General features: G+C 37.4%; 3 protein-coding genes and 2 pseudogenes across 3 annotated transcripts; 1 reads left to right on the top strand and 4 right to left on the bottom strand.

Annotated features, from left to right (window-relative positions):
- Window positions 1-14,682: 14,682 nt before the first annotated feature.
- Window positions 14,683-15,621, bottom strand: LOC112663712 (olfactory receptor 5B3-like). The gene has a single exon (XM_025452782.1). The coding sequence runs from the start codon at window positions 15,619-15,621 to the stop codon at window positions 14,683-14,685; it is 939 nt and encodes a 312-aa protein (XP_025308567.1).
- A 13,305-nt stretch (window positions 15,622-28,926) lies between these two features.
- LOC112663713 (olfactory receptor 5B2-like) lies at window positions 28,927-29,838 on the bottom strand (annotated as a pseudogene).
- A 14,066-nt stretch (window positions 29,839-43,904) lies between these two features.
- Window positions 43,905-44,852, bottom strand: LOC112663714 (olfactory receptor 5B2-like). The gene has a single exon (XM_025452783.3). It carries the CDS (start codon window positions 44,847-44,849, stop codon window positions 43,905-43,907), a length of 945 nt encoding a protein of 314 aa, XP_025308568.1. The 5' UTR covers window positions 44,850-44,852.
- A 4,725-nt stretch (window positions 44,853-49,577) lies between these two features.
- Window positions 49,578-50,521, bottom strand: LOC112663715 (olfactory receptor 5B2-like). The gene is given in 2 exon segments (XM_025452785.1): window positions 49,578-50,407; window positions 50,410-50,521. Coding segments are annotated over 2 exon segments (942 nt in total).
- Window positions 50,522-70,022: 19,501 nt separating this feature from the next.
- On the top strand, window positions 70,023-70,966 carry LOC112663716 (olfactory receptor 5B3-like; annotated as a pseudogene).
- The last annotated feature ends 1,123 nt before the right edge of the window (window positions 70,967-72,089 follow it).

Raw genomic sequence — 72,089 nt, 5'->3', positions numbered from 1 at the left:
CTACTCAGTCTACTCTCTGAGTAGACTGGTGGAGTCAGGGTATGATTTCAGATCCTAATGAATGAGAACCAGGAGAAAATTTGTTGGCTTGAAATTCCTAGGGGATAGGTGCCTGTGAGGGCAATCACTTCTATCTAGGGAAGAAGCAATTAAACAGAATACAGGGATATATAGTTTCTTCCTTTGACTAGCACACAGATGCATTTGTGATAATTTTTTTCCTTTCCTCAATTTTATTGCCATTCAATACAATAAAGAGTGGGTTTGACACATTTACCTTTTTAATATTATTGATATTAATAACATAGTCTAAAAACTTGTTTTTTCTGTCTGCCATCTATTTTATTTCACTTTATTCTCCTTTCCGTTCTTTTACTTGTTGTAATTAAATTGTAGGCTACTGGATTTTTAGAGACTGATATGTGAAATCCCTATTTTTTTCTTGTGTTTACAACAAACCAACAATATGACACATTGGCCAAAAATATGAAGAGCAAATTCAGCCTTAATACTATAAGTCCATTCAAAAATTTGATTATGGTCTGTAGACAGACGGGCTTCTTTTCTACCCTGAATTGCCTGTCATGGCAGATGCAGCTAATGCTCTATCCACATACCCCAGGCAGGCACTCATGTGGCTCCAGAAGTGGGAGTTGGGGAGTCAAGAAAACAGAGAAAGGTGGTCAAAGGTACAAATTATAAGATAAATAAGTTCTGGGGATGTGATGTACATCATGATAACTATAATTAACAATACTGATACATATATAAAGGTTCCTAAGACATTAGATCTCAGAAGTTCTTATCAAAAGATAAGAAATTTGTAACTTTGGGGTAAATCCCCAGCAGTGCAATTGCTGGGTCGTAGGGCAGATCTATTTTTAACTCTCATTCATTTGGGGAATATAAATAATAGTGAAAGGGAATAAAGGGGAAAGGAGAAAAATAAGTGGGAAATATCAGAAAGGGAGACAGAACATGGAAGACTCCTAACTCTGGGAAATGAACTAGGGGTGGTGGAAGGGGAAGAGGGCAGGGGTTGGGGGTGACTGGGTGGTGGGCACCTGACAGGATGAGCACTGGGTGTTATTCTGTATGTTGGCAAATTGAACACCAATAAAAAATAAATTTATTATTAAAAAAAAGAAATTTGTAACTATGTGTGGTCATAGATGTTAGCCAAATATTGTTGCAATCATTTCTTTTTTTCCCCAGTGATATTTTATTTTGTTTTTGGTTTTACTTAAATTCAAGTTAGCTAACATTTAGTATATTATTAATTTTGGGGTAGAATTCAGTGATTCATCAGTTACATAAAACACCCAGTGCTTATTATATCAAGTGCTGTCTTTAATGTCCATAACTCAATCAGCCCAACCCCCTCTACTCCATCAACCCTCAGTATTTTCTCTATAGTTAAGAGTCCCTTATGGTTAGTCTCCTTCTCTGTTTTTATCCTATTTTATTTTTCCTTCCCTTTCCCTATGTTCATCAGTTTTGTTTCTTAAATTCCACAGAAGAGTGAAATCATATGGTATTTATCTTTCTCTGACTGACTTATTTCACTTAGCATAATACACTCTGGTTCCATCCATGTTACAAATTGCAAAAATTCATTCTTTTCGATGGCTGAATAATATTACACACACACACGCGCGTGCGAGCGCACACACACACACACACACACACACACACTTAGATATACCACATCGTCTTTACCCATTCATCATCAATGAACATCTGGAGTCTTTCCATAGTTTGTCTATTGTGGACATTGCTGCTATAAACATTGGGGGTTGCAATCATTTCAAATAATTACGTCGTACATCTTAAACTTATATAATATGATATATCATACCTTTTAAAAAAGTAGAAAAAACAAAATTTGAAATTGGCCAATATAATTAACCAGATTGAGGAGAAAAAACATATAATTATCTAATTTATTAATTCAGAAAAAATATCTGACAAAATATCCAATGCCGTCATGATAAAAGCAACAAGAAATCTAAGAATAGAAGTGAACTTCCACAAAATTATAAAAAGCATTGATAAAAAGCCCACAGCTAACATCATACTTGAATGTGAAAGAGTGAAATCCTTTCCTGTAAGATCACATACCAGAGAAGTGTGCCTGCTTTCACCACTTTTATTCAAAGTTGTACTGAAAGTTCTATCTAGAGCAGTTACCCAAGAAAATGAGAATTACAAGCATGAGAGACTCCTAACTCTGGGAAACGAACAAGGGGTAGTGGAAGGGGAGGTGGGTGGGGGATGGGGTGACTAGGTGATGGGCACTGAGGGGGGGCTGTTGACGGGATGAGCACTGGGTGTTATACTATATGTTGGCAAATCGAACCCCAGTAAGAATATATAAAAATGAGAATTACAAGGCATATAAATTTGAAAGAAAGAAGAAAAATCATATGATTTTCAGATGACATGATCTTATATAGAGAAAATCCTAAAGAATGTACAAGAAACTATTAGCTAATAAACTTAATCACCAAACAAAAATAAGCTGTGCTTGAATACGCAAGCAATAAAAAATCTTAGAGAAAATTTACGAAAATATTCCACTTATCACATCATACTTATGTTAAAATATAGAAGTATTTTATAATAATTTTAACCAAGGAATACATTTAACCAAGGGGTGAAAGATTGTACACTAAAACTACGAAATGTGTGGGAAATATCAGAAAGGGAGACAGAACGTAAAGACTGCTAACTCTGGGAAACGAACTAGGGGTGGTGGAAGGGGAGGAGGGCGGGGGGTGGGAGTGAATGGGTGACGGGCACTGGGGGTTATTCTGTATATTAGTAAATTGAACACCAATAAAAAATAAATTAAAAAAAATAAATTGTTGAAATTCAAGGAAGTCTAAATAAATGAAAAGACATTCTATGTTCATGGATTGGAAGTTATGCTATTGTTTAATGGCAATATTTTCCAAAGTGATCTACAAGATTAATGCAATCCCTATCATATTCCCAATGACCAGAAATAGAAGGGTTATTCTAAAATTCCAGGGACCATCAATAGCCGAACAATATTGAGAAGGAAAAACAAAGTAGGAGGACTCATACTTCTTGATTTCAAAATTAATACAAACTTGAAATAATCAAAGTAATTTGATATTGCCTTAAGGTTAGAGACATAGATCAATTGAATAGAATGACACACAAGAAATAAACTGATATATCCATTACCAATTGATTTTTTACAAAGGTGCCAAGTCTAATTAACTAGTAAAGAAGTCATCAACAAATGGTACTGGGACTACTAGATACTCAAATGCACAAGAATGAAGTTAGACCCCTTCCTCATACTGTATATAAAAACCAATTCAAAATGGTTGATTACTAAAATACAAGAGCTAAAAACATAAAATTATCATAAAATGTGGGGAAAGTCCAGGTTTTGGATCTGGCAATGGTGTTTCATGGATTACACCAAACATAAACAACAAAAGAAAAAAAGAGATAAATTGGACTTCAAACCTTTGTATGACAAAGTACATCTTTAAGAAAGTGAAAAGGAAAAAAAAAGAAAGTGAAAAGGAAATATACAGAATGGGAAAAAATTTGCCCATCACATTTCTGAAAAGGACATAATATACAGGATATATAAAGAACTCAAACAACTCAACAACAGAAAAATCAATAGCTCAGTTGAAAAATGGGCAAGATATTTGAACAGATATTTCTCAAGAGAAGACTTATTAAAAGCCAATAAGCACATGGAATTATGCTCAAAATCATTAGGCATTTGGGGAAAATGAACCAAAACTACAAGATACCATTTTATGCCCTTTAGGATAGCTATTATTTAAAAAAATGGTGCTAACAGGTTGTGGCAAGAATGTGGATAAATTGGAATCATTGTGCATTGCTGGTGGGAATGTAAAATTGGAAAGTTGCTATTAAAAACAGATTGGTGGTCTTCAAAAGTTAAACATACAATTACCATATGAACCAGCCATTCTGCTCCTAGTGATATCACCAAAAATGAGAACAAGTCCTCAAACAATATTTGTGCATAAATACCAATAGTTATGCTGCATTATTAACAATTGCCAATAGGTGACAACCATTCAAACGTACATCAGTTGAGAATGGGTGAAAAATGTGGCATATACATACAATGGAATATTAGTCAGCCACAAAAAGGAAGTATTGATACATACTGTGACACAGATGAGCCACTTCAAAACATTAAACTGAATAAAAGAAGTCAGACATAAAAGATCGCGTGTTATATGATTCTGTTTACACCTATCCATAATAGGTGAATCCATAGAGGTTGAAAACACATTTTTGGTTCCCAGGGGCTGGGGCCTTCAGAGGTACAGGATCTTCTTGGTGAGTGAAAAAATCTTTTGGAATTAAATAGATGTGATGGCTGCAGAACACTGTGAATATGCCAAATACTACTGAGTCGCACACTTTATTTTTTAAATTGTTATTGAATTAAATTGAGTTGAATGTGAATTGATTTTATTATGCTAATCTCACATAAATTAAAAAAGGAGAGGCAGCGGGAAGTTAGACAAATAGGAGGAGAAAGTAATGGGACCACAAAGGCAGATATTGACTGATGGGAATAAAGCCAGGAATGCAGGCAGCCACCTGAGATGAGATCTACAAGGGACAGAGTCTCCCCTGGACACTCTGAAGACTGATACTTTTGTTCCTTCCCAGTGAAACTGACTTCCAACAACTGGCCTTCAGAACTGTGAGAAAATCAACGTGTGTTGTTTGAAGGCCCTGGAGTGTGCTCATTTGTTACAGCAGCCATAGGAAACTGATATAAAATTTTTATGATCTTGTGTTCAACTGTGAGTTCTCAATTTAATGTGTTACTGCAGCATAACCTAGCGTGTTCTGTTGTTTCTGTTCTGTTTTTACAAACAGACGATGCATTTCTTTGTTCAATTCCTATCAAGCAGCTGTTTATCTCTTAAAATATTTTACTGAGCTTCAGCTCTGCTCTAGGACTGAGTCTTTGTTAGTGACCAGACCAGAAATTGTGCCAGGATGTATAGCACTTTAATTTCATGGGGAAAACAAACAAAAAGAGTAAACACACAAAAATGAATATATGATATTTTGATCATTATGAAGGGAAAGATGTTAGAGATAAATATTTGTGGGTTTTTTTCCATGTAAGTTTGTTCCTACATGGGATCATATTTCATTAGATACTCTTGAGTTCTGTGGAATAGACATTAGTCTAGATTCTAAGAATACATACCTAAATGAGATAACATTTTTTTATCACAACAGCTTGTAATTCAGTATTACAGTTAAACCTATAAAAACAAGCCAATATAATTCATAGCTGCTTTAATAGTTCCCTGGAGAAGTTTGGCAAATTAGATGAATGAAGAAGGATAAGAAAGGGAACAGAAGGGAAAGGATACTAATATATTTTGACAGCTACTCTGTTTCAGGCACTGAGCTGTGCTCATTCAGTACCCATTTAATATAAGTCTATGAGAGAGGCATTAGGTTCCCCTTTAGAAACCCAGAACACTTAAATAAATTTCCCTATATCACAAAGTTTGTCTTGGAATTGAATTCACATTGAACCTATTCTCTCTCCAAACTCTGTGCTAATTTAATTGGTGATAGCCACTTTGGTTATGATATGGAGGCTGAATGAGGATTCACAAAGAAAGCAGTGTAGAATCAAATTGTGTTAGAGAAATTTGATAGTTTTTCCAGTATATATCCTCCGCAGCCCCACAAAAGCATCCACATGGTCTTATGAGAAAGCTCCTTCTATCTGTTAGGCTAAATAATACTAGCTGCCATACAAGCAAACTCCCAAATGGCAGAGGTACAGCCATAAAGATTTTTCTTGCTTGCATATTGTTCCATTAGCTGTTCTGTGGGAGCTTCTTCGGAGATTCAGCTGACCCAGGTTCTTTCCATTTAGTGGTTTTGTCATCTCCTATTTGCCCTCTCTCCTCAGCTGGTGACAAAGAAAAAGAAGGAATGGCACATCACGGGGAATTTCATGGTGCAGACGTGGAAGTGGCCTATATGACCTGTACTCACAACTATGGATAAGAACACAAGCATATGGTCACAGCTAACTACATGAAAGGCAGAGAAATAGAGTCTGTGGGTTTTTCCAGGAGTAAACATAGTCTGGAAAATAACTATTCAGTCTTTTCCATTGTAACACTCATGATCATCAAATATCCATCTTAACCTTCCTCCCATACAGGAAATTTATTTTAAAAAAATTTTAAAAGATTTTATTTATTTATTCACGAGACACACACACAGAGGCAGAGACATAGGCAGAGAGAGAAGCAGACTCCATGCAGGGACCCTGATGTGGGCCTTGATCCCAGGACCCCAGGATCACACCCTGAGCGGAAGGCAGATGCGTAACTACTGAGCCACCCAGGCGTCTCCAGAAAATTTATTATCCATCTCCACCAAAGAGACAATCCAAATCCGAAGTAATGAATTTGGAAGTACAATGTCCAGGCTACTGTAGAAGTTAAATGGTCTTCTTCACTTAGTCCATGCATGGCTCCTTATCCTAGCAACTTATGCACTGAAAGAAAGAAGAAAGAAAGAAAAAAAGAAAAGAAAAGAAAGAAAGAAAGAAAGAAAGAAAGAAAGAAAGAAAGAAAGAAAGAAAGAAAGAAAAATAAAACTTTGCTCATTCCACATATTCTCAATAAATAATGTTGGACTAGAGCAGAGATAATTGGGGGAAAAAGAGCTCTAATACAGAACAGACAGTAATGGAAGAGGCACAGATTTCAATTTAGAAACTTATAGACTTGACATTACCAAAGCCCCTCAACCTTACTGATGGGATATGGTTCTTTATGAAGCCCTGATTTTTCTTTTTTGGAAAAACTCCATTTTCCACTAGTTTCCTTAGTACCAGGTCTTATTTATTTATTTATTTATTTATTTATTTATTTATTTATTATTGGTGTTCAATTTGTCAACATATAGAATAACACCCAGTGCTCATCCCGTCAAGTGCCCACCTCAGTGCCCATCACCCAGTCACCCCCCCCCCCCCCCGCCGACCTCCCCTTCCACCACCCCTAGTTCGTTTCCCAGACTTAGGAGTCTTTCATGTTCTGTCTCCCTTTCTGATATTTCCACTCATTTTTTCTCCTTTCCCCTTTATTCCCTTTCACTATTTTTTATATTCCCCAAATGAATGAGACCATATAATGTTTGTCCTTCTCCGATTGACTTATTTCACTCAGCATACTACTCTCCAGTTCCATCCACGTTGAAGCAAATGGTGGGTATTTGTCATTTCTAATGGCCGAGGAATATTCCATTGTATACATAGGCCACTTCTTCTTTATCCATTCATCTTTCAATGGACATGGAGGCTCCTTCCACAGTTTGGCTATTGTGGACATTGCTGCGATAAACATCGGGGTGCAGGTGTCCTGGCGTTTCAATACCCTGTCTTTTAAATGTTTCTTTAATCCATTATTTTTTAAACCTCTTTTGAAATATATAAAAGAAATAAGTATGTCTAATGCCATATTAACAGAGAGGATTTACTTATAAAGTTGCCACAAGAAAAAAATGTTTTTCATCACTTTCATTCTAGCAGGTGTTCAAGAACATTAGAAAAAAGAGTGAGTTTCTTGAATAAAACAACAACAAAAAAATAGAGGTGCCTGGGTGGCTCAGTGGGTTAAACATCTGCCTTGTGCTCAGGTCATGATCCCAGGATCTTGGGATCCAGCCCTGAGTTTGGCTTCCCCTGCTCAGTGGGAAGTCTGCTTCTCCCTCTGCTCCTCCCAGCCCTGCTCATGCTCTCTCTTACCCTCTTGTTTGCTCATTCTCAAATTAATAAATAAAATCTTTAAAAAAATACTGAGTTATTGGATGGTTGGCAAATGTTTTAAGATGTATTTAGGTTAAGTGGGAAAGATGTTCTAATTAGTCTTTAGATATGTTTATCAGTCTTTGTTAGGCTTTCACAGGGAAGGCAAACAGTTTGGAGAATTTCAAACACAGCATTTTTCAATGCTAGGGCAGGAGAATTTTTCAAGATTGCCAATTTACTGCATAAGTTGAGGTCATTATTAAGCGGATGTTAGGGAGAATTCTTCCCTTGACATTTATTGCATTGTCAATAATGCGTTGGGATTTTTTGGATTTTTTTAATGTTCAATAAAGTAATTTTTATATCAAGACTCAAAGCTTTATTTCCAGTAAAATAGCCAGATTAAGCAACTGATCATGAGGAGCTTCCATTTAAGTTGTGGGATGTAGATACAATTCTGGAAAGTCTGTGGGGCAGAAAATTTTATTATCTCTTTATCATACTAACCCATACCTAACTGATCTTAATGTCTGTAGTTTTAATCACTGCATTGGCAGATTTTCTAGATGAACAAGTGATGAAAGGGTAAGCTATAGAGAAATAACTGTAATGATCTTGGTGGTTTCCTGTTGCTCTTTCTGGAATCCACGAAGTGTCATTTCACCCTATTTGGTTAGCTATTCCTCAGTGACAAGTCAACACTCAGTAAACAGTAGGAATTCACCACCTACTCAGTCAGAATACCATCTATCACAGGTTTTTCCTATCCTCTTAAGAAAAGCAGCATGGAATTTCAAAAATATTCCTCTGCACTTTGCTGATTACCAATGTTTTGCCCTGACTCCTGTACTTATGCCAATGTGCAGAAATAGTATTCGAACAACCAGATACCAGCCCCCAAACTCACAGAAGATGGAGCCACCCCACTGCTTCTTCATCAATTACATTTTTCACTGCAAGGGAAGATTGAATCTAGAAGCTTACCCTGCTCTTGAAAAGAAGGCAAAGAGTGCTGAATTGTGAGCCTGCAATCAGAAATTCAGCCCTAAAAGAATGTTATAAATAATGTAGGAGAAATTCTGTCTCATGTCCTGGTCAAGATGTTCCGAGTTCCCTGAAGCATGAAGACACGGAGAAAGGATCATTAACATGGGGCTTCCTAGGAAGCCTGCATCTAAGTAGTGCATCTACCATGGATTTTTTGATTTCTGCTGATCTCAGTTTCCTTGTTTATGATAAAGAGATAATAAAATGGTCTGTCACACAGACATTCCAGAATTGTATCTGCAACTAGCAAATGAGGGTGGATGCACAAACGACCTTAGTGAGGGCTTAACTTTTCAATGTGAGTCAATTTAATTTTTTGTTTCAGGTTGTCTTCCCTGCTTGTCATTGCAGACTCACTGAAAAGATTTAGTTTGGGCAAAAGCTGGTGTCTCCAACAAGATTAGCTTTCAGTTCAATACATGATGACCAGATGGGCTCTGTTCAGCGTCTGGTCCTTTTAAATAATATAATGCAGAATCATGCTGGGATTTCAGGGCCTAATGAATAAGAACATGGAGAAAATTGTACAGGCATGGAACTCTTGGAAAAGATCCCTGTGAGGGCAAACCCATCTCCTCACCCCACTTATATAAGGAAGAAACAAACTGTATGCAGGGTCATAATTTGGTATGTTGTGTAGCACATACCTATATTTGCAGTCTTGCTCTCTTTTCTTTCCTCTCCTCTATTTAAAAAATTAAGATGATTTTTGGGACACCTGGAAGGCTTAGTCGGTTAAACATCTGACTGCAGCTGAGGTCATGATATCTGGGTCCTGGGATAGAGACAGCCTTACGCTCCCTGCTCAGTGGGGAGACTGCTTCACCTCTCTCTGCCCCTATACCCACTCATGCTCTCTCTCTCTCTCTCTCTCTCAAATAAATAAATAAATAATCTTTTAAAAAATTGGGGTGACTTTTACATACATCAAGGGTGGTTTTGTTTAATTAATTTACATTCATTGTGATTATTGATATTTAAAATATATCTTTTTTAGTGAAGTATAGTTGACACAGAATGTTAATTAGTTTTAGGTGTATAACAGTGAGTCAACAACTTTATATGTTATGCTATGCTCACCACAAGTGTAGCTATCATCTGTCACCACACAACACTATACAATACCACTATGTTCCCTATATTGTATATTTTAGTTCTATTTCTGAGAATTTATTTTGTTTTCTATGTAACATATATTTTATACCCTCTAGATCCAAACATGTTGTTGCAAATGGCAAGATTTTATCTTTTTTATGGCTGAGTAATATTATATATGTATACAACCTCTTCTTTATCCATTCATCTATCAATGGACCCTTGGGCTGCTTCCATAATTTGGCTTTTGTAAACAATGCTGCAATAAACATAGGAGTCCATATATATTTTTGAATTACTGTTTTCATATTCTTTCAGTGAATACCCAGTAGTGGAATTATTGGATCATGCTGTAATTTTATTTTTAATTTTTGAGGAGTCCTCTATGGGAGATAGCTTTGGGAAGGTCATGCGATTGCACAAATGGGTTAGACGAGCATAAGGCAGAAAGCTGCCTCTAAAGTGGAAAGACACCTCCCTGGGCAAAAGCACCCAAGATTAGCCAGGAACAAAGCAGAAACACTTAAAACCTAACTTCAGTCTAGAATGCATGTCTCACTAGCTTTGTTGTCACAGATTGTAATCACTATGACATGAATGCCTGCCACCTATTGTTACCTAAATTTAGTATATTTTAATGATTGCCTTGTAATCTTTGCCTCAAACACATACTTCTGATTTTCTCATGAAACCTGAGTGAATAAACCTAATGGAAAAGCACTGCTTGGGGCTCTTGTCCATTCCTGATATTAGCCTCTCTTGTTATCATTTCTGCATTTGCTCCCTTGCTGGCCAAGAAAGAACTTTTCAAGCCAGAATAGCCTGCAACAAACCTCCATACTGTTTTCCACAGTTATTGCACCAGTTTAGATTTCCATCAACAGTGCATAAAGGTTCCTTTTTCTCCACATCCTCACTAATACTTGTGGTTTCTTGTCTTTTTTATTTTAGCCATTCTGACAGATGTGGGGCACTGTCTCATTGTGGTTTTGATTTGCATTTCCCTGATGATGAGTGATGTTGAGCATCTTTTCATGTATCTGTTGGCCATCTGCATGTCCTCTTTGGAGAATTAAGTTTTGAAGTTGAGTGGTGTTAGTCTTCCAACTGTGTTCTTCTCTTTAAATATTGTTAGCTATTCTGGATCTTTTACCTCTCCACATAAACCTTAGAATCAGCTTGTCAATATCCATAAATAACTTGCTGAGACTTTAAGACATCAATGAATCTGTAGATAAAGTTGGAAAGGACTGACATCTTGACAATATTGAGTCTACCAATCCATGAGAATGGAATGTCTCTCCATTTATTCAATTCTTGTTTGGTTTCATTCATCAGCATCTGAGTTTGGTATTTTTTATTTCATTTTTAATGTTGTTATCTTGTTAAATTTATAACTATTTGATTTTGGAGTGCTAATATGAAAGGGTTTGTGTTTTTAATTTCAACTTCCACTTGTTCATTGCACATATATAGGAAATTTTTTAAAATTTATTTATGATAGTCACAGAGAGAGAGAGAGAGAGAGAGAGAGGCAGAGACACAGGCAGAGGGAGAAGCAGGCTCCATGCGCCGGGAGCCCGACATGGGATTCGATCCTGGGTCTCCAGGATCACGCCCTGGGCCAAAGGCAGGTGCTAAACCGCTGCGCCACCCAGAGATCCCTATATAGGAAATTGATAAAATTAGTATATTAGCTTTGCATTTTACAACCATGCTATAATCACTTATTAGTCCCAGGAGTTTTTTTTTCTATTCTTCTATATATCTACATAGATAATCATGTCATCTGTGAACAGAAACAGTTTTTATTTACTCCTTTTCAAGGCTCCACATCCTGAGATTCCATTCGTATAACACAGGGATGGAGGAAGGCTCAGTGATTTCCAAGAGATGAGGGAGTAAGGACTAGCTGTCTATAACAGAAATGGAAAGGGAAATTTTAGGATGATAAAATATCTCCATGGTACAGTGCTGGTAAACACATGACTTTGCATTTGTTGCAAACACTTAAAAACTACACATCACAAAGAGTAAAATTAATATATACCAATCTTGGTTTCTTAGTTTTACAAATATCCCATGGTAATATAAAATTACTCTTTAGAGGACTCTAGGTGAGAGTTGTAATCATTTTCTATGATTGTTGTAGCAAAAAACACATAACCATAAACTTGGAAGCTTAAACAACATATATTCATTCTCTCAGTCTAGAATCCATAATTCCAAAAATGGTTTCCCTGGACAAAAGTCAGTGTGTTGGAAGAGCCATCCTCCCTCCATAGGTGCTAAGGCAAAATCCGTTTTTTGCCTTTTTCATCTTCTGATGGCACTGTCATCCATGGTGTGTGGTCATATCACTTAATCTACTTCCAAGGTCACATTATCTACTCTTATGTTATCTGTGATCAAACCATAAGTATACATGGGATTTCATTTATGGTACACAAAGAAAATCTGGGATAAAATTCTTAAGTTAATAACATCTGCATAGTCCTTTTAAACTACATAAGTTGACCTTGGAAGGTTCCAGGAATTAAGATATGGATTTCTTTGCAGGCCATTTTCCAGACAGCCACAGGGTTACATTGACTATTCTGCAACATTTGGAAATTTTCTGTAACTTTCAAAGAGTTCTAAAATTAAATGATTATTTAATATAATAATTATAAATATTTGCAATAGGAGAAACATCACCATAAAAGCAGAAGTGAATACTTGTGTTATTCTACAGTGCCCTCAAGTAGTAGCATGAGAATATTAGCATATTAAAGCACAATCTTACAAGTACTGAAATAGTAAAACCTCCTATTATCTAGAGATAACAAATTAGATGAGGGTACTCATTCGTGTAGATAGGTTTTGTATAGTATAGAGCTCTCTGAGGATCAAAATTAAAAGCACAAAAGTTGCACATTATACTAGCATATAGTATATATATAGTATATATATATATAGTATATAGCATTATACTAACAACTAGCATATTGAATGGGCATTATCTTTATTATTGACAGATATTGCCATGTTTATATTCTACATAGATACTCAGAATTATTTCAGTTAATTATATTTCATATGTATGAAGTTATTTCCAAATACAATTAGATAATAGTCCTTAAATAATCTCATATTTAACATCTTTTTATGATTTACCAACTAGTACTTACTTGATATGCTACTTGCCATTTAATGAGACATCAGTGCTAAGTGAAAACTATGAGATTATTTCAGATGATTCACTTGATTAGGAGATCCAAGAAATCCCTGTATCCAAACATTGGAGTGCATGCACTCAGTGAAAAATGTAGATAAAAATATTTCAGTAAAGCAGAAAATCAGCTTTGCTTCTTGAAATGCAGTATACATCTATCTAAAAGGTTTATGTTGTGGATGACATATTATAGCCATCAATGGTTTAATGATCCATCATATTACTACAGTGTGACTCAAAGCTTAATTATTTTATTCATTCATATATTAAGAATCTACCATGAAACAAACACTCAGTTAGGTACTGAAGATAGTGTTGTAAAAAAAAATAAATAAAGCCAAGGCTTTCAGAGAATTTAAATTCTAGTTGGGAGACATGAATCATAAACAAGAAGACAAAAAATATACAAAAGATGAGGGTTTATAAAGATATGAAGAATGTTACAGAGTGAAAGAACAGTGTACATAGTGAGTAAAAGGGGACTAGTTTATGAAGGTGGTCTGGAAAATGTTGTGTAATAGAGTAACATTTAAGCAATGACCTTAATGGTATAAGGGAACATTCTACACAGGGAAAAGCAAGTACAAATGCCCTGCAGGAACATCTTTAAAGTTGTCAGATTGTGAAGAAATAGGAAGAAGATCACATGAATGAAGTATGGCAAAAGAATGGGGAGATTCCAGAAAATAATTTAAATCAACAAAGGAAACGTGAAATACCAGCATTAATCATTCCAGTGCATTTCTAGAAGGAAAATGTACATTACATGACTGAAAAGTGAAGTTTTTAGTAGTGTGAGAATTGGAGAAATAGCTAAAGAAATTGAAAAATGCTTTTAATCTTCTTCCATCTTTCTCATGCTCTGGCTGTGTTTTACCTTTTGAAAATTGTAAAATGGGCATGATAGTTATATGTAATGGCTCAATTAAGACAGAAATATTAATTCACTTAAGATACTATATGTATGTATCTCCCAATAAAATGAGCCCCCCAAATTAGATCCTTTTATTTGATAGTATATTACTTTCACTCTGAAGTCAGGACTCTTAGAGTAGATCAACTAAAGAGGTGAAAATATGGGACATAAATTTCTATTCTAATACATAAATTAAATATTTAAATTATGATTATTAAAAACTGGCAACATTCCATTTAATTTTGGGAATTTGCCTACTCCAGTGTGTATGTATCCTCATGGGCACATGCATACACTCTGTTCACGGTCTCATTTGTGCCCCTATTTTAAGTGTTTCTGCATTGATGTGGTAGAAAAAAAATGCACACAAAATAAGTGAATAAATGCATATACTGAGTAAAATTGTTGACAATTAAGCCCAAGACTTCTTAGCCATTCTTTTTCAGGTTTATATTTCTGCACATAATCTTTGCTTTTTTTTCAGTATGAGAGATATTTGAATAAGTTAGAATATCACTTCAGGAACTTAATTTCACTCTGGCTTTCATGTAAGTAGATTAGTGGATATTGCTAAAATCACAATCCTAAAGACAATTTTGACTCTAAAACAATCTTCTTGAAAGCATTCTTGACCTCCTTGTTCCTCATGCTGTAGACCATAGGGTTCAGCATGGGGATAACCATAGTGTAGAACACGGATGCCATTTTGTCTGTGTCCATGGAATGGCTGGAGCTGGGCTGTGTATACATGAAGATGACTGTCCCATAGAAGATGGACACTGCAGTGAGGTGGGAAGCACAGGTGGCAATAGCCTTCTGATATCCACCAGATGAGTGCATATTCAGGATGGTGATAAATATGAATATGTAGGAAATTAAGATAACCAGGAGAGCAAAAAAGATGTTGAAGCTCACTACATAAATAAGAATCAGCTCATTGACATATCTATCAGAGCAAGAAAGAACCATGACTGCTGGGATATCACAGAAAAAGTGATGGACTTCATTGTTCATACAGAAAGAGAGACTAAATGTGTCTCCAATGTAAATAGAAGCATTCAGGAAACCAAAGATATAGCAGCCTATGGCCAGACGAGCACACACACCTGTCGTCATAGTGGTGGTGTAATGGAGGGGTTTGCACACTGCTGCGTAGCGGTCATAGGCCATTGAGGCCAAGAGATAATTTTCCACAGTGGCAAAGACAGCAAAAACGAACATCTGAGCAGCACATGCACTGTAGGAGATGACCTGGTCTCCTAGAAGTAACCCAGCCATGACTGTGGGTGTGACAGCTGTAGAGTAACCAAAGTCTGCCAGAGACAGGTTACTGAGGAAAAAGTACATGGGAGTGTGGAGACGGGAGTCCAAGAGAATCAGCACGGTAATCCCCAAATTCCCAACCAGAGTGATGAGGTAGATGAAGGTGAACATTATGAAGAGAGGAACCTGCAGTTCTGGGTCATTGGTTAGTCCCAGCAGGATGAACTGTGTCACTTCTGTCCTGTTACCCATCAATGTTGAGGACCACAGATGCTCTGTGGCTAATGAGAAGAAAGAAATGAGTGATAAAGAAACTTACATTGAAAAGTGTATATACAGTATGTGTTATTTATCAGAGCAATAGCTTGTATTTCAAGATTCTCCAGATAAAATGTTAGCTTGACCACAAAAGTTAGTGCAAAAATTACATATAGGTTTATAAACTGTGGACTCTGAAGTATGGAGCATCTTCTCATTTCTAAAATGTTATAAATTTGTAAAATGAGATAGAAAAAATTAAATAAGTTGATTAAGATAGCTTGTCCAGAATGAATACAGCTGATGATTCAGTTTTCCCAGTCCTAGTAAAAGCAGATACTTGCATGTTGCTCACTTGCCAGGAAATACTGTAAACACTGTAGATGTACAGACAGTCCCCAACTTAATGATGATTTGACTTAATGATTTTTCAACTCTATCATAGTGCAAAAGTGATACACATGCAGTAGAACTCATGCTTCAAATTTTGATGTGGATCTTTTTCTGGGCTAGTGATAGCTGGTTCAGTCGTCTCTCCTGATGCTGGGCAGGGGCAGTGAGCCTCAGCGCCAGGTCAGCCAGGCGATCATGAGGGTCAACAGCTGATACATTTACAACCATCCTGTACCAGCACAGTCATTCTGTGTTTCACTTGCAGTACTGTATTCAACAAATTCATGAGGTATTCAACCCTTTATTATAAAGTAGGCTTTGTGTGAGATGATTTTTGCCCAACTGTTCACTAATGCTAAGTGCTGGAAAGTTGCTAATTAGGAGAGGCTAAGGTATGATGTTCAGCAGGTCTGATGTAGTAAGTGAAATTTCATCTTATATTTTCAATGTACAATGGGTTTCTTGGGACCAAATCCTATTGTAAGTACAAGTAGATCTGTATATTCATTACATCATTTCAAGAACATTATGAGTTTGGTTTATTACATTCATGTAAATTATGATGCACAGCGAGGAGTGCCTGACTGGCTCAATCAGTAGAACCTCCTCTTGGGGTTGTGAGTTTTAGCCCCATGTTGGGTGTACAGATGACTTAAAATCCTCAAAAAAAAGCTAGAGGGAAAATAAACTATGATGCACAGAGGTTGAATAATTTTTTATATTTCAAATGACTATTAATTGAGAAGCCATGCTTGGGATCCAAACCAATATCTGAATCCATGCTGAGTGGTTCCTAAAGTGATCTTCTAAACTATATTTAAATCAAATTTAAGTTAATTCAATACAATTGCTTATTGTTGCCATTGGTCCAAATTCATTTTTTGGGGTTTCCCAGTGAAGTATCCAAGAGATACACACAGAGTGGATGTGAAGGGATACTGGAGCAATAAGAGCCAGGACAGCCACCAGAGATAATCTGAGGGGAAGGCACAGTATTGGGTGTAGAGCTTGGGATCCAAGATGAAGTACATATAGGCTCTACTACCATTTAATAATGAGGAATCATTAGTCCTAAGCTAACTTATCTGAACCTCCTATTTCCATGTCTAGAAAAATAAAACAGTAATGAGATCTACATTATAGTATTGTTATGAGAATTAAATAAGATACTGCTTAAAAAACAATAAAATTGGGCAGCCCAGGTGGCTCAGTGGTTTAGCACCGCCTTCCGCCCAGGGCGTGATCCTTGAGACCGGGAATCAAGTTCTGCATGGGGCTCCCTGCATGATGTCTGCTTCTCCCTCTGCCTGTGCCTCTGCCAATCTCTCTCTGTGTGTGTCTCTCATGATTAAATAAATAAAATCTTGCATGTTGCTCACTTGCCAGGAAATACTGTAGACACTGTAGATGTACAGACAATCTTCAACTTAACAATGATTTGACTTAATGATTTTTCAACTCTATCATAGTGCAAAAGTGATACACATACAATAGAAACCATACTTTAAATTTTGATGTGGATCTTTTTCTGGGCTAGTGATAGCTGGTACAGTCATCTCTCCTGGTGCTGGGTCAGGGCAGTGAGCCTCAGCTCCAGGTCAGCCAGGCGATCGTGAGGGTCAACAGCTGATACATTTACAACCATCCTGTACCAGCACAGTCATTCTGTGTTTCACTTGCAGTACTGTATTCAACAAATTCATGAGGTATTCAACCCTTTATTATAAAGTAGGCTTTGTGTGAGATGATTTTTGCCCAACTGTTCACTAATGTTAAATACTAGAAGCATGCTTAAGGCAGGAGAGGCTAAACTTAATGTTCAGTAGGTAATGTATTAAATGAATTTTCATCTTATGATATTTACAATGTACGATGAGTTTTTTGGGACATAACCTTATTGTAAGTACAAAAAGATCTGTATTTTCATTACATCGTTCAAGAACATTTTGAGTTTTATTTGTTATAACATTCATTTAAGCTATGATTAACAGAGGGATACCTGGCTGGCTCAGTTGCTACAGCCTGTGGCTCTTGTTCTCAGAGTTGTGAGTTCAAGTCCCATGATGTATATAGAGATTACTTTAAATCTTAGAAAAAAAGTTGGGAGTAAAGTAAATTATGATGCACAGAGGTTGAATAATTTTTTATATTTCAAATGAGTATTAATTGAGAAGCCATGCTTGGGATTCAATTCAATATCTGAATCCATGCTGAGTGGTTCCTAAAGTGATCTTCTAAACTATATTTAAATCAATTTAAGTTAATTCAATACAATTGCTTATTGTTGCCATTGGTCCAAATTCATTGCTTGAGGTTTCCCAGTGAAGTATCCAAGAGATACACACAGAGTGGATGTGAAGGAATACTGGAGCAATAAGAGCCAGGACAGCCACCAGAGATAATCTGAGGGGAAGGCACAGTATTGGGTGTAGAGCTTGGGATCCAGGATGAAGTACATATCAGCCCTACTACCATTTAATAATGAGGAATCATTAGTCCTAAGCTAACTTATCTGAACCTCCTATTTCCATGTCCAGAAAAATAAGACAGTAATGAGATCTACATTATAGTATTGTTATGAGAATTAAATAAAATAATTCTTAAAAAACAAAATCTGGTTGATTAGCACAGTCTGATGGCTACAATATTATTGTTAGGATGGAATGATTGTCTTTACATTGCCCTGGGAAAATGGGTGGTGTCTTGCAGGGCTTCGGATGTGTGTGATGTACGAAGTCTTGAAGAGTCTCTTCAATGTGCCTTTTCTCACACGTGAGGGCCTTGGCGGTTGTCTGTGATCTCTGGGATTTCTTAGTCTGTTTTCACTTCACCCAAGCAATCAGCTGTCCCCAAAGATCCATGCAAGCCTTCTTTTGCTTAATTTCTTCCTTGAACTCTACACATTAGCTGGTTGGGAGTTCCCCCTGGAGAACTTACTCCTTCTCTCATGACTGCCATCTCACAGCAGAATCAGAGATCAAGGGTTGACAGTTCCATGTCTGTCTTCCCTTCAGCCTGCAGATCTATATTGGTGGCAAGCCCATGTTATAAAATATTTCATTTGAATCTGTTCTTCCATAGGAACAGTGCTACAAATCTCTTTACTTGCATTTGAAGCTTTGGAAGGGTATCCCTTTTCTGCTAACTACTAACATCTTTCTCCGAAAGTTTCGCAACTTCCCTGTACAAGCCTGTCCCATGATGACATCATTTGTCAACCTTAACACACACGTCCACTTGGAGCCTGTTCTATGCTCCATAAGTGATAAGTAAGGCTTTATATGTTAGTGTGTGTGTGTATACAGTAGGTAGTATTGCTATACCCTCTTCACCATTGTGGAGCATGAGGATTTGAGAAGCAATGTGATGCTCTAAAATTATGCAGCTAGCCTGGGAAGGAGTCAAGATTCAAGAGTTAAGGGATCCCTGGGTGGTGCAGCGGTTTGGCGCCTGCCTTTGGCCCAGGGCGCGATCCTGGAGACCCGGGATCGAGTCCCATGTCAGGCTCCCGGTGCATGGAGCCTGCTTCTCTCTCTGCCTCTCTCTCTTTCTCTCTCTGTGACTATCATAAAAAAAAAAAAGTTAAATTCACTGTCTGTGTGATCAACAGACTCTGCCTTTAGCCATTTGCTGTTACCATGTGTGGTTGTCTCGTGACAATAACCTTGAGATTATAGGTGAGAGTTTAAAATGCCTTTTGGATCCTGTTAATCCATACTAGAAATTTTGTAGTTAAAGATTATTTCATTCTGCAGTTTTTTGTTTGTTTTGCTTGTTTACGTCCAATGAGAGGTCAGTATTTTGTTAACAGGATTAATTCTCTTCTTGATCAATTAGAGAATCATCTGTGGCTTTTTTGTTCATACCTTTAGGAAAGTAGGATGAGGTTCCATAAGAACAGCATACTCCCTTCTGATGGAAATTTTGACATTTATTCCCTGGTTTCACCTCAGTACTTTGGAAAAACTTTGAAATGCCTATCTCTAGTCTTCACTACCTCAAAGTAGGTATCTCAAAGTAGGTACCTCAAAGTAGGCAATATCTAAAATTGCCACTTTTGCAGGGATTACATTTCTCATTAAAAATGTGTAGGGAATATGGATGCTTACCTGTTTGCTGGGAGAGCAGGAAGAGCCAATTCTGAGTTCGGATCTGAATCAGAGTCGAAGCTGTAGAATACTGCATAAATACTACTCTCAGGACATGGTCATAATAAGGCTCCAAGGTCTCTAAGGCAGGGGAAAATGGAGGAAAGAACATTAGCATATTCAATTTCTTTACCTAACATGCTTTCTTTCTGTGATTCTAGAGGGATCACTTTTTCTCTCCTTATTTGTAAAATAAAGATGATAAGTTTACCCTTTACATGATTCACAGTCTTGTGTCTGTAAATAAGAAGCAAGGGAGGGTCTGTAAAATATCTCCATAAGGAGTCATCATTTTTTGTCAATCAATATAATTTCTATGTTGGGGCATTTCTTCTGAAATGTTGGAGGCTCATAGTAAATCCTGGGATAAAATCTTTGTGCAGTAGCAAATATTAACATTCAAATGAGTAAATGATCACCAAAGGGGTTCAGCGTGTAGACTGGTCTCTCTACAATGGCGGCATGTGGAGTCATACTGGGATTTCAATGGCTAATGCATGGGGATATGGAGAGAATTATAGAGACACAGAGCTCTCTGGGAATTTCCCCTGAGATAACATTTCTAGCACCTCATCCCACTTTCCCAGGTCGGAGGCAATTAAACTGCCTGTGGGAGCCATGCTGGATATTTCACTCAGTGCTTATGTTTTTGTATTATACTTGTTATTTCTTCTGATTTTTGTCAGTTTATAATTATAATTTCCATATGATAGTATCCACAGTCCCAGTGAATAGTTGATAGCTTGTAAGATTTTGTCAAATTTATGTCCAGTAAACACTGTCACCTACAAAAATTGGAACAAATCTCTTCTGACAAACTCATTCTCCCAACCTGCCCCTGGCAACCAATAAATTGTTTTGTCCCACTAAAATTGCCTCTCCACGAGTGTCCTTGACTATAATTCTAGAATATGTACTCTTTGAGTGTATAATCTTTCACTTAGCATGTGAGGCCTGTCTGTATTGCTTCCTGTGTCAGAGTGGGATATTTTTGCTGTAGAATAGTACTTCACTATACAGTCATTACCAATTATTTATTCTATTCTCAGTTCAAGAAAATTTGTGGTGGTTCTAGTGTTTGGTGATTATAAATAAAGCTGATGTAAACATTTGCTTAACAACTGTTTCCTGGTAGCTGTCGTGGCTATGATTAGCATGTAGTGATATATAAGCCCTTACATTACATCACCACTGTGACCACCAGCATGTGTGTGCAGAAATGTCAGGAGGCTGCTATGTCTGGGCTTTGTTGAACCTGTCATCCACAATGGGTTCACCTTCTGCCTCTCCTTCTGCCATTGCAATGTGGTCCAACCTTTTTTTTTTTGTGATATACCCCCAAATCTTGGCTTTTTCCTGATCTGATATATACATTTATGAAACTGTGCTCAGTTTCAATAGTATATTTAGTATATTTCAATATCTATTTTGCCCTTATAATTAGCTTGACTTCCTATCTGTTCATCTTCATTACATCCAAACATGTGCTCATTATAGGGACAGTTACTTGGCTTTCACATGGCTCATTGTGAGGTTTCATATCTTATGCATGGTCAGTGGGCTAAAAGGTTCAAGAAGGCCTTATGTTTCTAACTTTTGATTTCTGGTTATTCTGTACCTCTTCACATGATCTTTGATCCTCCAGAGGATGGACCAGCTATCTTACATATTTTCAGTGTGAAAGTACAACGGAATGGTTTCTTAAAGTATAGACTCTTAACTCTCGCATTTTTCTATTATGTTATACTAATCAATGATATCAAAGGGCTGGCCCAGATTCAAGCATGAATCAAGCATGAAGAAAGACTCCTCCTCTTGAGGAAAACAGCTGCAAAGATTTTGTGCCCAAAGTTAATCTACCACAATTTAGAAATCAAGTTAAGCTACTGTAACAAAAGCCAAAATACAGTGGTTTCAATAAGGCAGCAATTTATTCTCAAATTGTGGAGGTTAATGTAGCAGGGTAAATATGAACTATCTGTACAGCTGCTGTGCCTTGGTCATTCTGGGGCTAGGTTCAGTACACATAGCCTCTCTCTATCACCTCTTTGAGTGCTGGAAGTTTGTCCTCATCATAACTCTTCTATCTGGAGAAGAAGAGAAAGAGATGAGTGAAGGAAAAGAATTTCTTTTCAATAAAGCAATATAGTAGCTGTGTGCATTACTTCTGAGTACATTCCATTGGCAAGAATTCAGTCATAAGACCACAAAAAGCAATTTGGTAAACCAACATCAAAATTTTATCTTTAGCTGAAAGGCAATGTGCTTAGCTGAAATCTCAATACTTTTTGTTTTCTAAGGAAAGCCAGGATACTGCCACACAGTACTGAATCTTAATTTCCAAGACTTGGAATGTTCTCAATAAAAGGTCAGAGAGATGAGTAGCCAACGAAGGTGAGTGCTATCCTAAACCAAGTGATAAGAAATGCATCAAGAGGGAATGGATATGGGACCATGAGTGGCTCAGTCAGTTAAGCATCTGCCTCTGGCTCAAGTTGTGATCCCAGAGTCCCAGGATTGAGTCTCACATCAGGCGCCCAGTGTAGCAGGGGAGTCTGCTTCTCACTTTCCCTTGGCTATTCCCTCCATTCATGTTCTCTCTCTCTTGCTCACTCTCTCAAATAAAATTTTAAAAACCTGTTTTTTTTTTTTAAAAAAAGGGGGAATAGATGTATCAGAACTGCTGGTAAGCTAAGCAATATCATAAAAACTGACAATAGGCCATAGCGATAGGGAATTGGTGAATGACTTTGAGTGGTTTTGGTTCGATGGTGGGGATACAAATCTCATTAAATGTCTATTAACTATATGTAATGAAATATTACTCAGCATCAAAAATGAAATATTACCATTTGCAACAAATTTGATGGAATAGAATGTATTATGCTAAGAGAAATGTCAGTCAGAGAAACACAATTACATGATTTCACTCATATGTGGGATTTATTTATTTATTTATTTATTTATTATTTTTTTTAATTTATTTTTTATTGGTGTTCAATTTACTAACATACAGAATAACCCCAGTGCCCGTCACCCATTCACTCCCACCCCCCGCCCTCCTCCCCTTCTACCACCCCTAGTTCGTTTCCCAGAGTTAGCAGTCTTTACGTTCTGTCTCCCTTTCTGATATTTCCCACACATTTCTTCCCCCTTCCCTTATATTCCCTTTCACTATTATTTATATTCCCCAAATGAATGAGAACATATAATGTTTGTCCTTCTCCGACTGGCTTACTTCACTCAGCATAATACCCTCCAGTTCCATCCACGTTGAAGCAAATGGTGGGTATTTGTCATTTCAAATAGCTGAGTAATATTCCATTGTATACATAAACCACATCTTCTTTATCCATTCATCTTTCGTTGGACACCGAGGCTCCTTCCACAGTTTGGCTATCGTGGCCATTGCTGCTATAAACATCGGGGTGCAGGTGTCCCGGCGTTTCATTGCATTTGTATCTTTGGGGTAAATCCCCAACAGTGCAATTGCTGGGTCGTAGGGCAGGTATATTTTTAACTGTTTGAGGAACCTCCACACAGTTTTCCAGAGTGGCTGCACCAGTTCACATTCTCACCAACAGTGTATGAGGGTTCCCTTTTCTCCGCATCCTCTCCAACATTTGTTGTTTCCTGCCTTGTTAATTTTCGGTAGCGTGGCAGGATACAAAATCAATGCCCAGAAGTCAGTGGCATTTCTATACACTAACAATGAGACTGAAGAAAGAGAAATTAAAGAGTCAATCCCATTTACAATTGCACCCAAAAGCATAAGATACCTAGGAATAAACCTAACCAAAGATGATAAAGGATCTATACCCTCAAAACTATAGAACACTTCTGAAAGAAATTGAGGAAGACACAAAGAGATGGAAAAATATTCCATGCTCATGGATTGGCAGAATTAATATTGTGAAAATGTCAATGTTACCCAGGGCAATATACATGTTTAATGCAATCCCTATCAAAATACTATGGACTTTCTTCAGAGAGTTAGAACAAATAATTTTAAGATTTGTGTGTAATCAGAAAAGACCCCGAATAGCCAGGGGAATTTTAAAAAAGAAAACCATATCTGGGGGCATCACAATGCCAGATTTCAGGTTGTACTACAAAGCTGTGGTCATCAAGACAGTGTGGTACTGGCACAAAAACAGACACATAGATCAGTGGAACAGAATAGAGAATCCAGAAGTGGACCCTGAACTTTATGGTCAACTAATATTCGATAAAGGAGGAAAGACTATCCATTGGAAGAAAGACAGTCTCTTCAATAAATGGTGCTGGGAAAATTGGACATCCACATGCAGAAGAATGAAACTAGACCACTCTCTTTCACCATACACAAAGATAAACTCAAAATGGATGAAAGATCTAAATGTGAGACAAGATTCCATCAAAATCCTAGAGAAGAACACAGGCAACACCCTTTTTGAACTCGGCCATAGTAACTTCTTGCAAGATACATCCACGAAGGCAAAAGAAACAAAAGCAAAAATGAACTATTGGGACTTCATCAAGATAAGAAGCTTTTGCACAGCAAAGGATACAGTCAACAAAACTCAAAGACAACCTACAGAATGGGAGAAGATATTTGCAAATGACGTATCAGATAAAGGGCTAGTTTCCAAGATCCATATGTGGGATTTAAGAAACAAAATAGGGGATTATAGGGGAAGGGAGGGAAAAATAAAATAAGATGAAATCAGAGAGGGAGACAAACCATAAGAGATTCTTAACTATAGGAAACAAACTGAGCACTGCTGGAGAGGAGGTGGGTGGGAGAATGGGATAACTGAATGATGGGCATTAAGGAGGGCATGTGTGCAATGAGTACTCAATGTTATATGCAACAGATGAGTAACTGAACTCTACCTCTGAAATTAATAATACGCTATATGTTAATAAATTGAATTTAAATAAAATTAAAACAAACAAAACAAAGCAAAATGTATACCCTACAATCTAGTCCATGATTATGCTTTACTTTACACAATTTCTAAGATTTTCCCAACCTGCATGATTGAGTAAATGTATGTTGTCTTTTCCCAAAGCATCTAGATAGATAGGACTTTGACACTTTCAACTTTGAGAAGGGAGATGGACAGAGACTAACTACCTGATTGGAAGCCAAGGTTTTAGGAGATGACCGACAAGAGATGTTTTGGCAGGAGATAATTTTTCATGAACCTGAGCATCGTTATATCAAATACCCACTTTGCAGGAATTTGTCATCTGGGCTTCACTTCCCCTCCATTTTGTCTGAGTACAAGATTATTGTGTAACTGATTCTTTGGAATAATGAAGGAAAAGGAGTCGTGTATGTCACCTTGCGGAAAAGCAGTGTAGAAACAGGAAAAAAAGAAGCATAGGAGGAAGTGTGGTGCTTGAAGTGATAGACAAGTGTGACAAAGGCAGGGATTTGGAACAGGAACTGAGACAAAAGCAATTGTGAACACACACAATCCCTGCTCAAAGATACCACAGAACTATTTAGGAAAGTACTCAGTCTCCTGTAGCTAGCTGTTATTGAATTTACCAGTTAAAGGAAAGAAGTCTGGAGGATTTGGGTTCATGTGAGTTCCAAGTGAGAGTGAGATGGGCTCTTTGGAGAAAGAGTTGATTACTGGGTTGGGACAGGAATAGTACAAGAGGAGCCCAGAGTGTCTTGTGGTTCCAGGAAGGAAGGAGGAGCTCAGAAAACAAGAGGGTTGGGTGTATCAAAAGGAAACGAGCAGAATGGAAAGTGCTCCCAGTGGCCCAAGATGGAAGAATTTGAACAGCAAAGGAAATATTGTAGGACTGCATTGTACCCCAAGGTACAAAACAGATGTATGTGAGTCTGTGCTGATATAAGTAAGAAATGAAGTCAGTAAATAAATGGGTCCTTCTTGTAGAAAAATCCTAAATAATATGTTTAGCCTTTCCTTAGGAGGTGGAGTATAGTGCCTTCCACCATGAGTGTGGCCTGAACTTAGTGACTTGTTTCTAGAGTGTATACAGCTTTCAGGGGGGAGAAAGCAGCATTATACTGAAGCACCTGGCAAACATATCTGGTTTAGGTGATTAAGGTTAAGATCTCCAGTGACAGGTCAGGTTGGTAATACGTGTTCCCTGATGGGACATGATAAGGACAGCATTTCTCACTCTCTCTCAATATCTAAACCTCTGTGTAACCATCACCAAAAAAATCAGACAAACCTAAATGGAAAGACCTTCTATAAAGCACCTGAGCAGTACTCCTCAAACCTATTAAGGTGGTGAAAACCCAGGAACAACTGAGACACTGTCACAGATACAAGGAGACTAAGGGAACAGGACAATAGATGCAGGGTTGGATCCTGGATGGGATCCTGTAAGAGTAAAATGACATTAGTTGATAAATAACAAATGAATTATTGAAGTTTAGATAATAGTAATATACCAACGCTGGTTTCTTAGTTTCGACTAAAGTAAGGTGCTAACACTAGGGGAAGCTGGGTGAAAGGTATGTAGACTTGTCTATAATATATCAGCAAATATTTTGATTATCTAAAATTGTTTTCAAATTTAAAGATATATTTAAAGCAATTATTTAAAAAAACAGTTCTAGGAGAGAAACCATTTTCACAGACCTCAGAGCAGATATTTGTGTTGCATCACACAGACCCCACCAATGTCAGTATGACCCTCTTAGGACATTCAAGCACATGTTTGCAAGTCTTGAGAAGTTGAATGTTTCTAGAATTATAGAGATTGAAAAGGAACATGGATGCAAACTCCTTTGGGTAGCTTTATTATGAAATTGAGCTCACCTAAAAGTCCAATAAAATACACAATGATTATATATTATTAGTACATTGAGGTAGGTTATGTTTATTATTGTTTTGTCGTGATTAGTTTTAGTTTAGTTTTGTTTTGTTTTGTAGAGAGGAAGAGACAGAGAGAGAGTGAGGGCATAGTGGGGGAAAGGCAGAAGGAGAGAGAGAATCTCAAACAGGCTCCATGCCCAGCCTAGAGCCCAAAGCAGGGTTCAATCTCACAACCCTGATATCATGAGCTGAGCCAAATTCATGAAATGGAAATTTAACTGAGTGTCTAGGACACTTAACCTGAGACATCCAGGGAACCCTGTCATGCTTACATTTTCTATGAATGTTTAGAGTCATTGGAGTTGATTGAATAATCATAATTTATGAAGGAATTTTGCAAATTGAAGAAGGAAACTTTTGCAGGCTCATATTTTGTATTATTGCAATTTACTAAATAAAATGTATTTCCTGTGTTATTTTTCATTTAATGGACAAACAACTAATAAACAGGTAAATAGAAATAGTTGAGGAATGATCAGGACTATGAAGAGTAAAGCAGGTTGGGAACAGTGTCCATGGGGGCTGGGGTGACTCTGATATTTTAGCATTTAAGCAAAGACCTGAGGGAAATGGGGGAGCTTTCTGAGCATTGGCAGCAGCAAGTACAAAGACCCTGCAGGAGTGATCTTGGATTGTCCAGGAACAGCAGGGAACTCAATATGAGTGACATGGAGGGAGCAAGCAGGAAAGCAACAGGAGGTGACGTAGCTCATCTGAAACCAAACTGTCCCTGCATGAGGGGCAGTAGCTACTTCCAGAGACAAAAACAGGTAATATTATCATACCTACTGCATTTAGCTTACAAAGTTAGAGTTGGTAGTCTTATACAGAATAATTGAAAAATGTCATTGTTATCAATTGATCTTGTTTTTTGGTACTCTAGCCTTCTTGTTTTTGCAAATCTTCTGAGATAATGCTTTTTGTAGCAGGCAGTACTGAAGATAGAAAAATTAATTCCTTTGAAATATTATACTTTTGTAACTTTCAATAAATGTGCCCCCCAAAGCATATATCTTTATTTAAAAAATTATGTATTTTTTTCTTCATTTTGGTCTCTTGAAATAGTTCTTCAGCTAGAGAAAAAAATAATGTCAGATATAAATTTATATTCTGATACCTCAATTGATTATTTAAACTTTTTTTTAGAAGCTAGGCAGACTGCATCCAACTCCCCACTGCTGTGTGTATGTGCACATATGGGATTCTTGCATATGCCGCTATTCATGAGTTTGTGTATGCCATGGTTTACATGAAAGCTTCCATTGTCATATAGTAGAGTACATATAATATATATAATTAATAAGGTTATTGGAAGCAGTGCCCCAAAATTCTTAAGGTCCCCCTTGGCCGTCCTTTTTCAAATGTCACATATGTGTGATACTATTTTCTTTTTTAGATGATAGACTTTGGAATAATTAATGGTATCACCTCAGCAATTTAAGTACAGTGTGTGCATTAAAATGTCACATGCTTCAGTCATTTGTGGAATTTAAGAAAAAAGTCAAATGATCAAAGAAAACAAGTGACAAACAGAAAACACACTTTTAAATACAGAGAACTGGTGGTTGCCACTGGTGAGGTGGGATGGGTGAAAGGGATAAAGAGTATTAGGAGGTCAAACTTCCAGTTACAAAATAAATAAGTCATGGAGATGAAAAGTATAGCATAGGGAGTATAGTCAATAAGATGGTAATAATGGTGTTTGGTGACATATGGTGGCTATAATTATTGTGGTGAGCACCGAGTAGTGTATAGAATTGTTGGATCATTATGTTGTACACCTGAACTAATATAACATTATATGTTAATTATACTTTCATTAAGAAAAATGCGAGTCATTGCCTGCAGAAGATCTGAGAGGAATGTAACTAGGTCACTGTGGATCCTACAACTTTAAGAGGTAAAACCTAGAGACAACTTTGCCTTCTCAATTCCCTTCTTGAGTGCATTTTCACCTCCTTGTTCCTTAGGCTATGTACCAGGGTGTTCAGCATCAGGATGAGCATGGTGTAGAACATTGATGCCATTTTCTATGAGTCTATGGAATGCTGGAGCTGGGCTATAAGTACATGAAAATGACTGTCCCATAGAAGATGGACACTACAGTGATGTGGGAAGTGCAGGTAGACAATGTCTTCCGATATCTTTCAGCTGAAGGCATCTTCAGGATAGTGGTAAATATGAACAGATAGGAAACTCCATAATGAGGAGAGCAAAAATAATATTGAAACTAGTGACAACAACAAAAACCAGCTCACTGACATGTCTATCAGAATAAGGGAGAGCTGTGACTGCTGGAACATCACAGAAAAAGTGGTGGACTAGATTGGACATGCAGAAAAGGAGACTGACCATGTCCTGAATGTGAATGGGGGCACTTAGGAAACCAAAAAAGTAGGAATGAATGGCAACATGTGCACACACACTGGCAGTCATTATGGTGGTGTAATGTAGGAGTTTACACACAGCTGTGTGGCAGTCATAGACCAAAAGTAGATTTTTCCACAGTGACAAGGGCTACAAAAAAGAACATCTGAGCAGGACATGAATTGTAGGAGATGACCTTGTCTCCTTTAAGTAATCCAGCCATGACCTTGGGAGTGACAGCTGTAGAGTAACCAAAGTCCACCAGAGACAGGTTACTGAGGAAAAAGTACATGACAGCATGGAGACGGGAGTCCAAGAGAATCAGCACCATCATTCCCAACCACATTGATGAGGTAAACAAGGGTGAACATGACAGAGAGGGGAATATGCAACTCTGAGACATTGGTTAGTCCCAGCAGGATTAACTGTGTCACTTCTGTGTTGTTTTCCATAAGTGTTGTTGGGAATCACACAGAAAGCCCTGTAGCAATGAGAAATAAAGGAACAGAGTCAAAAACAAAAAGACAATTTAAGCCCAATTGAAATAGATACCTGGAGAGAGAGAGAAAGAGGAAGAGGAAGATGAAGAAGAAGAAGAAGAAGAAGAAGAAGAAGAAGAAGAAGAAGAAGAAGAAGAAGAAGAAGAAGAAAGAGGAAGAAGAAGGAGGAAGATGTAGGAGGAAGAAGAAGGAGGAGGAGGAGGAAGAGAAGAAGAAAGAGGATAGATGTGCATTTTGTCATTATAGCAGTGATTCTTCAAAATTACTTAAGTGTCTAATATGAGCTAGACAACAAAATTTAACGCAAGAATTATCTATATAGTTACACATTGCTGAAACTAAAGGATCTTTGTGGATTATCTCCCATCTTCTAAATTTTGTAAATTTGTAAACTGAGATGTGGAAAAAGGAATGTCTTGATCAAGATGGCAGGTCTGGAATCAAATATATCAGTCATTTCAGTAACTTGAGCTTGTAAATATTGACACTTCTGTGTTGCTCATGTGCCAGGAATTGCTCTAGACACTAAGTGTATATTCATTTATTTTTCTCAATGACCTCACAATACTGACTAGTAATTACCTTCATTTAAGTTATGAAGCACAGAAGCTGAAAAATATATCTAATTTATAAGAATGATTACTGCCAAGGCTAAGTTTTATACCCAAAGATTGGTTCTTTAGTCCACTGGTTTTAATTTTTAAAACATTGAAATTGACTCATTTTGCAATTACTCATTGTCTCCCTTATCCTAAACTCAGTGTTTGGGGCTTTATACTTAAGTAACTGAGGCATATAAGCAGAGTGGATGTAGGGGGGTAACTGGAGCAGTAGGGGCATATACAACCAGCAGAGGCAATTCAGAGAGCAAGGCACAGTGTCTGGTGTAGAGCTTGGGCTCTAGCAAGAGGTGTACATCAGCTTTATCGTTGACTACCCAAGGATCATTGTTCCAACCTCAGTACCTGGACCTGATTTTTTCCATATGCAGAATGAAGATTGTCATGAGATCTACCTCAAGTATTGTTGGGGGGAAATAAAAAGATAATGCATAGTAAACAGTGAGCAAAATTCTGGGTGCTTAGCATGGCATGATACAGGTTAGCTGTAGCATTATTTTTAGGATGGAATGATAGTCTTTATGTTTGTTGAGAAGAGTGGGTGGTGACATGCAGGAATTCAGGGGGGGGTTGAGGTCTGAAGTCTTGTAGCCTCTCTTTGATTTCCTTGTTCTCACACACTTGGTCCACTGATTATTTGGTCCCTTCCACTGGTCCTCAGTCTATCTGTCCTCTGCCAGCCTGAGTGGCTGTTCTAGCCACTGCAAAGGAGCCATTCTTTTACTTAATTTCTTTCTTAAAATCCATATTTTAGTATGATACAAAGAATGTCCATCTGCAACTCATTCTTCTTCTCATTACTATCATCTAACAGTTGAATCACCAGGATCAAGGGCTGAAAGGTCCTGGTTTGTTGGCTGCCTTTCACCTGTAGGTCTGTTTTGGTGGTGAGTTTCATGTTTAAAATTTTTTTATGTGATATGTTCTTGTGTAGGAAGAGTGTCTTACACTAAATTCTTATCTTTCAATAGTAACTCTGAACGTGAATGGGCTTAATGATCCCATCAAAAGGTGCAGGGTTTTAGACTGGATAAAAAAGCAAGACCCATCTATTTGCTGTCTACAAGAGACTCCTTTTATTTATTTATTTTTTTTTTGAGACTCCTTTTAGACCTAAGGACAGCTACAGACGGAAAATAAAAGGTTGGAGAACCATTTACCATTCAAATGATACCCAAAAGAAAGCAGAGGTAGCCATCCTTATATCAGATAAATTAGAGTTTATTGCAAAGACTGTATGTAGTAAGAGATGAAGAGGGACACTATACCATACTTAAAGGATCTAACAATCATGAATATTTATGCCCCTAATGTGGGAGCTGCCAAGTATATCAATCAATTAATAACTAAAGTAAAGACATACTTAGATAATAATACAGTTATACTGGGAGACTTGAACATGGCACTTACTGCAATAGGCAGATCTTCTAAGCACAACATCTGTAAAGAAACAAGAGCTTTAAATGATACACTGGACTAGATGGATTTCACAGATATTTACAGAACTATTTATTTATTTATTTTTTATTGGTGTTCAATTTACTAACATACAGAATAACCCCCAGTGCCCGTCACCCATTCACTCCCACCCCCCGCCCTCCTCCCCTTCTACCACCCCTAGTTCGTTTCCCAGAGTTAGCAGTCTTTACGTTCTGTCTCCCTTTCTGATATTTCCCACACATTTCTTCTCCCTTCCCTTATATTCCCTTTCACTATTATTTATATTCCCCAAATGAATGAGAACATATAATGTTTGTCCTTCTCCGATTGACTTACTTCACTCAGCATAATACCCTCCAGGATATTTACAGAACTTAATATCCAAACACAACCGAATACACATTCTTCTCAAGCGCACATGGAACTTTCTCCAGAATAGATCACATACTGGGTCACAAAACAGGTCTTAACTGATACCAAAAGATTGGGATTGTCCCCTGCATATTTTCAGACCATAATGCTTTGAAACTAGAACTAAATCACAAGAAGAAATTTGGAAGGATTTCAAACACATGGAGGTTAAAGACCATCCTGCTAAAAGATGAAAGGGTCGACCAGGAAATTAAAGAATTAAAAAGATTCAAGGAAACTAATGAGAACATATAATGTTTGTCCTTCTCCGATTGACTCATTTCACTCAGCATAATACCCTCCAGTTCCATCCACGTGGAAGCAAATGGTGGGTATTTGTCATTTCTAATGGCTGAGGAAATACCAGAAAGGGAGACAGAACATAAAGACTCCTAACTCTGGGAAACGAACTACGGGTGGTGGAAGGGGAGGAGGGCGGGAGGTGGGATGAATGGGTGACGGGCACTGAGGGGGGCACTTGACAGGATGAGCACTGGGTGTTATTCTGTATGTTGGAAAATTGAACACCAATAAAAAATAAATTTATTATAAAAAAAGAAACTAATGAGAATGAAGATACAACCACTCAAAATCTTTGGGATATAACAAAATCAGTCCTGAGGGGGAAATACATCGCAATACAAGCATATGCCCAAAAGCTGGAAAGAACTCAAATACAAAAGCTAACCTTGTACCTAAAGGAACTGGAGAAGGAATAGCAAATAAAACCTTCACCCAGCAGAAGAAGAGAGTTAATAAAGATTCGAGCAGAACTCAATGAAATAGAGACCGAAGAACTGTGGAACAGATCAACAAAACCAGGAGTTGGTTCTTTGAAAGAATTAATAAGATAGATGAACCATTCGCTGGCCATACTAAAAAGAAAAAAGAAAATACTCTAATTAATAAAATCATGAATGAAAGAGGAGAGATCATCACCAATACCAAGGAAATAAAAACGATTTTAAAAACTTATTATGAGCAGGTATATGCTGATAAATTAGGCAATCTAGAAGAAATGGACACATTTCTGGAAAAAACCACAAACAACAAAAACTGGAACTGGAAGAAATAGAAAACCTGAACAGGCTGATAACCAGGGAAGAAATTGAAGCAGTCATCAAAAACCTCCCAAGACACAAAAGTCCAGGACCAGATGGCTTCCTAGGAGAATTCTATCAAACATTTAAAGAAGAAACAATAGCTATTCTACTAAAGCTGTTTGGAAAGATAGAAAGGGGAGGAATACTTACAAACTTGTTCTATGAGGCCAGCATCACCTTAATTCCAAAACCAGACAAAGACCCACCAAAAAGGAGAATTATAGACCAATATCCCTGATGAACACAGATGCAAACATTCTCAACAAGGTACTAGCTAATAGGATCCAACAGTACATTAACAGGATTATTCACTATGACCAAGTGGGATTTATCCCTGGGATGCAAGGCAGGTTCAACACTCAAAGCAATCAATGTGATAGACCATATCAACAATCGAAAAAACAAGAACCATATGATCCTCTCAATAGATGCAGAGAAAGCATTTGACAAAATACAGCATCCATTCCTGATCAAAACTCTTCAGAGTGTAGGGATAGACGGAACATTCCTCAGCATCTTAAAAGCCATCTACAAAAAGCCCACAGCAAATATCATTCTCAATGGGGAAACACTTGGAGCCTTTTCCCTAAGATCAGGAACATGACAGGGATGTCCACTCTCACCACTACTATTCGACATAGTACTAGAAGTCCTAGCCTCAGCCATCAGGCAACAAAAAGAAATAAAAGGCATTCAAATTGGCAAAGAAGAAGTCAAACTCTCCCTTTTTGCAGATGACATGATACTGTACCTAGAAAACCCAAAAGATTCACCCCACGATTGCTAGAACTCATACAACAATTTGGCAGTGTGGCAGGATACAAAATCAATGCCCAGAAATCAGTGGCATTTCTCTACACTAACAATGAGACTGAAGAAAGAGAAATTAAGGAGTCCATCCTATTTACAATTGCACCCAAAAGCATAAGATACCTAGGAATAAACCTAACCAAAGAGGTAAAGGATCTATACCCTAAAAACTATAGAACACTTCTGAAAGAAATTGAGGAAGACACAAAGAGATGGAAAAATATTCCATGCTCATGGATTGGCAGAATTAATATTGTGAAAATGTCAATGTTACCCAGGGCAATTTACACATTTAATGCAATCCCTATCAAAATACCATGGACTTTCTTCAGAGAGAGTTGGAACAAATCATCTTAAGATTTGTGTGGAATCAGAAAAGACAGGGGAATATTGAATAAGAAAGAGCCAGGGGAATATTGAAAAAGAAAACCAGAGCTGGGGGCATTACTATGCTGGATTTGAGGTTGTACTACAAATCTGTGGTCATCAAGACAGTGTGGTACTGGCACAAAAACAGACACATAGATCAATGGAACAGAATAGAGAATCCAGAAGTGCACCATCATCTTTATGGTCAACTAATATTAGACAAAGCAATAAACACTTTACACTGGAAAAAAAACAGTCTCTTCAATAAATGGTGCTGGGAAAATTGGACATCCACATGCATAATAATGAAACTAGACCATACTCTTACACCATACACAAAGAAACTCAAAATGGATGAAAGATCTAAATGTGAGAGAAGAATCCATCAAAATCCTAGAGGAGAACACAAGCAACACCCTTTTTGAACTTGGCAACAACAACTTCTTGCAAGATACATCTATGAAGACAAGGGAAACAAAGCAAAAATGAATTATTTAGACTTCATCAAGATAAAAAGCTTCTGCACATCAAAAGAAACAGTCAACAAAACTAAAAGACAATCTACAGAATGGGACAAGATATTTGCAAATGACGTATCAGATAAAGGGCTAGTTTCCAAGATCTATAAAGAACTTATTAAACTCAACAGCAAAGAAACAAACAATCCAATCATGAAATGGGCAAAAGACATGAACAGAAATCTCACAGAGGAAGACATAGACATGGCCAACAAGCACATGAGAAAATGCTCCGCATCACTGGTCATCAGGGAAATACAAATCAAAACCACAATGAGATACCACCTCACACCAGTGAGAATGGGGAAAATTAACAAGATAGGAAACAACAAATGTTGGAGAGGATGTGGAGAAAGGGAAACCCTCTTGCACCATTGGTGAGAATGTGCACTGGTACTAGAAAACTGGAAAACTGTGTGGAGGTTCCCCAAAGAGTTTAAAAAAAAACCTGGAACACTGTGTGGAGGTTCCCCCAAAGAGTTAAAAATAGACCTGCCCTACAACCCAGCAACTGCATTGCTGGGGATTTACCCCAAAGATACAGATGCAGTGAAATGACAGGATACCTGCACCCCAATGTTTATAGCAGCAATGTACACAATAGCAAAACTGTGGAAGGAGCCTCGGTGTCCATCGAAAGATGAATGGATAAAGAAGATGTGGTCTATGTATATAATGGAATATTCCTCAGCTATTAGAAACGACAAATACCCACCATTTGCTTCCACGTGAGTGGAACTGGAGGGTATTATGCTGAGTGAAATAAGTCAATCGGAGAAGGACAAACATTATATGGTCTCATTCATTTGGGGAATATAAAAAGTAGTGAAAGAGAATAAAGGGGAAAGGAGAAAAATGAGTGAAAATATCAGTGAGGGTGACAATACATGAGAGACTCCTAACTCTGGGAAATGAACAAGGGGTAGTGGAAAGGGAGGTGGATGGGGGGTCGGGGTGACTGGGTGATGGGCATTGAGGGGGGCATTTGGCAGGATGAACACTGGGTGTTACACTATATGTTGGCAATTTGAACAATTAAATTTTTAAAAAGGAGGAAGAGTGTCTTAAATCTTTTTAGTTTTAATTTGAAGCCTTTAGAAGGACATCTATCTTCTGCTAATCATTCTCTACCACTGTCCTCCCACTTCTTCACATCTTCCCTCTATAAGCCCAGCCCCTAAAGTCATTAGGTTTGTTAACCTCTGAGAATTGTGACCACATTTAGAATGTGGCATGTTCTACAAATAGTAGAGCTACGTGAATATATATTTCTCTTTATGCGAATCTGTACATATATATTTATGCATGCCTAAAAACATTATTTCATTTCAATTCATGGTAATATTGTGACGGAAGAATTATTACTCCCCTGTTATTCCATTAAGAGAATTGAGGATTTAAGGAGTTATGTAAAGCCCTACAACCATAGGGCTCAGATAAAGAAGATTAGAGATTCAAATCCAATGCTGACCAAATAAGCCTCATAATCAGCATTTGTAGATGAGCTAGCAATGATAATAAAGATGATATTACATTATGGGAAAGATTACAATGGAGTATTGATCTGGTTAATTTAATCATAATGCTTTTGTAGTTTATAGAAAGGTCATTTCACTGTCTTCGATTTATCTCAACCTCCAGTAAGAGGACAGAGATAGCAAATAAGATGAATTTAAAATTTACTGAATAAGAGCATCACCCATCTTTTTTGTTTGGCTGATCTTTTTAAAGACAGAAGCCTGATGATATTTCATAAGTATCACTCCCCACTGATGGAAGTTTTGATATTTAAAACCCAGCCTCAGCTCACTGCTTTAGAAATAATGTTTAACTCATCTATTTCTATACTCCAATATATAGTAGGTAGAGCTGCCCCACAGTTTTTGCATGAATTATACTTCTCACTAAAAGTCTATATGGATCATAGAAGCTTACCCTGCTGCTGGAAAAGAAGGGACTGGTAATCTTGAACAGTGAGTCTGAAATCAGACTTTCTCCATAAAATAATGCATATATACTGGTAGACATGCTCTCTATTAGGTATCAGTCAAATATTTCAAGACATCTAAAGCAGGTAATCATTAATCCTCCATTAATTGTTACTATGCTTTTGGAGGAGTCACTTGTCTTCTCTTTACTTGTAAAATAAAGAATAAAATGACCTCTCCCCCATCATTCACAGAATTGTGTCTGTGAGAAGCAAAGGAGGGAAGCTCTATAAAACACCTTGCTGAGGAGTTATCACTTGAAACTCCATCAATAGAATTTTTCATGTTGAGATGTTTTCCCTGCCCATGATCACAAGCTTGAAGCAAATTCTCAAGTCCAGGGTCAAGAAGGAAGGTCTGCATGTACTAACAACCATTAACAGTCCGAGGAATAAATGATGGCCAAAGGGGCTCAGCACATGGTCTGATCCCTCTTAAAATGTTGTCATGCTGAGTCATGTTGGGATTTCAAGGGCTAATTCATGGAGTCAGGAGGAAGTTATCTAGACAGGAGTTCTCTGCACATGTCTCCCACGAGGGCACCTGTAGCTCTCATCCATCTTCTTAGGGAGAAGCAATTAAACAGCCTGCAGGGATATAACAGGATGTGATCTGGGTACACATATTACTAGTTACTTCTTAATTTTTCATTTTAATTTCTAAATTTTTTTTAATTTTTAATTTTCCCCACTTTCTAATTAAAGTGAAATTTACAAACAATCACATCCTTAGTTTCTATTGTATCAATCTAAGAGTTTGGTCACATTTACAAGGTCATGTAACCACTAGCATGATCGTGATATAGAAGAGTTCTATCATCTAAACCAAACCCTCAAGCTTCTTTGTGGTCAACCCCTTCTCCCACCTGCCACCCCTGGCAACCACTACACTGCTTTTGTCCATGTAATTTTGTCTTTGCAAGAATGTCCTATAAATTGAATCCCAGTGTGTGTAGATTTGTGTCTAGATTCCTTCCCTTAGCATGGTGTGTCTAAGATTCATCCATATTGTTACCTCTATTAATTTCCCAGGACTGCACAAAAAGTAACACAAAATGGGTGGCTACAATGGCAGAAATTTATTGTTTCACATTTCTGGTCCTAGGAGTCTGCGGTCAATGTGTTGATTGGTTGGTTCTGCTGGTGGCTTGTGAATTCTGTAAGGGAGACTTTGTTTCACATCTGTCTCTGAGCATCTGGGTGATGTGCTGGCATTCTTTGGCATTCAGGTTCTGCTACACCACCCTGACCTTTATCTTCATTTTCACATGGTGTTCCCCCCTCATGCCTGTGTCTGTCTAAATTTCCCTTTTTAAAGGGACATGAGTCCTATTAGATTTGGGGCCAATCCTACCCCTATATGACCTCATTGTAAGGAGTTAAACCTGCAACAATCCTGTTTCCAAATAAGATCACATTCTGAAGTACTGAGGTTAGAACTTCAACAAATGAGACGGTGAACTGGACTTTGGACTTTTCATAAAAGGGTTTTGTTACTTACAGTGTTAAATCTGTGTTTCTATTGGGGAGCTTGGTTTGGACTTTCTCAATCTTGCTAATCTCACTTGGGATCATTTATTTGTTTATTTTGTTTATAAGTAGTATAGTTTTTAAAACTTAAGTATAGCTGACACACAATGTTACATTAATTTCACACGTATGACATAGTCATTAGACAAGTCTATATGTTATGTTGTGCTCACCACAATTGTAGCTACCTTCTGACCCCATACAACACTATTACAATATCCTTGACTGTATTCCTTATGCTGTGCATTTTATTCCTGTGACTTTTTCATTCCCTAAATAGAAGCCTTATCTCCTACTCTCTCACCTCTTTTGCCTATTTCTGCACACCCCTTCTCTTGGAAAGTATCAGTTTGTTCTTTGTATTTGTGTGTCTGTTTCTTCTTTTTATTTGTTTGCTTGTTCATTTGTTTTTTAGATTAAACATGTAAGTGAAATTATATGGTACTTATCTTTCTCTGATTGATTTAGTTCACTTTGCATGATATCCTCTAGGTCCATCTATGTCAAATGCAAGATCCCAACCTCTTTTATGGATGAGAAATATATATATATATATATATATATATATATATATATATATACACACACACACACACACACACTACTTCTTATTTAATCATTTCTTTATTCATTTCTCTATCAGTGGATACCTGGTTTGCTTTCATATCTTGGCTGTTAAATAATGCTGCAACAAACTTTTAAAAATTTGTTTATTTATTATTTTTATAAATTTATTTTTTATTGGTGTTCAATTTGCCAACATATAGAAAACACCCAGTGCTCATCCTGTCAAGTGCCCCCCTCAGTGCCCGTCACCCATTCACCCCCACCCCCCCCTCCTCCCCTTCCACCACCCCTAGTTCATTTCCCAGAGTTAGGAGTCTTTCATGTTTTGTCTCCCTTTCTGATATTTCCCACTCATTTTTACTCCTTTCCCCATTATCCCCTTTCACTATTTTTTATATTCCCCAAATGAATGAGACCATACAAACTTTTTTTTTTATATGAAGTTCCATATTATTTTACACAGTGGCTGCACCAACTTACCTTCCCACTAACAATGTATGAGTGGTCCTTTTTCTCCATATTCTTGCCAATTCTTGTCATTTCATGTCTTTTTTATTTTAGTCATTATGACACGTGTCAGGTTATATTTCAGTGTGATTTTGGTTTTCTTTTTCCCAATGATGAGTGATATTGAAAATATTTTCATGTGTCTGTTGGCTATCTGTATGTCTTCTTTGGGAAAATGTCTATTCAAGTCTTCTGCCCATTTTCAAATCAAATTATTTGAAGTTTTTTATGCCAGTATCATACTGTTTTGATTACTAGAATTTTGTAGTAAATTTTGAAATTTGGGATTGTGATACTTTCAGCTTTGTTTTTCTTTTCCAAAATTCTTTGACCATTTGGGGTCTTTTGTTGTTCCATACAAAGTTTACTATTTTGTTCTATATTTACTATTATTTGTTCTGTGAAAAATGCTTTTGGTATATTGATAGGAATTGCATTGAATCTGTAGATTATTTTGGGTAGTATGGATATTTTAACAATAGTTTTTTCAATCTATGAGCATGGAATATCTTTTCACTTGTTATTGTCATCTTCAATTTCTTTTATCAATGTTTTGCAGTTTTCATAGTACAGGTGTTTTACTTTCTTGGTTAAGTTTATTCCTAGGTAGTTTTAAAATGATTTTATTTATTTATTTTAGAGAGAGAGTGTGTGCATTGGGGGGCAGAGCAAGAGGGAGAAAGAGTCTAAGTAGACTCTGCACTGAGCACAGGGCCCAACACAGGGCTCAGTCTCACAACCCTGAGATCATGACCTGACCTGAAACCAAGAATCAGATGCTTAGCTGACTGCCCTAGCCAGGTGTCCCCCTAAATATTTTTTTTGGTGTAATTATAAATAGAATTAATTTCTTAATTTCTCTTTCTGCTACTTCATTATTAGTGTACAGAAATGCAATAAATTTCTGTGTATTAATTTTGTATTCTGCAACGTTATTGAATTCATTTATTACTTCTAATATTTTTAGTGGTGTCTTAAGGGTTTTCTATGTATAGTATCATGTCATCTACAAATAGTGACAGTTTAACTTCTTCTTTACCAATTTGGATGCCCTTTATTTCTTTTTCTTGTCTGATTACTGTGGCTAGAACTTCCAGAACTATGTTGAATACAAGTGGCAAGCATGACTCATTTTTTAAATTAGGACTCTTAGAAAAGTTATTCAACTAAAGAAATCAATGGGACTAGACTATAATTCAACTAATTATTCTAAATTATTTTATTAGACACTTCATAGATTCCATTTACCTCTGACAAATTTCTCACCATCATGAGTATGTGCCCACATGTCCATTTGGAGCATGTGCATGTGTTTCTGTCCATGGAATTCTTTGTGTTCCTGTTTAACATATATATTTGCATTGATATGTAGTAGAGGACATGCATGTGGAACAAATGAATAAATCAAAAGCCATTAGTAAGTATTTATAAGAACAGAATCCAAAACTTCTTATGAGTTCCCTGTGCCTTCATTGTCCAGGTATTGTATTTGTGGACATTTACTTTTTACTAGATAATAGATATTTAAAGGGATAAGGATATAATTTCAGGAATTAAGTGTAGAGTGGGACTTAAAATATGACTCACAGTATGGGTAAGTTCTGAGAGAACTGAAATTAGATTATTGCACAATCTCCAACATTAAAATCCCAATTCTAGAGACAACTTTAACTCTTACCCTTCTTGAATGCACTCTTGACATTTTTTGTTCCTCAGACTTTTGAAAATAGAGTTCAGCATGGGAATAAATTTAGTGTAGAACATGAATGGGATTTTGTTTCAGTCCATGGAATGATGGACCTGGGCTGTAAGTTCATGAAAATGATTGTGGAGACTGCAGTGAAGTGGGAAGCACAAGTGGACACAGGTAGTTGTATAATATAGGAAGCCACACACTGTTGTGTAGTAGTCATAAGCCATTGATGCCAAGAGGAAATTTTCTAATGAGTCAAGGCTACAAAAGAACATCTGTGAAGCATACACATTGTATAGATGACCTTGTGCCCTATTAGGAACCCATCTGTCATTTTTGGGATAACTATTGAGAAGTCACAAAGGTCTATAAGGGACAGGTTATTGAGGAAAATGTATGTGGGAGTATAGAGATAAGAGCCCAACAGGCTCAGCATGATTATCTCTGGTTCCCAATCAGAGCAATGAGATAGATGAGGGGGAATATAATAAAGAGTAAAACCTGAAGTTCTGTGCCATTGAAAGGAGAGAAAATGAGTGAAAATATCAGTGAGGGTGACAAAACATGAGAGACACCTCACTCTGGGAAATGAACAAGGGGTAGTGGAAAGGGAGGTGGGTGGGGGTTTGGGGTGACTGGGTGATGGGCACTTAGGGGGACACTTAGCGGGATGAGCACTGGGTGTTATGCTATATGTTGGCCAATTGAACTCCAATAAAAAAATTTTTTTAAAAGTTTTGTTCCATTGGTTAGTCCTAGCAGGATGAATTGATTTGCCTCTGCACTATTTTTTCATAGATATGATTTGAGAATTATGAGATTTTCTGTAGTGAAGGAAAGTAAAGGAACAGAATAGTTAGTAAAAAAAAAAGTTTGCAGAAATGAAAACATAGAAGCATAATTTTTAGTATAGCAATAATTTGTTCTCCAAAACTCTCCAGATCTAAATCATGGGCATGACATTGCAATTTAAGGTATAATTTATCTATAAAGTAACAGATATTTTAAAAAATTTAATTGTGGTAATAAATAGATTACTAACACCCAATAAGTGAAATATATATATGCAACAAAATATATACAATGTGTATATAATAAAACTACTAAATTCTGATGAATAAAATTTAAAAAAATCTCATAAATGAAGAGATATTCCATATTCAGGAATAGGGATACTCAATATTGTAAAAATATCAGTTCTTGCAACCTGACATATAGCTCTAATGTAATCCAAATCAAAATCTCAGCACACTAATTCTGAAGTTTATACAGAGATGCAAGAGACACAATATAGCTATCGCAATATAGAAGAAGAACAACATTGGAAAATTGATCCCATCTTACTTCAAGATTTTCTGTAAAGCTACAGTGATCAAGACAGTTGGTATTGGGGGAGAAAAAGACAAATAGTCAATGTAATGGACTAGAGAGCCCAGAAATAGACCTCTACTAATAAGGTCAATTGACCTTTGACAAAGGAACAAAAGGCAATCCAATGGAACAAAGATATTCTTTTCAACAAATGGTGCTGGAACAACTGGATATCCACATACAAAACTGAATCTAGAAACAGACCCTCTTATGCTCTTCACAAAAATCAAGTCAAAATAGGTCATAGACCAAAATGTAAAATGCAAAACTATAAAATTTCTAGAAGATAACATAGGAAAAATAGTTTGAATGACCCTGGGCATGAGGATAATAACTCAGTAGATCTAACATGTACAACACCAAGAGAGAACCCTAAGGTAAGCTATGGGATTTAGGTGATTCTTTTATCTTTTTGAAAACTATAATGTGAACATTATATATGTTGATTCTGCAAGATGAGTCAGTCAAGACAGAATATTAATTCATTTAGATCTTATCTCTATGTATCTCACAATAAAATGTGCCCCAAAAGTATAAACTCTCATTTAAAAGTACATGACTCTACTATTTAGAATCTTAAAACAATTATTCAATAAGAGAAATAATTATAATTAGACATAACTTTGTATTTAATATCTCAATTAACTATTTAAATTATTTTTATTAAAAACTAGCCACACAACGTTTGCCTCTGACAAATTTCCCACTCCAGTGTGTATGTGCCTACATCGGGTACATGCATGTGTTTTGTTCATGGGCTTGTTTCAGCACCTGTTTAACATGTATGTTTTTGCATTAGTATGTAGCACAGAAAAAGTAAGTGAAACAAGTGAATAAATCAAATATCATTAGTCAAGTTTGAGAAGTGGGTCCCCAGATTTCTAATGCTTCCTACTAGCCACCCTCATTCAGGTATTATATTTCTGAATAAGTTTTCTTTTAACCAGACAATAGATTTTTGAAGAGATTTTTGCCACAAATAGTAGCATGACTGTCTTCAGAAATTTAAATGCAATATGGGACTTAAAAAGTAACTCATTGCATGGGGAAAGTCTGAGTGAATTAAACAAGGTTATTATGCATACAGTAATGTTAGATTGCCAATCCTATTGAAAAAATTGCCTTTTCCACCACCTTCTTGAATGCACACTTGACCTCTTTATTCCTCAGGCTATAGACCAGGGGATTCAGCATGGGGATGACCATAGAATAGAACACAGATGCGATTTTGTCTGTGTCCATGGAATGGCTGGAGCTGGGCTGTAAGTACATGAAGATGACTGTCCCATAGAAGATGGACACTGTAGTGAGGTGGGAAGCACAGGTGGATAAAGCTTTTTGATGCCCTTGAGCTGACTGCACCTTCAAGATGGTTATAAATATGAAAAGGTAGGAAATCAATATAACCAGAAGAGCAAAAAGGGCATTAAAACTTGACATAAAAACAAGAAACACCTCACTAATGTGTTTATCAGAACAAGAGAGAGCCATGACCGCTGGAACATCACAGAAAAAGTGATGGACTGGATTGGAATTACATAAAGACAGACTAAATATGTCCCCAACATGGAAGGAAGCATTCAGGAAACCACAGATGTAGGAGCCTATGGCCAGACGAGCACACACCCCTGTCGTCATGGTGGTGGTGTAATGGAGGGGTTTGCACACAGCCGCGTAGCGGTCATAGGCCATTGAGGCCAAGAGATAATTTTCCACAGTGGCAAAGGCTACAAAAAAGAACATCTGAGCAGCACATGCATTGTAGGAGATGACCTGGTCTCCCCTAAGTAACCCAGCCATGACCTTGGGAGTGACAGCTGTAGAGTAACCAAAGTCCACCAGAGACAGGTTACTGAGAAAAAAGTACATGGGAGTGTGGAGACGGGAGTCCAAGAGAATCAGCATCATCATGCCTAGGTTCCCAGCCAGAGTGATGAGGTAAATGAGAGTGAACATGATAAAGAGGGGGATCTGGAGCTCTGGGGCATTGGTTAGTCCCAGCAGGATGAACTGTGTCCCTTCTGTCCTATTATCCATCAGTGTTATTTGAGAATTATGAGATGTCCTGGAGCAATGATAAATAAAGGAGAAAAGTAACAATCAAAAAAGAAATTCTAGTGAAACTGAAATGTATAAATACCATGTACATTATTTCATTAATAATCTGTACTTCAAAATGATCCCTGTCTAATGTTAATGGCTTTACATGTAAACATGCGTGTGTTTGTATACAATGGATAGGGTTATTTTTATTTTACCATTAAAGGAATTAAGGTTTTGGGAAGTTCTGATATTTTACAATTATATTGCTAGTTTGGAGAAGATTCAAGTTTGAAACTCAATTTTGACTTATTCAGAATCTGTGTGGTTTAAGCCCCCTGGCAGACAGCATATTTAAAGGTGTCAGAGAGGGATGCCTGGGTGACTCAGTGGTTGAGCCTGCTTCTTTCTCTGCCTCTCTCTGTATCTCATGAATAAATAAATAAATAAAATCCTTTTAAAAATAAATAAAGATGCCAGAGATAAAATGGGTATGATTATAGGGCAAAGGTTAGACTGCAGTTAAATCTTGATAATTCATTTTATTCCCTTTGTAGTTTAAAGAAGAACCACTTCACACTTACTTCCCCTTTCTTTCTTTTACCTCCAATGAGAGATCAATGGATAGAGAATAAAACGAAATTATTATGTACTCAAGTAGAGTGTCATCTACCTTATTTTTTATGGGGAATCAGCAGGATATTTCACAAGTATCATTAAAACACCTATTAATGGAAGTTTTGACACTTATTCTCCATCCTCACCTTACTATTTTAGAAAAAAATGCTCAAAACAGCTATTTCTCTTCTCAAACCGCTCATTGTATGTATGGCTCTCCCACTCCTTTTGCATGAATTACATTTTTCACTAACAGTGTCTATGGAACATAGTGGCTTACCTTGCTCCTTAAGAAGGGTCAGTCAGTCCTGAATAGTGAGTGTGAAATGAGAAATTTCCATGAAATAACCCATAAATAACATAAAGAAGCTATATCTTAGGTAGTGGTCAAAAGGATCCAAGTTCTCTAAGGCAGGAGAAGATGGATGAAAACACACTAGCAAGGACCCAGGAACTTGGGCCCAAGCTCCAAATCTACCATTAATTCCTACTGTGCCCTTGGAGAAGTCACTGACTTTCTCCTTATTTGTAAGATAAACATAGTAAAAATACTTCTTCCGCGTATTTTACAGAATCATGTCTGTACATAGCAAATAAGGAAGTCTACAAAATAACTCAGTTAAGGGTTACCATTTTTGAAGCCACTTAACACCTTTATCTTGAAGTGAGTTCCTTGGCCATGGTTGCAGGCTCACAGCAATTCTTCAGGTACAGAGAAGGCCCAAGTGCAATGACAACTACTAACAACCAGATGGATGTATGATGATCATGGAGCCCAGTGTGCAATATAGTCTCTCTAACATGATGTGATGAGGACAGTTTTCACTATTTCAGAGGCTAATATAAGGGCACCCACAGTGAGTTACAGAGATATGGGGCTCAGGGGATGCTCCCTCAAGAGCATCTACAGCTCCTCAACCCACCTTTCTACAGAAGAAGCAATTAAAGTACCTATGGGAACCTAGCTACATGTATTGAGTGGACATGATCACTTGTTGGTGTTTCTTTTTTCCCCTAAATGTGTGACTTAGCTACTATTCAGCCTACACAGGATCATATGGGAGCATTCTGCACTGTCTTTGAAATTTCTGTAATTCTAAAATAATAAAATTAAATAATTAGGGGCACCTGGGTGGCACAGTTGGTTGAGCGACTGACTTGATTTTGGCTCAGGTTGTGACCTCAGGGTCATAGGTTTGAGTCCTGCTTCAGGCTCTGTGCTCAGTGTGAGTCTGCTTGAGAATCCTTCTCCTTATGCCTCTCCCATTCACGCTTTCTCTCTCATTCTCAAGTAAATAAATAAAATATTTAAAAGGATAAAATTAAATAATTAAATTTCAAGAAGAGAAGCATCACTATAAAGACAGAGGGAGTCTTTTGATACATCACAGTGTTCCACAAATAGTAGCATGACGACCATCTTAGTACATTCAAGCAAAATCTTACAAGTAATAAGATGTCAAAGTCTATAATTAGAGAAAGACAAAAAAAATTGGGCCATGAGTGCACATTCCCAGAGGTAGCTTTAGGATAGAATTGGGATCCCTGAGGAGTAAATTAAATGCATAAAGATTGTGCATTGCTTTGGGATTTTGAAAGCATGTTGTGTTTATTACTGACAGATATTTTCTGGTTTATATTCTATATGGACATTTTGAATCATTTCAGTTGGGCATATAATCAGTGTGTATGAAGTAATTTTCCACATTAAATCAGACAGCAAACTGATTTAATATAATTAAATCAGACAGCAAACATTAATATAATTTCATATTAATGTATTTCTACAATTTACTAACTAGCACTTATCTGATGTTTACTTGGCAGTTTACAAGCTATTACTCCTGAGTGATATTAAAGGATTTGAGGATACCCAGCTGTTGAGATTTCCAGGAAATCAAGCCAAAAGTGAAGAGTGAAGGCACTGAGTGAGAACATAGATCACGGTATTTCAGCAAAGCAGAAAACAAGCTATAACTCTGGAAATGCTCTAGAAGTATGTCTAGACTGTTACTTCAAGGAATAAACTATAATCATCAAAGACTCAAAGATTTCACATATGGCACAACTAGACTCAACTTTCTTCATTCATTTGATTATTATTTATTGAGAATCTACAATGAATCACATACTCATTTAGGTATTGGTGATCATGTGGTGAATAAAACATGTGATCACACAGTTAAGTTTACTTAACTGTGTGATCACATACTTAACACACAGTTAAAGTTACTGTTCTTATGGTGTTACATTCTAGTTAGGAAGAGATAGTTAGATATCAAGGCAATAGGCAAAAAATATACAATTGGTGAGTGTTATAAGGACTACAAAGAAAAATACAGGGTGAGAAGTTGGTGGATGTGGGAAAGAGAAAGGGACTATTTGTTAAATTTTTAATTTAAATTTAATTAACATGTAGTGTGTTACTAATTTCAGGGGTAGGATTTAGTAATTCATCAGTTACATATAATACCCAGTGCTATCACATCATGTGCTCTCCTTAATGGCCTTCCCCCAGTTACCCCATTCCTCCACCACCCTCCAGCAACCCTTAGTTTGTTTTCTATGATTAAGAGTCTCTTATGGATTGCCTCCCTCTCTGTTTTTATCATATTTTTTCTTTCCCTTCCCCTATGTTCACCTGTTTTGTTTCTTAAATTGATTATTTTTAAAAAGTGGTCAGAGAAGGCCTCTGTTATAGGGTAACATTTAAGGAGACCATGAAGGGAGTAAGGGAAGACTCCATTTAGAGGGAACAGCAAATACAAAGACCCTGAGAGGGAAGCATACTTGAGTTGTCGAGACATAGCAAGGAAATCAATGTGAATGAAGCGGGGGAGAAACCTGAGGGAAAGATAAGAGATGACCTAATACCGCTAAAGTACAAAAAAAAAAGAGGGGGGGAAGCATTAACCATTTCAAAGCATTTTCTTTTTCTTTTTTTTTTAAGTTCTAACATTATCTGAGGGGTTTTCTTTTTTTTTAATTTTAAAAAGAAAGAGAGAGAGGCAGAGACACAGGCAGAGGGAGAAGCAGGCTCCCTGCAGGGAGCCTGACATGGGACTCGATCCCAGGACTCCAGGATCACAATGCCCTGAGCCAAAGGCAGCACTAAACCGCTGAGCCACCTGGGATGCCTTCAAAGCATTTTCAAATGGAAAAGTGTGCATTATTGATATTCTCTGTGCATTTTTAAAACATTACGAAAGTTTGAGGTTACATAATAATAGAAAATGCTTTTGTTTTCCTCCTTCTTTTTTGTATTCTAGACCTTTTGTCCTTTTGAAAATTGTACTGTGAACATGCTTCTACAAAATGACTCAGTTGAGACAAAACTATAACTCTGTTTAGGGGTGCCTGGGTGGCTCACTCAGTTAAGTGTCTGACTCATGGTTTCGACTCAGGTCATGATCCCGGGTCACGGGATCCAGCCCCAAGTCGGGATCCCTGCTCAGTGTGGAGTCTGTTTCTCCCTCTCCCTCTGTCCCTTCCCCTGCCTGTGCTCTCTCTCTTTCTGAAATAAACAAAATCTTTAAAAATAAATAAATAAATAAATAAATAAGGCAGTAAAGCATACACTTTTATTTAGAATTACCTTTTTCTTAAAAGAAAAACTACAGATATTCAGCTGAAGAAACAAATAATATTGGACATAAATTTATATTCTAACCTCAAAATTATTTTAAATCATTTCATTAAAAATTGCCTAAAATTTTCTTACCTCTAACAAATTTACCACTGCCATGTGCCTGTGCCCTCCTATCCACAGAGAACACTTGTATGTGTCTCTGTTCATGGACCTGTTTGTCCCACTAATCTACATGTATGTTTGCATAGGCAAGTGATAGAGGAAAAGCATGTAGAACAAGTGAATAAATCAAATACCATTCATAAATTTTTTGAGAAGCAAGACCCATGCTTTTTATGGCTTGCCTTGAGCCACATTAGTTCAAGTATTATATTTTTGAACATATTTTGTTTTTATAAGACAGCAGATTTTTCAAGTGTTGAGTATATAACTTCAGGAATGAAATGTAGTGTAAGGCTTAAAATGTGAATGGGATGACATGAGAGAAATGAAACTAAATTATTAGGCATAATATAATATTAAAATCCCAATACTAGAGATGATTTTGCCTTCTCTGAAAATTTCTTGAAAGCACTCTTGACCTCTTTATTTCTCAGGCCGTAGACCACAGGGTTCAGCATGGAGATGGCCATGGTGTAGAACACGGATGCTATTTTGTCTGTGTCCATGGAATGGCTGGAGCTGGGCTGTAAGTACATGAAGATAATTGTCCCATAGAATATGGAGACTGCAGTGAGGTGAGAAGCACAGGTGGACAAAGCCTTTTGGAGCTCTTGAGGTGATTGCATCCTTAATATGGTTATAAATATGAATAGGTAAGATATGATTATAACCAGAAGAGCAAAAAAGACATTAAAACTTGACACATACACAAGAGCCACCTCACTAATGTATTTATCAGAGCAAGAGAGAGCCATGACTGCTGGAATATCACAGAAAAAGTGATGGACCAGGTTGGAATTACAGAAAGAAAGACTGAATGTGTTTCCAACATGAATGGAAGCATTCAGAAAACCACAGGTGTAGCAGCCTATGGCCAAACGAGCACACACACCTGTCGTCATGGTGGTGGTGTAATGGAGGGGTTTGCACACTGCTGTGTAGCGGTCATAAGCCATTGAAGATAAGAGGTAACTTTCCACTGTTGCAAAGGCTGCAAAAGAGAACTTTTGAGCAGCACATGCACTGCAGGAGATGACCTGGTCTCCTCTAAGTAACCCAGCCATGACCTTGGGAGTGACAGCTGTAGAGTAACCAAAGTCCACCAGAGACAGGTTACTGAGGAAAAAGTACATGGGAGTGTGGAGACGGGAGTCCAGAAGGATCAGGATGGTCATCCCCAGGTTCCTAAAACACTGATGAGGTAAACAAGGGTGAACACAGTAAAAAGTGAAATCTGAAGTTCTGGGGTACCAGTCAGACCCACCAGGATGAAATCCATCACTTCTGTATTATTCTCCATGGGAATTGCTAAATTCTCTGTTGTAACGAGAAAGAAAGGAACATTTGGTAAACAAAAAATAGATTGCCATGAAATTTAAATATATATATAACCTGTTTACTTCACCTTTTCGTTATGGCAATAATTTATTCTTCATGACTCTCTGATATACAGAATAGATTTGAACAAAATATTTAATAGATAAATGATCTACAGGTTACACACTGTTGAAACTAAAATATCCTTACAAGTCACACAGCCAACTTCTTACTTGTGCAAAAGAAAACATTTGCAGAAAGAGGTGATGGTTTATCCAAGGTCACATGCATTTCCCAAATCAGATCATCTGAGTCTATTGACAGTTTACATTTATACAGTGCTCTTTTCAAGTATTCACTCATGTTTTGATATGATTAATCCTCTCATCAAACCCACAAATGATAGTTTGTGCAAGTTTACACAAGTATTAACAGACAGAGTCAAGCTCTGGGCCCAGATAATATGATTTCCTAGACCTATGTTCTTAACTGAAATTATTGGGCTTATTTTAACTGAGTTCAACATGTATTCATTGTTCCATTAGACCAAAGTCAATGCATGTAGGTCCATAGTAGACTAGCTAAGATTATGTATATGTATATCTTACATATATATGATTTATATAATATATATGATTTAAAAAAATGTTTATTTATTTGACAAAGAGAGAGGGAGAGCACAAGCAGAAAGAATGGTAGGCAGAGGGAGAGGAAGAAGTAGGCTCCCCATGGAGCAGGGACCCCAATGTGGGGCTCAATACCAGGACCCTGAGATCATGACCTGAGCAGAAGCAGACACTTAACCTACTTAGCCATGCAGGCACCCAAAAGGGATTATTATAAAAGTTAAATGAGATAATGCATTTTTTTGTGGAAGTTCCTCAAAGAATTAAAAATAGAAGTGCCCTACCACCCAGCAATTGCACTGCTGGGGATTTACCCCAAAGATACTGATACAGTGAAATGCCAGAACACCTGCCCCCAGTGTTTATAGCAGCAATGTCCACAATAGCCAAACTATGGAAGGAGCCTCGGTGTCCATTGAAAGATGAATAGATAAAGAAGATGTGGTCTATGCATTCTCTTACACCATACACAAAGGTAAACTCAAAATGGATGACAGATTTAAGTGTGAGACAAGAATCCATCCAACAAAATCCTAGAGGAGAACACAGGCAACACCCTTATGGAACTTGGCCACAGCCACTTCTTACAAGATACATCCATGAAGGCAAGAGAAACAAAAGCAAAAATGAATTATTGGGGCTTCATCAAGATAAAAAGCTTCTGCATAGCAAAAGAAACAGACAACAAACCTACAGAATGGGAGAAGATATTTGCAAATGACATATCAGATAAAGGGCTAGTATCCAATATCTATAAAGAACTTCTTAAACTCAACAGCAAAGAAACAAACAATCCAATCATGAAATGGGCAAAAGACATGAACAGAAATCTCACAAAGGAAGACATAGACATGGCCAACAAGCACATGAGAAAATGCTCTGCATCACTTGCCATCATGGAAATACAAATCAAAACAACAATGAGATACTACCTCACACCAGTGAGAATGGGGAAAATTAGCAAGACAGGAAACCACAAATGTTGGAGAGGATGTGGAGAAAGATGAACCCTCTTGCACTGTTGGTGAGAATGTGCACTGGTGCAGCCACTCTGGAAAACTGTGTGAAGGTTCCTCAAACTGTTAAAAATAGATCTCCCTAGGACCCAGTAGTTGCACTGCTGGAGATTAACCCCAAAGATACAGATGCAGTGAAATGCTGGGACACCTGAACCCCAATGTTTATAGCAGCAATGTCCACAATAGCCAAACTGTAGAAGGAGCCTCAGTGTCCATCAAAAGATGAATGGATAAAGAAGATGTGGTTTATGTATACAATGGAATATTACTCAGCCATTAGAAACGACAAATACCCACCATTTGCTTCCATGTGGGTGGAACTAGAGGGTATTATGCTGAGTGAAATAAGTCAATCGGAGAAAGACAAACATTATATGGTCTCATTCATTTGGGGAATATAAAAAATAGTGAAAGGGAATAAAGGGGAAAGGAGAGAAAATGAGCAAAAATATCAGTGAGGGTGACAAAACATGAGAGACCCCTAAGTCTGGGAAACGAACAAGGGGTAGTGGAAAGAGAGGTGGGTGGGGAGTTGGGGTGACTGGATGATGGGCACTGAGAGGGACACTTGGCGGGATGAGCACTGGGTGTTATACTAAATCTTGGCAAATTGAACTCCAATAAAAAAATTAAAAATAAATAAAAATAAAATGATACATGCATATTTAAAAAACTACATAAAGTTCAATTATATACATTTCCAAGTGAATAATCTGATCAACTATTTTGCTTTTATGCGTTCTAGTCATAATTGTTTGCTTTCTATTGACTTATTATATTTTAAAACTCTTACTAAATTAAAAAAAAATTTATTTCTAACCATTATGGGATGAGCACTGGGTGTTATTCTGTATGTTGGCAAATTGAACACCAATAACAAATAAATTCATTATTAAAAAATAATTATTTATAATAGTGAAAGGGAATATAAGGGAAGGGAGAAGAAATGTGTGGGAAATATCAGAAAGGGAGACATAACGTAAAGACTGCTAACTCTGGGAAACGAACTAGGGGTGGTAGAAGGGGAGGAGGGCGGGGGGTGGGAGTGAATGGGTGACGGGCACTGGGGGTTATTCTGTATGTTAGTAAATTGTACACCAATAAAAAAAGTAATTAAAAAATAAAACAAAAAAGAAAATGTGGTCTATGTATAGAGTGGAATATTACTCATCCATTAGAAATGACAAATACCCAGCATTTTCTTCAATGTGGATGGACCTGGAGTGTATTATGCTGAGTGAAATAAGTCCTTCAGAGAAGGACAAACGTTATATGGTCTCAATCATTTGGGGAATATAAAAAATAGTGAAAGGGAATAAAGGGGAAAAGAGAAAAATGAGTGAAAATATCAGTGAGGATGACAGAACATGAGAGACACCTAACTCTGGGAAATGAACAAGGGGTAGTGGAAAGGGAGGTGGGCAGGGGTTGGGATGACTGGGTGATGGGCACTGAGGGGGGCACTTGGCGGGATGAGTACTGGGTGATATGCTATTTGTTGGCAAATTGAACTCCAATTAAAAAAAGATAATGCATTTTTTAAAAGTACAGTATGAGCGGGGGGTGCCTGAATGGCTCAGTCAGTTAAGTATTAGATTCTTGATTTCAGCTCTGGTCATGATCTCAGGGTTCTGAAATAGAGCCCTTTGAAGGGATCTGCCCTGGGTATGGAGTCTGCTTAAGACTGTCTCTCTTCATCTCTATTCCTACCCTCTCCCTCTCCTTCCCTTAAAAAAATAAATAAAAGCACAAACTGGGTGTTCAGCACAATCCTGATGAATTAGTATGTTATTAGGATGGATTGTTTGTTTCTTTGGTGTTGAGTTTAATAAGTTCTTTATAGATCTTGGAAACTAGCCCTTTATCTGATACATCATTTGCAAATATCTTCTCCCATTCTGTAGGTTGTCTTTTAATTTTGTTGACTGTATCCTTTGCTGTGCAAAAGCTTCTTATCTTAATGAGGTCCCAATAGTTCATTTTTGCTTTTGTTTCTTTTGCCTTTATGGATGTCTTGCAAGAAGTTACTGTGGCCGAGTTCAAAAAGGGTGTTGCCTGTGTTCTCCTCTAGGATTTTGATGGAATCTTGTCTCACATTTAGATCTTTCATCCATTTTGAGTTTATCTTTGTGTATGGTGCAAGAGATTGGTCTAGTTTCATTCTTCTGCATGTGGATGTCCAATTTTCCCAGCAACATTTATTGAAGAGACTGTCTTCCAGTGGATGGTCTTTCCTCCTTTATCGAATATTAGTTGACCATAAAGTTCAGGGTCCACTTCTGGGTTCTCTATTCTGTTCCATTGATCTATGTGTCTGTTTTTGTGCCAGTACCACACTGTCTTGATGACCACAGCTTTGTAGTACAACCAGAAATGTGACATTGTGATGCCCCCAGCTATGGTTTTCTTTTTTAAAATTCCCCTGGCTATTCGGGGTCTTTTCTGATTCCACACAAATCTTAAAATAATTTGTTCTAACTCTCTGAAGAAAGTCCATGGTATTTTGATAGGGATGGCATTAAACGTGTAAATTGCCCTGGGTAACATTGAATAATGGTCTCTATCCTGGCTCAGGAAAGGTGAGGGTGAGATACAGGGCTTCAAGGTGTGTAGTGAGTCTGAAATCTGGCAACTCCATCGTTTACTGGCCTTTCCTCATGCATTGAGTTCATGTAGTCCACTCTGATCCCTCCTGTATTCCTCACTTTATGCTAGCCATTTCATGAGAATCCAGGGTAATTCAGTCTATCTTGTTTAATTTTCCTGCTGGCCCATATTTGAAGGCATTTCCTTCTCTAAAATCACTCTTCCTCACTTTACTCTCATTCTCTAGTGCCATCACAGAGATTCAACTGAGGGTTGAAAAGTCATGGACCAAGGGTTTGATTCAAGCCTACCTATCTTTTGTGGTAAGAACAGATTTTTAAATTTTTAATTTGAATTCAGAGCTTTTGGTAGTATACCCATTCTCTGGTAACTACTTTTCTCTGCCTCCTGTCTACCTGTTTTTCCTTCTGGCCATTTTGCAACTTCATTTTCCATTCCTATCTCTAAAGGCATTTATGTTTATAAATTTTTGACATGCTTGATAATATAACCTATAACTTTTAGAACAAATAGAATATGCTGTGTTCTATGATCACTGATAAGGGAATTATATATTCAGATATTGATATGTTTCACTTAATCTTCATAACAACATTAAAATTTGGCACTGTTGTCACTATTTTACAGATAAGAAAGACAAAATTTACTTCCTAAAATTACATGTCTAATATGAAGCAGATTCAAGATTCAAATGTATCTATGATTAATTTTACAACCTATCCTCTTAATGACTGTTCTGCCAACTTTTCCAGATATGAAAAGGGTGAGATATGGGGGTAAAAAAATATTAAAGGAGTATTATGCTAAGCGAAATAGTCAGAGGAAGATATATACCATATCATTTCACCCATATGTGGAATTTAAGAAACAAAACAGAAGAACATAGGGGAAAGGAAGGAAAAATAAAACAAGATGAAAATTGAGAGGGAGGCAAATCATAAAAGACACTGAACTCTAGGAAATGAACAGAAGATTGCTTGAAGGGTGGGGATGAGGGGTTGGGGTAAGTGAATGATGAGCATTAAGCAGGGCACTTGATGTAATGAACACTGGGTGTTATATGCAATTGAAAAATCACTAAATTCTACCCCTGAAACCAAAAATAAAATAAGATAAAAAGTTTAAAAAAGAATATTAAAGGGGAGTGCAGATTTAAATAATATTATGAAGATCCTTCTGGACTCTAAAGAACTGCCAATTCAAACTTTGCTCATGAGGATCCCCTATAATGACAGGGTAAGATACTAAATGGTAGGAAATTACCACCTGTTCAACCAGAGTGTCACCCATGCTATGTCTTTGCCCATCCTCTTTAAGAACATAACATAGTGTTTCATGAGTGCCATTGAACTTCCTTCTAAGGGAAGGATTTTATAATTGGACATAAAGTCCCAACTGATTCAGAAAAATGTTCATGACATCGTATTTTGAGCACAAATAACTCATAGCATCAGCTTCACTGCTCTTTTACATGTATTACACTTCTCACTAAAATTGTCTATGGAAGACAAAAGCTTACTTACCTGCCCCTTGAAGACATGTGCTGGATAACCTGAATTTTTAGTCATTAATCTGAAACTCTGCCAGGGAAGAATATATCAGTACAGTTGCAGAAGTTCCCTCTTGGGCAATAATCAAAAAGTGCTCTTAGAATTGTCACTTACCTCATACCAAATGTAGTTTCTTTGTTTGTGAAATAGAGAATTATTAACACATGGGCATAATTCACAGAACTGTGGCTGTGAATAGTGAATAAAAATGCTATTTAAAAACCTCAGAAAAGGGTTACCATTCTAACTGCATTCAATATAATTTTCATCCTGGGGGTTTTCTGTCCATGATTGCAGACTTACAGAAAATCCACAATTTGAGGGACGGCCAGCACATGTAGTAACAACTATTCACATTCACATGGGTAAATAAATTACTAACACAGCTTAGTATATAGTCTGTTCTTTTCAAAATGATGGCAAACAGAAAAACTACGTTGGGATTTTAAAAGATAATGATGAAAACCAGAAAGGAGTTTTAGCGGCCTGGAGACCTCAGGGGAATGGGCCCCTGTGAAGACAGCTATGGGTCCTTCTCCTACTACTTAATGAAGAAGCAATTAAATTGCCTGCAAATATCTAGCTTTGTTGCGCAAACACACAGATGTATTCACATTATTTGTTGCCATTTCTTCCTTTTTTTCAGTTTAGGTATAAAATTTATTTACAGAAAATTTCATGCATTTTAGTGCATATCCCTAAGAGTTTGGACAAATATGTATGATGGTAAAACCACCAACACAATCAAAACAAAGAATAGTAGTCCCATTTGCCCCCTAAAATACCCTGTGTTCCTTTGCAGTTCCCCTGCCACCCTTGATCCTGGAACTGATTTTGTCCTTATGACTATTCCTATGGAAGAAATATCATCTAAATGAGGTCAAACTATCTAATTTTTTTGAGTCTGGCTGGTTTCATTCAGCATAATGCATATGTGAGATCCATCCATTTGTTGCATGTGTCAGTAATTTCATTTTCATGTAGCATTCCATTACATGGATCGAAGCACATTATTTATTTCTAGTTTGTATTGATTGCAGTTAAATCTGCCATAAACATTTGCATACAGAACTATGTATGAACGTGGGCTTGAATAAATACCTTGAGGTTAGATTGTAAACTGATATGGCAAGTTCATGTTTAACCTCGTAAGATATGGCCAAAGGTTTTTTTTTTTTTTTTTTTTTTTTTTGAGTAATGAACCATTTTGCATTTCCATTGGTAGTGCACAATAATCTCCATTTCTGGGATCCCTGGGTGGCGCAGCGGTTTGGCGCCTGCCTTTGGCCCAGGGCGCGATCCTGGAGACCCGGGATCGAATCCCACATCGGGCTCCCGGTGCATGGAGCCTGCTTCTCCCTCTGCCTGTGTCTCTGTGCCCTCTCTCTCTCTCTGTGACTATCATAAATAAATTTAAAAAATTAAAAAAAATAATCTCCATTTCTTCACATCATTGTCAACCCTTAGTACAGTCTGTGCCAGGGTAGATTATTCCTGACAATGAAGAGCGAGTGAGAGTTCTATGGCCATTGAGAAATTAGATTGCTTATGGAGCTAAGAGAAGTCCATTAGCCCCACAACAGCATTTGGCAGGACTACTGCAGAAGGATAAATCCCAGCTGCCAAGAGCTGTAATACTGTTTGGGGAAAATAAGGGACAAGTCAAACATTTAAAAGGGATATTTAGGAAATTAAACAGCCATGTGGGCTTTGAAAAGCTCTGCCATATTCCTGACTATGCACATGATCAACACTGTAAGCATGGAGGTAAAACAGAGCAGATGTCAATTACTCATCCCCAACTGATCTTATGATCCCACCCAAGAAGAAAGCAAAAGCCACGGAAGATTTCTCAACTTGCCCAAACTTTGACTATATTCCCCAAACCAGATACAGGACCTTCCATCAAAATGAGTCTAAGAGAGACTTCCGACACACCATTGGCTGACCACTGATACAGTGGCTACCCTTAACATCCCAGGCTTATAAATAAAAGCAAGGTTTTTTTAAAAAAAGAGTTGCAACTTTACTGGATGCACACAGCAGGGAAACAGACTCAAGATAGTTTGATCAATCAAAAATGAGTATCAAGCAACAGCTCCTGGGATGGCCAGAATTCAGAGTTTCTAGACTTTATTATCTGAAGTGTCCACGTTTTTAGCAAAACTAAAACTATGAGGCATGAAAATAAAAAGGAAAATACGACCCAAATAAAGGGAAAAGCAGTGATAGAAACTCCCTGAGGAAGTTCAGATATGTTCAAAGAACTGAAGAAAACAAGGAAAGGAAAATATGGTGCCAGTGATTCATTTAATAAAGAATATCAATAAATAGATGAAAGTTATATAATAAAGGAACAAGTAGCAATTTTGGAGTGACAATTTTAACTGCATCAAAATTTAATTCTTTTCTATATCAAGAAACACCATTAATAAAATACAAAAACAAATTTGGGAGAAAATGTTTACAAATCCAATATCTGATTTAGTTTATTTTGGGAATATAGAAACCTTACAAATCAATTATGAGAAACATTTCAATTAAAAAGTGGGGAAAGATCTGAGAAGACATTTTAACAAAGAAAGAATAAGACTGCTAATAATCACATGAAAATATAGAAAATATAATTAATCATAAATATTAAAACCCAAATGAGACACCAGTTCACATACAGTTGGATGGGTGCATTCAAATAAGTGAATGATCTTTGATCAGCTGAAGCGAAATGAGAGTCCTCATACATTCCTGGTAGTATTTGAGTTTGGGGTTACTGGAGAGGCTGGAGAATTGGGGCACATTTCTTCTATCGAGGTAGAATAAAATTTTCTGTGGTCTCATTATACAAAGAAAATAAATAACTACTAGAGGAAGGGAGTCTGTCTCAAGCATCAAGACAGTGTCACTCACAGGATAGATCTGTTTCTTGATGATAATGGAGTGAGGTGCTAGGGGACTGGGCTGAACACTTCTGAATACATTAAGGACATAAAGGCTTTTTAGAGTTCCAATAAAAATTCCTGGGAGGGAGAATCTGAAATTCCACTGGTTATAGTGAGTATAGAAGCTCAATTCTCAGTATATTGAAGGAATATATTTGTCCCCTCCACCCACTTCAAATGTGGGTCCTTTGACCCAACACCTTATGAACTAAGAAGAAAACTTCATTTAGCACATCCAATCTCATATGCACATCCAATATATAATATTGAAATAGAGTAAAGATAGTAAGGAAAACCCCAAACTCATTCATAAAAGTGAAGAAAGGCAGAAATGTCAATTCCAGAACTTTGCTGAGTTGCCATTAAAAGATCCCCTCAACTATGAGGACGGTGGATACTTTTTTAGATCTTGGTTTTTCTTTTTATGAAGATCTGTACTTGCTATTATTTTTCTTAAAACCTGGTTTAAATTTTTGGAAGTTGCTTTCTTACCCATTATTCTTTATTTACAACTCCTGAAGTGGTGCTGAAGGGTCTACTCTCCTTGAGGAAAATCATCTGTTTACTTTCACTCATGCAATTTTTAATTACCACAGATGACTTAAGACTTTTTTAAGGAAGGCAGAGCCTTCCTACAGATGCAGTTCTTTAAAACACTTGGACATTTCTTATCAGTTTGCTCCCATATTTTAGTCACCACACCCTGCATTATTTTCTAGATGTAACTCCCTAAGATTGCTTTATTTATTTTTCTTCATACTCCCATACCTTTCTCTTTTAACTTAATAATATATGTGATTTTAAGGGACATATGCATCCCAATATTTATAGGAGGATTATCACAATAGTCAAATTATAGAAAAAGCACAAATATCCATAGACTGATGAATGGATAAAGAAGATGTGGTATGTGTATACAATGGAATATTACTCAACTATAAAAAGGATGAGATCTTGCCATTTGCAATGATGTGGATGGAGCTAGAGTGTATTTATGTAGCAAAATAAGTCAGAGAAAATGAATACCATATGACTTCACTCATATATGGAGCTTAGGAAACAAAACAGATGAACATAGAGGAAAAAGAGAGGCAAACCATAAAACATTTTTTTTAATTTTTATTTATTTATGATAGTCACAGAGAGGGGGCAGAGACACAGGCAGAGGGAGAAGCAGGCTCCATGCAGGGAGCCCGACGTGGGATTCGATCCCGGGTCTCCAGGATCACGCCCTGGGCCAAAGGCAGGCGCCAAACCGCTGCGCCACCCAGGGATCCCAAAACATTTTAACTATAGAGAATACACTGAGGGTTGTTGGAGCGGAGATAGGTGGGGGATGGGTAAAATAGGTAATGGACATTAAGGAGAGCACATGTGACGAGCAACTGGGTATTGTGTGTAAGTGATGAATCACTAAATTCTACCCTAAAACTGATATTAAACTGTATGTTAGCCAACTAGAATGTCAACAAAAACTTGAAACTGTTAAAAATAAATAAATAATGTCTGTGTGAATAACACATTGTTGGTAACACACTGCTAGATTATGGCTTAATATAATAAAATTTTTATTTGTTTCTGTGGTATCCAAGATTGGATTCTGACCAAAGGGTTGGGAGTGGGGAGGACATTAGTGGGAAAAGTAGTGAAATTAAATAAACTCTGGACTTCAGTTAACAGTAAGTACCAATGTTGGATTCCTTGTCTTTAAAAATGCAGCACAATAATATAAGATGATAAAATTTAACACTAATTAAAATAATAGTAGATGCAAAATTTTAAGGGAAAGTAGGTGAGTGATTTACACAGGAGTTCTTGGCTCTGTCTTTGAAATTTTTGTGTAAATCCTAAACAATTCCAGCAATAAAAATTTATGAAAAATAATTTTAGCAGTGAGCTCTCTAGACTGCATACTAAGGGCTCAACAGACCTTCTTTTCAGTGAAACAACAGCATAACAGGTGAAATTTGTTATTTAAAAAAAACCAACAATTTGAAATCCTTTAAACTTGTCTTAAGGACATAAAACAAATGGAGAAATATTTATTTGAGATCTGTTCAATCTTGCTAAGAACATCATCTGTGGCATTTAAGCCATGATCCATGTCCATCACCTTCCTCAGCTCTGTGTAGAAGTTCTATTCCAGAAAAGCATGTCTAAGAAGGCAGGGGGACTTTCTAGCTCCATATTCCAGTGTTTGCTACAGGATCACTTGATGAGGGACAGAACAACAGCATCTCTCATCCCCCCCAGGCACCTACTGCCGAAGCACTGTTCCCATTGCTCAAGGATGGGCTGGCAGGGGATGATATCTCCCATTCAGTTTGTGGGGTAAAGATGTTGCCCAACATATAGAAGGTTGGGAATTTGGGGACCCAGTGGCCTCTGCCTCAATTTTTTTGTTGGGCAGTGATTCTACATTGGGAGGGGCAAGTCAAGAAATCTAAGACTATGGTTTTCCCACCAGCACTTACTGTCAGGATACCAGTTTCCCCCCAGTTCTGGTACAGTGGCACAGAGTTTCTATCCAGGGGATTAGGCAGTCATAGAACTCCAAAAGCTTTGCCTGAAGTGACTGACTCTACTTAGAGCACGTGAGAAGTTCATGTCTAAGAGTTATGGAAAACTCTTATGGAAAACTGTGGAGGATTCAGTGATGAGCAATTAAAAGGGTTTGGAAAATTTCATGATACTAGTAGCAAAAAGTAAAATGGTGGAGCAGCCAGTAGACTCAAAGAGAATGAGAGCAAGAGAGAGTCAAGAAGAATCATGGCTCAGTGGTTGGGCATCTGCCTTCGGGTTGGGCATGGTCCCAGGTCCTGGGATAGAGTCCCACTTCAGGCTCCCCATGGGGAGCCTACTTCTGTCTCTGCCTCTCTCTTTGTGTCTCTCATGAATAAAGAAATAAAATCTTTGGAAAAAAAGAAGAATCCTTCTAAAATTACCCCACGTCTGAGGGTCCTGAAGCTTCTATACATGCCCTACACTGCATCCACTGAACAGCCATAAAAGCAGAAAGTGGGGAAAATGTGGAAGCATGACTAAATCACACAGTGATCCATTAGCAAAGGGCCTTGAATCCTAAGCACACATGAGGCAAAACATTTGACCAAACACTGGCTAAAAAATAAGCTACTGTAATCCAGGCATGACTCTAAAGAAGTACTCTTAAAAAAATAAAGTCATGCTTATCCCTGTTGGTCTGGAAAATGCTGTGCAATCCCATGGCCACACTGTCACAGGAGTCACAGGAAGGAAAACTTCTGAGGAACTAGTCTTTGGCTAAACGAGGGGCAAAATTATAATGTCCCTGAACTGTGAAAGCAGTATCCAACTCATACAAACATCCAATGGTAAAATTTGAAGATTGGTGTCTACCTGATTAAGAGGCTTTAAGGATAATTTTTGATGTGTAAATGGTGCATGAGGATCCAAGAGCAACCCATAGGAATGCAGGGTAAAAGATAAATAAGAAAAAAAAAAATTAGAGCCAGGACATCAGAGCTTGCATAGTTCAGGGAAAATACACTTTGCAGAATTAGTCCTGCCAAGCCACTGAGCATGTAAACAAAGGACCAGAGAGTAAGATAATCAGGATAGAGGATCAGAAAGTCAAAATCCACGCTTTCATAAAGAAGGACAGATTTAAAGATAAAAGTAACAAAATGCTCTTAAGAGAAGTCCAAAATCCAGTTCAATGTCTCATTTGTTGAAGTTCTAACATCAGTACTTCAGAATGTGATCTTATTTGGCAACAGGATAGTTGGAGGTTTAATTCCTTACAATGGGGTCATACTGGGGTAGGATGGGCCCCAAATCTAATAGGACTCACGTCCCTTTAAAAAGGGAAATTTGGGGATTCCTCGGTGGCAAAGCGGTTTGGCGCCTGCCTTTGGCCCAGGGCGCGATCCTGGAGACCCGGGATCGAATCCCACATCAGGCTCCCGGTGCATGGAGCCTGCTTCTCCCTCTGCCTATGTCTCTGCCTCTCTCTCTCTCTCTCTCTCTCTCTCTCTCTGTGACTATCATAAAAAAAGGGGGAAATTTGGACAGACACAGGCATGAGGGGGGAACACCATGCGAAAATGAAGATAAAGGTCGGGTGGTGTAGCAGAACCCTGAATGCCAAAGAATGCCAGCACATCACCCAGATGCTCAGAGACAGATGTGAAACAAAGTCTTCCTTACAGAATTCACAAGCCACCAGCAGAACCAACCAATCAACACATTGACCGCAGACTCCTAGGACCAAAAATGTGAAACAATAAATTTCTGCCATTGAAGCCACCCATTTTGTGTTACTTTTTTGTGGCAGTCCTGGGAAATTTTTTTAATAATAAATTTATTTTTATTGGTGTTCAATTTGCCAACATACAGAATAACACCCAGTGTTCATCCCGTCAAGTGCCCGTCACCCATTCACCCCCACCCCCCGCCCTCCCCTTCCACCACCCCTAGTTCGTTTCCCAGAGTTAGGAGTCTTCACGTTCTGTCTCCCCTTCTGATATTTCCTACCCATTTCTTCTTCCTTCCCTTCTAGTCCCTTTCACTATTATTTATATTCCCCAAATGAATGAGACCATATAATGTTTGTCCTTCTCCGATTGACTTATTTCACTCAGCATAATACCCTCCAGTCCTGGGAAATTAATACAGGTAACAATATGGATGAATCTTAGACACACCATGCTAAGGGAAGGAATCTAGACACAAATCTACACACACTGGGATTCAATTTATAGGACATTCTTGCAAAGACAAAATTACATGGACAAAAGCAGTGTAGTGGTTGCCAGGGGTGGCAGGTGGGAGAAGGGGTTGACCACAAAGAAGCTTGAGGGTTTGGTTTAGATGATAGAACTCTTCTATATCACGATCATGCTAGTGGTTACATGACCTTGTAAATGTGACCAAACTCTTAGATTGATACAATAGAAACTAAGGATATGATTGTAAATTTCACTTTAATTAGAAAATGGGGAAATTAAAAATTAAAAAAAATTAGAAATTAAAATGAAAAATTAAGAAGTAACAAGTGATATGTGCACCCAGATCATATCCTGTTATATCCCTGCAGGCTGTTTAATTGCTTCTCCCTGAGAGATGGATGAGAGCTGCAGGTCCCCTTGTGGGGGACATGTGCAGAGAACTCCTGTCTAGATAACTCCCTCCTGATTACATGAATTAGTCCTTGAAATCCCAACATGACTCAGCATGACAACATTTTAAGAGGGATCAGACCATGTGCTGAGCCCCTTTGGCCATCATTTATTCCTTTGACTGTTAATGGTTGTTAGTACATGCAGACCTTCCTTCTTGACCCTGGACTTGAGAATTTGCTTCAAGCTTGTGGTCATGGGCAGGGAAAACATCTCAACATGAAAAATTCTATTAACTGACTTTAAAGTAATAACTCCTCAGCAAGGTGTTTTATAGAGCTTCCTTCCTTTGCTTCTCACATACACAATTCTGTGAATCATGTGGGAGATGTCATTTTATTCTTTATTTTACAAGTAAAGAGAAGACAAGTGACTCCTTCAAAAACATAGTAAGAATTAATGGTGGATTCAGGACATGGATCAGGTTTGATTCCCTGTTGGAATCTTTCCTCCACCTTTACCTGCCTTAGAGGTCTTGGAATATTTTGACTAGTACCTGATAGTGAACAACTCTAACAGTATATATGCATTATTCCATGGTGAAAAGTCTGATTCAGACTCACTCTTCAGGATTACCTGTTCCTTCTTTCCAGCAGCAAGGTAAGCTATATATATATTCTTTATTTAAATTCAATTTAGTTAAAGTATAGTGTATTATTAGTTACAGGGGTAAAATTTAGTGATTCATCAATTACATATAACACCCAGTGCTCATTACATCAATTGCCCTCCTTAATGTCCATCACCCAGGGACACCATCCCCCCACCCACTTCCGTTCAGTGACCCTGTTTGTTCCCTACAAACCCTCTTTGCTTAAGAGCCTCTTATGGTGTGTCTCCCTTTTTTTTTGGTCTCTATTTTTATCTTATTTTATTTTTCCTTCCCTTCCCCTATGTTCATCTGTTTTGTTTCTTAAATTCCATATGAGTGAAATCATATGGCACTTGTCCTTTCTCTAACTGGCTTATTTTGCTTAGCATAACATCCTCTAGTTCCATCCATGTCTTTGCAAATATACACTTAGTGAGAAGTATAATTCATGCAAAATCCATGGGGCAGCTCCACCTACTATGAATTATTTGAGCACAGAGATGGATGAGTTGAACATTATTTCTAAAGCAGTGAGCTGAGGCTGGGATTTAAATATCAAAACTTCCATCAGTAGGGAGTTTAGTAATACTTATGGAATATCATCATGCTGCTTTTTAAAGACTTAAAAAGATCAGCCAAACAAAAGAGATGAGTGATGCTCTTATTCACTAAGTTTTAAATTCAACTTACTTGCAATCTCTGTCCTCTCACTGGAGATTGAAAAACACAGAAGACAGTGAAATGACCTTTCTATAAACTACAAAAGTGTTATTATTAAGTTAACCAGATCCAAACTCCATGTAATCTTTCCCACAGAATGTCATTCTTACTATTATTACTAGCACATCTACAAATGATGATGATAAGGCTGATTTGGTCACAGCTGGATTTGAATTTTGAATCTTCCTCATCTGAGCTGTGTAATTGTAGAGCTTTATATATAACTCCTCAAATGCTCAGTTCTCTTAATGGTAACGTGGGATAATAATTCTATTTACGTCACAATATTACCATGAAGTGAAATGAAATACGAGTTTTCACATGCATAAATATATATGTACAGATATGCATAAAGGAAATATATATAAATATATATTTATTTATATAAATATATATTTATATAAATAAATATATTTATTTTATATTTATATATACTTATTTATTTATATATATATATTAGGGACTGAGCTTATAAAGGGAAGATGGAAGAAGCAGAAGGACATTGGTAGAGAATGATTAGCAAAGGTAAATGTTTTTCTAAAGGCTTCAGATTCAAATTAGAAAGATTTAAGACACTTTCCTACACAAGAACATATCACATAAAAAGAATGTTAAATATGGAACTCACTACCAAAACAGACTTGCAGGCTAAAGGCAGCCAACAAATCAGGACTTTTCAACCCTTGATCCTGGTGATTCAACTGTGAGATGAGAGTAATGAGAGGAAGAATGAGTTGCAGAAGGACATTCTTTGCATCATACTAAAATATGGATTTTAAGAAAGAAATTAAGTAAAAGAATGGCTCCTTTGCAATGGCTAGAACAGTCACTCAAGCTGGCAGAGGACAGACAGACTGAAGACCAGTGGAGGGGACCAAATAATCAGTGGACCAAGTGTGTAAGAACAAGGAAATAAAAGAGAGGCTACAAGACTTCATACATAACTCAACCCCCTTGAATCCCTGTATGTCACCACCCACTTTTCTTAAACAAACATAAGGACTATCATTCCATCCTAAAAATAATGCTACAGCTAACCTGTATCAGGCCATGCTAACCACCCAGCATCTTGCTCTTTGTTTATTATGCATTATCTCTTTATTCTCCCAACAATACTTGAGGTAGATCTCATGACAATCTTCTTCATTCTGTATATGGAAAAACACTGGGTACTGAGGCTGGAACAATGATCCTTGGGTAGTCAACGATAAAGCTGATGTGCACCTCTTGCTAGAGCCCAAGCTCTACACCAGACACTGTGCCTTGCTCTCTGAATCGCCTCTGCTGGTTGTATATGCCCCTACTGCTCCAGTTACTCCCCAACATCCACTCTGCTTATATGCCTCAGTTACTTAAGTATAAAGCCCCAAACACTGAGTTTGGGACAATGGAGACACTGAGTAATTGTGAAATGAGCCAAATTCAATTTTTAAAATATTAAGTGGACTGAAGAAACACTCTTGGGTATAAAACCTGGCATTGGAAGTATAATGTCGTAAAACATAAATACATGACATAATCTCCATGCTTCATAAGTTAAATGGGAGTAATAACCAGTCTATCATAGGGTTGTTGAAAAAATGAATGTATATACACATAGTGTTTAGAGTAGTTTCTGTCTAGAGCAACATACAAGTGTAAACATTTAATGAATCATGGAACTGAAATGTGAGATATATTTGATTCCAGACCTGCCTTCTTGGTCAAGACATTCCTTTTGCTGTGCCTCAGCTTAAAAATTTACAAAATTTAGAAGATGGGAGATGATCCACAGAGATCTTTGTGTCAGCAATGTGAAACTATATAGATAATTCATGGATTAAATTTTGTGCCAAGCTCACACTTGAGTTCTGAATGATTTGAAGTAAGAATGATTGGTATACTGTGGCCAAGTTCAGAAAGGGTGTTGCCTGTGTTCTCCTCTAGGATTTTGATAGAATCTTGTCTCACATTTAGATCTTTCATTCATTTTGAGTTTATCTTTGTGTATGGTGCAAGGGAGTGGTCTAGTTTCATTCTTCTGCACGTGGATGTCCAATTTTCCCAGCACCATTTATTGAAGAGACTGTCTTTCTTCCAATGGATAGTCTTTCCTCCTTTATCGAATATTAGTTGACCATAAAGTTCAGGGTCCACTTCTGGGTTCTCTGTTCTGTTCCATTGATCTATGTGTCTGTTTTTGTGCCAGTACCACACTGTCTTGATGACCACAGCTTTGTAGTACAACCTGAAATCTGGCATTGTGATGCCTCCAGATATGGTTTTCTTTTTTAAAATTCCCCCTGCTATTCAGGGGTCTTTTCTGATTCCACACAAATCTTAAAATAATTTGTTCTAACTCTCTGAAGAAAGTCCATGGTATTTTGATAGGGATTGCATTAAATGTGTAAATTGCCCTGGGTAACATTGACATTTTCACAATATTAATTCTGCCAATCCATGAGCATGGAATATTTTTCCATCTCTTTGTGTCTTCCTCAATTTCTTTCAGAAGTGTTCTATAGTTTTTAGGGTATAGATCCTTTACCTCTTTGGTTAGGTTTATTCCTAGGTATCTTATGCTTTTGGGTGCAATTGTAAATGGGATTGACACCTTAATTTCTCTTTCTTCAGTCTCATTGTTAGTGTATAGAAATGCCATTGATTTCTGGGCACTGATTTTGTATCCTGCCACGCTACCAAACTGCTGTATGAGTTCTAGCAATCTTGGGGTGGAGGCTTTTGGGTTTTCTATGTAGAGTATCATGTCATCGGCAAAGAGGGAGAGTTTGACTTCTTCTTTGCCAATTTGAATGCCTTTAATGTGAACTGGTGCAGCCACTCTGGAAAACTGTGTGGAGGTTCCTCAAAGAGTTAAAAATAGACCTGCCCTAAGACCCAGCAATTGCACTGTTGGGGATTTACCCCAAAGATTCAGATGCAATGAAACACCAGGACACCTGCACCCCGATGTTTATAGCAGCAATGTCCACAAGAGCCAAACTGTGGAAGGAGCCTCGGTGTCCATCAAAAGATGAATGGATAAAGAAGATGTGGTTTATGTATACAATGGAATATTACTCAGCCATTAGAAACGACAAATACCCACCATTTGCTTCAACGTGGATGGAACTGGAGGGTATTATGCTGAGTGAAGTAAGTCAATCAGAGAAGGACAAACAGTGTATGTTCTCATTCATTTGGGGAATATAAATAATAGTGAAAGGGAATATAAGGGAAGGGAGAAGAAATGTGTGGGAAATATCAGAAAGGGAGACAGAACATAAAGACTCCTAACTCTGGGAAACGAACTAAGGGTGGTAGAAGGGGAAGAGGGCAGGGGGGTGGGGGTGAGTGGGTGACGGGCACTGAGGGGGACACTTGATGGGATGAGCACTGGGTGTTATTCTGTATGTTGGTAAATTGAACACCAATAAAAAATTATTTTATTAAAAAAAATAAAAAAATAAAAGTTGAAACTGTATTGCCTAATTTCAAAATTATTTAAAATTTTTCTATAGTATATATATTATATATATTTAAATTGTTAGCATAATTTCACTGTTATTGAGGAATATACTGTTAAAAATCAAAATTCAACTGAGTAAATATTGAAGATCTTATTGACTTTATTCATTGAGTCATGCATGAATCAGTCAGCATCCCATTTAGCAGATAGAAAGGAGCTCCAAGGAATTATACAAAATGAAAGGCCTATAGGCAGAAAGGAGCAAAAACAAGAAAGTTATACTAGCAAAAAGTGGATTTGTTGTAGAAAGATTGCTTTCCTTTAGGGGAATTGCAGGGGTCTACCAGGTAGACTACTTCACTAGTGCTGATCAGGTAGCTCCTGACTGACTTGTCCAAGATTACACTTCTGGGGAGGTCAAAAATATAATTAAGGTAAAACTTGACTTGGTAACTTGGTTCTTAGCAGAAATGACTCCACTTTGGGCCTTTTGTTTTGTTTTTAACAGTATTGTTGATTTCAGTTGCTTGCAATGCATTGAGAAATTTGTTCTCATGAAAAATGTTCCATGTTCTATATTCACTTGAAAAAATGTTTATGATATTGTATATAAATGTATATAATAAAGAATGAACATTCAAAAAAAAGAATGATTGGTATAAGGAAATCATGCACATCTATCATCTATCTATCTATCTATCTATCTATCTATCTATCTATCATCTTTTTATGTAGCTCTTTCAATTTCACTTCAATTGCTTGTTTGCTTTTTCTTCATTTATTTCTCATCCCTACAGGGCATCCTGTGATTCCCAACAGCGTCGATGAGGAACAACACAGAAGTGACTGAATTCATCCTGCTGGGACTAACTAATGCTCCGGAGCTCCAGATCCCCCTCTTTATCATGTTCACCCTCATTTACCTCATCACTCTGGCTGGGAACCTGGGCATGGTGGTGCTGATTCTCTTGGACTCTCGTCTCCACACTCCCATGTACTTTTTCCTTAGTAACCTGTCTCTGGTTGACTTTGGTTACTCTACAGCTGTCACTCCCAAAGTCATGGCTGGATTACTTATAAGGATCAGGTCATCTCCTACAATGCATGTGCTGCTCAAATGTTCTTTTTTGTAGCCTTAGCCACTGTGGAAAATTTCCTATTGGCCTCAATGGCTTATGACCGCTACACAGCAGTGTGCAAACCCCTCCATTACACCACTACCATGACAACAAGTGTATGCGCTCATTTGGCCATAGGCTCCTACCTCTGTGGTTTTCTGAATGCCTCCATTCACATTCATGACACATTCAGTCTCTCTTTTTGCATGTCCAATCTAGTCCATCACTTTTTCTGTGATGTGCCAGTAGTCATGGCTCTCTCTTGCTCTGATAGATATGTCAGTGAGCTGGTTCTTGTTGTTGTAGCAAGCTTCAACATCTTTTTTGCTCTCCTCATTATCTTGATTTCCTATCTGTTCATATTTATCACCATCCTGAAGATGCACACAGCTGACGGATATCAGAAGGCTCTATCCACCTGTGCTTCCCACCTCACTGCAGTGTCCATCTTCTATGGGACAGTCATCTTCATGTACTTACAGCCCAACTCCAGCCATTCCATGGACACAGACAAAATCGTATCTGTGTTCTATTCTATGGTCATCCCCATGCTGAATCCCCTAGTCTATAGCTTGAGAAACAAGGAGGTTAAAAATGCATTCAAGAAGGTGGTTGAGAAGGCGAAATTGTCTGCAGGCTTTACCTCTTAATATTATAGGATTCATGATGGCCTGTGCCATTGTTCTCAGATATCCAACATGCAATGACCACCTTTGATGATGCACTGCGCCTAAATTACTGAGGTGATACCATTTCTTGTTCAAAAATCTATCATCTTGAAGGGAAAATATATGTCCAAATATGTGATATCTGAAGGAGGATGGCCAAGGAGAACCTTAAGAATTTGGGGGCTCCGCTTGTAGTAAACTTTATTAATTATATATTAATTATTTTTTTAATTATTTTTCTACCATATGGCAATGCAAGTCTCCAGTGTAAAGCATGACATACACAAACCTGTGAATAGAAACATATGCAAGAATCTTATATGTGCACATACACACAGCAGTGGGGAGTTTGTTAAAGGAGTTGAATGTAGTATGACTAATTTTTAGTAAAAACGTTAAAATAACCATTTTAAATATTAGAATATTGATTTATATCTGACATTATTTATTTCCATAGTTGAAAATTTTTCAGAGTCCAAAATGAGGACTAAGAATACATTACCTTGATGAGCACAGAGAAATGTATAAAATTGTTGAACCAATATATTTTACACTTGGAACAAATATAACTAATGTTAATTATACTTGAATAAGAAAAAAATTGTTTTAAAATGGTGAAAAAAGTCCAAAATGAAGTAATACATGATATAATTTTTTTGAGAGAGAGAAAGAGAGAGAGGCAGAAGGGGAGAGTGAAAGAATCTTAAGCAGACTCCACACCCAGCTCGGGGCTCAATCTCATGATCCTGAGATCATGACCTGAGTCAGACACTTAACCAACTTAGCCATCCAGGTGCCCCAACATATCACAGAAGTTGTTTTTAAGATTTTATTTATTTATTCATGAGATAAGGAGAGAGAGAGAGAGAGAGAGAGAGAGAGAGAGACAGGCAGAGGGAGAAGCAGGCTCCATGCCAGGAGCCTGAAGTGGGACTCAATCCCAGGACTCCAGGATCCCACTATGGGCCAAAGGCAAGCTCTAAACCGCTGAGCCACCCAGGGATCCCCATCACAGAAGTTTTTAAATAAATATATATGCCTTTTGTTAGCACATTTCATTCTGAGCTACAACATACAATATTTTAAAGGAATTAATATTCTGTCT

Source organism: Canis lupus, chromosome 18, assembly GCF_003254725.2.
Source record: "Canis lupus dingo isolate Sandy chromosome 18, ASM325472v2, whole genome shotgun sequence".
Lineage (NCBI taxonomy): Eukaryota > Metazoa > Chordata > Mammalia > Carnivora > Canidae > Canis > Canis lupus.
Note: the sequence above shows the minus strand (reverse complement) of the source record. Positions and strands in the feature narration are given on the sequence as shown.

Coding starts and splice junctions, on each gene's coding strand:
- LOC112663712 (XM_025452782.1), bottom strand. CDS start 15,621: ATGGGTAACAGGACAGAAGTGACACAGTTCATCCTGCTGGGACTAACC.
- LOC112663714 (XM_025452783.3), bottom strand. CDS start 44,849: ATGGATAATAGGACAGAAGGGACACAGTTCATCCTGCTGGGACTAACC.